General features: G+C 42.0%; 3 protein-coding genes across 3 annotated transcripts; 1 reads left to right on the plus strand and 2 right to left on the minus strand.

Moving 5' to 3' along the window:
* The first annotated feature begins 6,156 nt into the window (after positions 1-6,156).
* Positions 6,157-15,851, plus strand: zgc:171775 (STKc_p38 domain-containing protein). Its single transcript, XM_061257194.1, has 12 exons — positions 6,157-6,310; positions 6,935-7,064; positions 8,312-8,370; positions 9,983-10,094; positions 10,259-10,288; positions 10,613-10,660; positions 11,484-11,598; positions 12,337-12,408; positions 13,544-13,623; positions 13,843-13,921; positions 14,733-14,906; positions 15,066-15,851. The coding sequence occupies exons 1-12, from the start codon at positions 6,192-6,194 to the stop codon at positions 15,125-15,127; spliced, it is 1,080 nt and encodes a 359-aa protein (XP_061113178.1). The 5' UTR covers positions 6,157-6,191; the 3' UTR covers positions 15,128-15,851.
* Positions 15,852-20,201: 4,350 nt separating this feature from the next.
* Positions 20,202-25,984, minus strand: LOC133138342 (keratin, type II cytoskeletal cochleal-like). Its single transcript, XM_061256990.1, has 9 exons — positions 25,338-25,984; positions 23,215-23,423; positions 22,961-23,021; positions 22,779-22,874; positions 22,459-22,623; positions 22,227-22,352; positions 21,865-22,085; positions 21,645-21,724; positions 20,202-21,316 (listed from the first exon to the last, which is right to left on the minus strand). Exons 1-9 carry the CDS (start codon positions 25,821-25,823, stop codon positions 21,144-21,146), a joined length of 1,617 nt encoding a protein of 538 aa, XP_061112974.1. The 5' UTR covers positions 25,824-25,984; the 3' UTR covers positions 20,202-21,143.
* A 16,613-nt stretch (positions 25,985-42,597) lies between these two features.
* On the minus strand, positions 42,598-47,205 carry LOC133138925 (keratin, type II cytoskeletal 8-like). Its single transcript, XM_061258069.1, has 9 exons — positions 46,369-47,205; positions 45,230-45,438; positions 44,990-45,050; positions 44,759-44,854; positions 44,432-44,596; positions 44,168-44,293; positions 43,785-44,005; positions 43,545-43,597; positions 42,598-43,218 (listed from the first exon to the last, which is right to left on the minus strand). Exons 1-9 carry the CDS (start codon positions 47,056-47,058, stop codon positions 42,878-42,880), a joined length of 1,962 nt encoding a protein of 653 aa, XP_061114053.1. The 5' UTR covers positions 47,059-47,205; the 3' UTR covers positions 42,598-42,877.
* Positions 47,206-72,089: the final 24,884 nt, after the last annotated feature.

Consider the following 72,089-nt stretch of genomic DNA (forward strand, 5'->3'; position numbering starts at 1 on the left):
CAGTGAATCAGTGAGTGAGTGAATCAGTGAATCTGTGAATCTGTGAGTGAGAGAATCAGTGAGTGAGTGAATCAGTGAGTGAGAGAATCAGTGAGTGAGAGAATCAGTGAGGTAGAATCAGTCAGTGAGTGAATCAGTGAGTGAGAGAATCAGGGAGTGAGAGAATCAGTGAGTGAATCAGTGAATCAGTGAGTGAGAGAATCAGTGAGTGAAAGAATCAGTGAGTGAGAGAATCAGTGAGTGAGTGAATCACTGAATCAGGGAGTGCATGAGTGAGTGACACAGTGGGTAAATTAGTGAAAGGGTGAGTGACTGACTGAAAGAGTGGGTGAATTAGTGTGTAACTGAATGGCTGCATTCATATATTTTCCTTCCTTCCTTGGCTCCTTGAGACCAGGAGAGGCTAATGGGCTACCATAACTAGTAACATTCAATTGGTTTCAAGAAGGATCCTCTGCCAGACAAGAAAACATTCTTGTCTGGCAGAGGATATAATGATGCACCCTTTGCTGTAGCTATACATAACTACATGTCCCACAATGCCATCAAAACACAGGTCACAAAGTCACACATAATATGATAACATGAACAAAGAGCAAGTATAGATTTAAAAAAAAAAAAAAAAATTTATAAACGTTATTTCGTACAATTAAAATAAAAAACAAAACAAAAAATAAAGAACAAAATAACAATGATAATAAGTCCGAAATGGAATAGGAAGAAGCAAAGCTTATCCAGTCCTATCCCAATCTTAACACTTAATAATTACAATTGTAGAAAAAACAAAAAAACAAACCAAAGTTTTTAGGTTTGTAAATTCATCAATTTCAGTCCTGTGGTATAATCAAACAAAAACGTTTACCACTAGCAAGTGGCACATTCTCCTTCTTCGCGTCTGTACCTTGTAAAAATATATTTTTAAATTCCATTACATTTATACTCTGTTTAATTTTTTCCTCGAGACCATTCCACAACACCACACCACAAATCGAAATACACATACTTTTAATATTAGTCCGAGCATAATGCCGTTTCATATTTAATTCACCTCTTAAGTTGTATCCCCCCTCTCTCTCTGTGAACAGTCTTTGTATGTTACCAGGAAGCTGTTTATTTTTTGCTTTATACATTATTTGTGCGGTCTTGAATTCTACCAGATCTCTGAACTTTAAGGCATGCACTTTTAAGAACAGTATATTGGTGTGATCACGATATCCTACATTGTTAACTATCCGTATGGCTCTTTTTTGTAGTATGCATATTGATTGGGTATTGGTTTTGTAGGTGTTGCCCCATACTTCGATAGACTGGCGACCTGTCCAGGGTGTATTCCTGCCTTTCGCCCAATGTATGCTGGGATAGGCTCCAGCCCCCCTGCGACCCTGATCAGGATAAGCGGGTTCAGATAATGGATGGAAGGATGGATGCCCCATACTTCTACACAGTAATTCAGATATGGCAAAACAAGTGAACAATACAAAGTATACAATGCTCTCTCATTCAAAATGTGTCTTGCTTTTCCCAACACTCCAATGCTCCGTGCCACTTTTGCTTTCACATATTTGATATGGGGTTTCCAGCAGATTTTGTGGTCTAGAATCACACCCAGAAATTTATTTTCATAGACTCGTTCTATATTTATATTATTGATCATCACTTTTACTTGTGTGTTTATTTTACGGTGTCCAAACAACATAAGTTTGGTTTTGTTCAGATTTAATGATAATTTATTGAAGTCAAACCAAGTTTTTAGTTTACTCATTTCTACTGTGACCACCTCCAAAAGCTGCTGCAGATTTTCCCCAGAACAGAAAATATTGGCGTCATCCGCAAATAAAAAAGATTCTTGACACCTTACATATGTCATTTATGTATAATATAAATAATTTTGGACCCAATACTGACCCCTGTGGCACTCCACAAATAATTTCTAAACATGTTGATTTCTTGTCGCCGATCTGTACAAATTGATGTCTGTTACCTATGTAGCTTTTCATCCAGTTGAGTACAACCCCCCTGATACCATACTTTTCCAGTTTATTGATTAATAAGTGATGATCTATTGTATCAAATGCTTTTTTAAAATCTATAAATACTCCTACTGCATACTTCTTATCTATAGAACTGGTAATTTCTTTAGTTAACTCAATTAATGCCATTGATGTGGTTCTGTTCGATCTGAATCCATACTGACAATCAGCTAACAATTTATGCTTCTCAATGAAATTATCCAACCTGCTAGCAAAGAGTTTTTCCAATATTTTAGAGAACTGAGAGAGTAAAGACACCAGCCTGTAATTAGTGAATTGATTTCTGTCTCCATCTTTGTATAGTGGAATAACTTTAGCAGTTTTCATTTTACCTGGAAACACACCTGTTTTGAAAGACAAATTACAAATATAAGTGAAGGGTTTTGCAATGGCTTCAATTACTTTCTTGATTACAGCCATATCAATGTTATTCCAGTCTGTAGACCTTTTATTCTTACATTTGCTAACAGTGTCAATAATCTCCTTTTCAGTAACAGCTTTCAAAAACATTGAGCTTGGATTGCTATCTAAGAAATCCTCAACCTTTCCCCCTCCCTCTTCTGGCTGTGGATTTTTGATTTCTTCTGCCAGTTTCAGTCCCACACTTACAAAGAAGTTGTTGAACCCAGTAGCCACATCATTCCGATTGCTTACAGTCTTATCATTATCCATAAAATATTGAGGGTAACTTATATTTGTTGATTTATTCCTAATAATATTATTTAATACATTCCACATGCCCTTAATATTATTTTTATTACTATCTAATATTGTATTATAATGATCCTTCTTAGATATCCTCATAATATTAGTTAACTTATTTTTATATAATTTGTATTTATTTTCTGCTTCTATAGTTCTAGATTTTATGAATTCTCTATATAAGGTATTCTTTTTTTTGCATGCATTTTGTAGTCCCTTTGTCAGCCATGGCCTGTCTATATATCTTTGCTTCTTGTTATATTCTTGTTATATTCTTTTATCAGTATCATTTTCTTCATACACATTTTTCCAGTTTTGTGTTAGTAATTCATTTCTAAAATTATTTATAGATTCTTCTGTTCTTGCGCTCCTATATCTAGTCATGTTATCATCACTATATTTCACACCATCACAATCATACATTACAAAGACTGGCAAATGATCAATGATGTCATTCAATAGTAACCCGCTCATTATGCTATTGTCCATAATGTTTGTGAATATGTTGTCTATTAGAGTGGCGCAGTGAGATGTTATTCTGCTTGGTTTGGTGATTACTGGAACTAAACTCATACTGAACATTACATCGATAAATTCAGCAGTCAGTTTGTGTTTGTTGGGATTTAAGAGATCTATATTAAAATCTCCACAAATAAACATAATCTTCTGATTTTTCAGATCAAACATTCTTTCCATACTATTCTTAAATATTTCAATGTTAGAACCAGGTGATCTGTATACACAACTTACAATTACATTTTTCTTTTTTTCCAAGCAGATTTCTACAGTAATACACTCCATCACATCATCAATGGTAGTAGTCAAGTTTTCCACTACTTTATAATTTAATCTTCCATCAACATACAGGGCCACCCCTCCTCCTTTTTTGTTCTCCCTATTTATGTAGTTCAGTTCATATCCATTCAAGTCAAAATCCACACCTTTTTCAGCACTGAGGATGGAAAAATATATGTCAAATAAGTTAATAAAAAAGGCCTGTTATCAATTCAATTAAGAGAGCTTATTTTATACATGTATATGCTAGAAATGCCTACATTACCTTTGAATAGGGCCCAGAGAAATAATTGGATTTAAATAATCACATGAATCTCAGTTTTCCACCACTAAGGGGACGGCACAGCCTTTTTAAGGTTCAAGTCAAAGGATCTTTTAACCATTCATTTGCCACTCAATCAGGAACAAGAGGAAAAGAGAGAGCCATGTTTTTGTTGACACTCATCACATCTTAGACTGGTATGTCTTATAAACTACACTGAATGCCAGTGAATTCTAATGTCTAACCACGGACATGTACAAATGTTTTGTTCAGGAGGTGGGAAATTATTTAAAACAAGCCACTCTAACAGTGTTAAAATACTGTAAGTCAAAAAACAACAACAGCTGCGATGTCACATTTCATTGAGCCAAATGCTTTTTCATTGAGCTTATAGTCATCACTGCACTCTTGTGATTGGGGAAGAGCGCATATTATAGTACTGGAAACAGTATACGAAATGGGAGATGATAGAATGAATGACATGAGATAAATATTATTTTCTCTGGAAGAAAGTGGAAGAGGAGGGTAATAAGATCAATGATAGTGCCCCCTGCTGGTGAAATACAAGTAAATGTGTTCCAGGACTGATCCTGAAGTCACGTGCTTTTGAACTGTGTGAAATATTTGCAGTTCATCAGATTTTTTTGTCTTGCATTTTTACTGGTATTTATAGCATGTCTAAAGTAGTGTGCTTTATTAATTATTCAATGGAATGAACTAAAGTCTTACATTTTTCAAATTTCCCAAAGAAACAGGTTTCACAATTATTGGCACCCCTGGTTAATACTTTGTGCAAACAGCCCTGGCAAAGATGACAGCCATCAGTCTTTTCCTATAATTTGTGATATGGTTAAGTAGTTTTGAACATTCCTTCCCAGAACTTTTCAGAATCGTTGATATCCTTGGGTTTGTGCTAATGGACCCCCCTCTTCAGTTCACACCTATAGTGTTAGGTGGATTGTTTAACCATGTATGTATTTTTTGTACCAATTACCCGACTGGTGATGGTCAATTATCATCTGTGCCTTCTGAATGAACAGTTATTTGGCTTTTCCCAAGCTGATGGATGACAAAGGGATTGCTTGATACCTCATTTTTATACTCTAGTGAATCAGCAATTAATGGAATGACACAATATACTAGTTCCTTTAGACTGCGATAAACTAAATTAAACTCAGGGCTAGGAAAAGGTGAGCATGGCTGAATGGCCTTATGTTACGTAAAATTGTGAGGAATGCCACTAAGTTTGGCACATATGGTTTTCAGAAAGATCTCATAAAAAAAACATTGAAACATGAGAGTAAATATTATAGTAAAACTATATTGTTTCCCTGTATGTTTGAACAGAGCATACAGATCATTATCCATTGTTGTTGTTTAGTATATCCAGCCTTTTCCCCCTCAATTTTTATTATGGAATTTACTTTGCTAAATTATTTATCACGTTTTACCAAATACGGACCTGCTCATTTTGACAACTAATGCATTTTTCATATGGATCACTATTTGGCAGGAAGTGACTCACTCATATGCATCATCATTTGGCAAGCAAGTGAACAAACACTAAAATATCAGGCAATGTTGTTCATATGGACCAGTATTTGGAAGCAAGCGACTTTCTCATACGGATCTCTATTTAGCAAGTAGTGACAGGCTAATATGAGCTGCACTGTGGTACCTAGTTGGAATTATGAAACCTTGTTCATACAGATCACTATTTTTACTTTCTTACACAGATAACTATTTGGCAGGTAGTAACATGCTCGAACACAAAGCAACTGCAAAGATAGCTGGAACCTATAATGTTAATCTTTGGAATCTTAAGTAGAAGTTGCCAGCTTTTTTCCAACTGACATGATGCCAATTATGGCTTTCACTAATGTATTTCCACTTTTCACTGTATTTTCAATGAAATTCCCCTTGAAAAATTATGTAGTCATTCCCAGTTCTGGCTTCAGTGATTCATTAGATTCAGCCATGTTTTGGAAAACGGCATGTTTCCAGGATATTTTTTTCTATTGTTTTCCTTCACTCAAACTTATCCTTACCCTAACTACATTACCTTGTATTGTTTTATTAAACATGTACTTTATTCTGTTCTATGTCATCTGCACATTAATGGCGTATAGCACTCTGTCCACCATGCACGAAACCCACTCTGCAAACAACATTATTATTATTATTATTATTATTATTATTATTATTATTATTATTATTATTTACAAACAAGTGGTTGACAAACTCTTGCAAGGAACAACAAGGACGTCCTTTTCAGACTCACGTGACTGAACTTAGCGGAGGTGTGCTTTCAGGTGGGCGTTTCTCAGCAGTTCCTTCGCTTACCTGGGTCACTTTCAGAACTCCATACGAACAGTCAACAGGGCTGTAAACGGATTGACGCGATGGCGTTGCCAGTAAAGACAGGTTTCCATAGACTAGAGGTACAGAAGACAACATGGGACGTCCCGGAAAGATACACGACGCTGAAGTCTGTGGGTTCAGGAGCATACGGGACTGTATGGTGAGAACAGGAAATAATATAAGCTCTGTATGTATGATAACAGACTGATGGATAACCCTTCTAATAACGTTATTTGGATAAAGCAACCCTTTAGGTTTAGAAATATTTTTAACTAAAAGATGCTATTAATTATACAAAAAATAATTATACAAAGCGAATTATTTAAGAATGTATTGTATAATAATTATCTAATACGTGCAATTTTGTGGGCGTACTGTCGTCGATGTTTCTTACGTTTCTAAAACAGTCAAGCAAAAAACATAAAATAATAATGGGTCAAGAGGAGCCCCTTGCATGTCTGAATTCGGCATACCGGTTCAGGCAGATCCCAAGGAATGATAAACATCAAGAACCAGCTAGTCTCGGCGACCTGAGGTCAACTCTGTGCCACCTGATGGAAAGAGCTACGCGGCTTTTATGTTATCAGAAGGACACCAGAGTGCAGTACAAGAGTGTGCCCATGCTCTTTTTACGTAAACACTGTGCATGTGATAACAGTTTGTATTAATCGGAAATATTATTTATCCACACATATTTCTAGTGTGCTGCTAGATGTAGACAGTCAAAAATTCCACAGATGAATGTTTTTTGTTTTGAAGACTCTTAACTCTTTCTCCCCGGAAGCTCGGCTATTGACCAGAAAACGAAGGAAAAGGTGGCCATAAAGAAACTCTACCGTCCATTCCAATCTTTGATCCACGCCAAACGCGCGTTCCGCGAGCTGCGCCTACTGCGACACATCCAGCACGACAATGTACAGTACAGTATGCTCGGTATCTCCATACTTTGGTGCTAAGAATGGTTCAGTATGTTGTAATTACGCAGTGAAAATAATTGAAACTGCTTAACCATGCCATAGCTTGCTGTATCAGACTAGTATTGCAGATGTTTAGCGTTTTCTCTGTCACTCTCGTTTGATTTAGCATAATCTACACTGGTTAATTGTATATCCTACCTCTGTTCGGTATAGACTATGGCCACTGGGAAAATTCTCGATTCGTGTTGAGGTGTCACATCTCATCTCAGTAAGCTGTAAGAAAGATCCTTCACTGGCGACCTTTGAACTGTAAACAGTGGCTATACATTACCCTAGTTAGTAATAAATGTAGCCTACTGGTTTCACCTCGTAGCAAGTTTGACAGAGGGAAAGATATAGTGAACTAGTTTATAAGAATGGAGAGAGAGGAACTACAATTATTTAAATATGTCTAGTTGTGGACATATTCATAGATACGCTAAAAATATATCCACTTGTTCACAATGTGTGGTGAGGCATTGTAAGAAATTTAAGTTTAAATATATAGGTCACTTTCACTTCAGCAGCATGAACAGCAACCCAATTATTCTTCAAAAAATAATGTTTGATCTTATTTTCTGTTGGAAATATTCAATATGCCGCATGCAACCTGAGACCACTGCACTCAAGGAACACATCACAATATAAAACACAATATCACAATATAAAAATGAATATTTACGTTTCTCATTGTGAATCAGCTTTATACAATCAATATGTTAATATGTACAGCCTTTGCAAACATAACTTTGTTAGCATGGGATTGTATGAATGAGAAAAAAATTGAGACCACACTGATGGTTTGCTGTTATTATAGTATTTCCAGTAAGAAAGTTCTGTATTTAAAATAAAGTATCCCTTAAAAGACTGAGGACCTGAACACGGTTGGAGTAAACTTATAAATTGTTTGTAGTGTCCTTGCAAAGTCATCAGACCTGTTCATTGTCCAGTTTCCCCTATTGTTTTAAAATAGAGTCTGTGTTTGCTAAACACTTCTTTGACACCGTAGAGTAGATCATACCTCATCTGTGGACCAATGCATATCAACTCTCACACTCAAGTCCTGAATGGGCAACATTCGATTTTCGAACGCAAGAGCCGTGGTGTATATACTGTATATCTGAGATAGATGTGTACCTTATGTGGATGTCTACTAGAACTTTGAGTAATTGCTCCTTTGCACTATTTTCCTCTTTCTGCAAAAGGTGATCTGTCTCCTGAATGTCTTCACACCCGATTCCTCGCTGGAGAAATTCCAGACATTGTAAGTAGGGGCTGTGAGATTCGGGGCATTCCGCAGAACACATTCCCAGCTTGTTGGGACAGGCTGTTGGAAGTCAGGCCTCCGCCGTGTTGCTTGTGATTAATTCTAAAGATACCTAGATTCAAGCTTCAGACATCAGCCTGAATTCAGTCAACATTTGCGAACTCAGTTCATTAACTAGGTTTATGAAGACAAAAATAGCACACAAAAAAACATATATATGAAACATTCTTAAAATTAATTTATCCCTTAATTGTTAATCTAAGTTAAAGGTACAATAGGTCATTTCTGACTTCTAATGGTCAAGAGAGGAATAGCAGTAACAAACCCCTTCAAACCACAACAGTATTTCTCTGTAAACGTGCTGACGGTGAAACGCCACTGGCTGTGGCAATTAGAACTTTAATCCAATGAGCTTGAATTATTGTGCAGTTATACAGTGTGTACAGTGTCAGGCCATCAACTATATTTTGAAACCCAAATTTAAGGACTATAAACACTGGCAGAGGGTGAGTCAACATGTCAGTGAGCCTTTTTCAATGATAGGAAGGGATTTACAATGGTCTTGTAACAATGTTTCAACACAAAAATCTTACCTATTGTACCTTGAAGAGCAAATGTTGATTGAATCCCAGCCAAGTTAACGACAAGGCAAATAAATAAATATACTTGAAGCATGATCCAAATGGACCCTGGGTATGTGGCTGTGTGTATAGAAACTGGAGAGGGTAGGAGGGGCCAGACGGTGAATTGTAGGAAGTAACAGGATACAGCCTCTACTGTGCATGTTGAGGGGGAAAGAGCTTGCTGCCCATTGCACTCAATGTAGAAAACACCGTTTAACAACCGAAACAATTTTGTGATCAGAAATTTCATTATGTGCGCCAGTTTGTGAAACAATGTTTGCATTGGTCCAGATGTTTTGGGAAAATATTTCTTAAAATGTCCATATTTTATTGCATAGTAAAAAAAATTTTTGAATCTGTTGAAACGTAAAGATTGTTAAGCGAGATTCAAAATACCATCAGGGAAGTCTGATATTCCACATTCTCTTGACGGGGAACTCCAGTATTTTGCAGTCAACATGCACAGTCAACATGCACAGTACAGGCTTATGTCCCAGGCTTCACAAGCTTAGCTTAGCTGAAGGCGTGCTTGCCTGTTTAGTTAAATATGCATGTCAGTGATTGGACCGCAGTGTTTGTAATATGTAGCTGTTAGTTGTTGTTTTTTTAATTTTCTGACCAGCATGTAAGGACCCCAGGTTGTGAGATTTCTTACAGACAAATTATCACTCATTGCTGTCATCTGTGATCTGAAAGTAACAGCATCACATTTTTGACTGGGTCATGGCTGGGAATGCTGTCATTAAAAGCTTATGCAAAGTGCTTGCACTCTGTCTGCTCTCTCACTGCTTAGCTTAGCATTTTTATTTTGTGTGAATGCATAGATGTGCATTTGTGTGTGTGAACCATGGTGACACACATGTTGTGTGTTGTGAGTGCTGCATTACATGGAGATACTCTTTGTGTTATAACCATTACGCAGTGATAGCCATTACCGGTGTTATAAGTGTTGTGTGTCATGGTGATACCCTTGTTGTGCGTTGCAGTTACATGGTGATGCCTTTTGTGGCTCAGGACCTGGGTCACATTATGAAGAAGAGGAGACTGACTGATCGCATCATCACCTATCTGTTTTATCAGATACTGCGAGGGCTAAAGGCAAGAGTCTCATATGACCAATGCTATAGCAGAATACGTCAATATCCATTTCACAAAAGGAAAATGGAAAAAATGAAATATGAATACAAATATAAAAGATTCTTAAATAGAGAATTATGGGAAAATACTATAATTGATTATGAATCCATTTTTTTTCTGTGCAGTATATCCATTCCGCTGGGATCATCCACAGGGTCTGTACAGTGTTTTTCTTCTGCTTCCATTGTGTTCTGCCATATCTGTCCATTCGGAACAGCAGGCTTATGATGTGCTGATGTGTTCATCTTTAATATTCAGGCTTTAGTGTCTAATACAGCTTTGAACCAGATAATAGGCGTATGGGTAATTGCTGTGTTAAACTTACACCAGTGTTTGTATAGTAACACTGCATACAAAAGCATCTGCCAAAACATATTTTTTGGCACTTTCTGTTGACAAAAGAAAAAATATATGAAAGTAGATATTGGAAAGATATATTGGAAATCTGGAGACTCAGATCCCTGTGTTTTTCATTGCAGGATCTTAAACCCAATAATCTTGCAGTGAACGAGAACTGTGAACTAAAGGTAAATAATATTCTTTGGGAATGTTGGAAATAGCTTCTTTTAAATGCAATTCATCATATAACAGTTTAGAAAAGGAATAGTTACAGAATATTCAGTTTTTTTTATGTTATTTCAGTTTTTGTGTGTTTTTGATTGACCAAGACTGTTTTTTTTTTTGTGTGAAAGAGCGCACAATATAAAAAGCGATATTTATCTTAATAATTGTAAATAGTTATGCAAATAAGCTGTTCTTCTGTATAGCCTCTGATCATACCTACTTTGGAGTTAGATGAAGTGTATTTTCTTGCTTTCGATCAAATCCCCAAATGCCCCGATATATCATTGTAAAGCTAGCTAGTCAGAGACATCTCTAAGTATCTAAATTCTCCTTCATTGCACATAGAAACTGACTGGGCCATTTTTTTAAATGACAGAATATGATCCATCGCTAACCATGTGAAAGAAGTGGGTGTTTTGTAAGCACATTTGCGATGAACAATGATGTGAGTTTTGGGTGTCACTGACAGTGAATACCTTGGTGAAATAATGACAGCGGACAGTTTCCCTAAGGCAATGCTTTCCCTAATTTTTTATTGATGCATTTAATGGGGTGTAATAAAAGCATGACATTTGAGCACATTCTTCTTACTCCTTCCACACCTCTCCTATGCTTCTCAGCATTTCAGTTAACAATTATAACACGCTCTATGAAGAAAATAGATCTTTTGAATGTCCATTTTCAGACTAAAAACATCAGCGGCAACAGTCATACACAAATCAAAAATGAACATATTGATTATAAATAATGATAAATCTGGCGTGTTATTGGCTCTGTTCCTCTCAGATCCTAGACTTCGGTCTGGCCCGGCAAACAGAGAGCGAGATGACCGGGTACGTTGTCACTCGCTGGTATCGAGCCCCTGAGGTCATTCTCAACTGGATGCACTACAGTCAGACGGGTGAGTTACTGATCACACATACACTCAGTGAGCACTTTATTAGGTATTTATTACACGTATTGGTCTATCCTCCTAGAGGTGTTGTTGTGTTGTGTGTTCAGAGATGCTCTTCTGAATACCACTGCTGTAATGTGTGGTTATTTGCAGTAGTGTCAGCTTTGACCAGTCTGGTCCTTCTCTTCTGACCTCTCATTAACAATGCGTTTCTGCCTTCAGATACTCAAATAATAATCTGGCTCCAATAATCATTCCACGGTCAAAGTCACTTAGATCACATTTCTTCCCCATTCTGACATTTGGTCTGAAAAACAACCTCTTGACCATGTCTGCATTATTTTATGCATTTAGTTGCTGCCACATGATTAGCTGATTAAATATTTGCATTAACAGGCTGGTGTACAGGTCTACCTACAGTGGTCACTGAGTGTATGACAGGGGTATAGTCATTCATAGGTGTGCATGCATGCAGGGCTTTTTCAGAAAGCAATTGATGTAATTTTCCACATTTATCTTAAATATTTGACACAATACATAGGACATGTTAATGTTGTTTTGAGCCATTTCGTAACTCGTAAGAGAGGAACTTACTCTTAAATGTTATTCACAGAGTATTCTATACAAGTAGAGATGGATTATAAGTATGGAGGAAGTATCCGTATTTGCCGATACTTAGTGTGGGTTTTGCCAGAGTTGTTGCGCTTAACTCCTTGTTGTTTCTGTGTTTCTCTCCCCTTACAGTGGATGTGTGGTCTGCTGCCTGCATTCTGGCTGAGATGATCACAGGCCAAGTCCTGTTCCCTGGCAATGACAGTATCCTTCTGGGCTGCACCCTGCGCTTCTTCTAAAAAATGAGCACCAATGACGGTTGGACACATACTTTGCACATTCAGATTTCTATTTTCAAATGAGGTCGCAATTGAAATTTGGTAATTGTATCGAATTTGGTCATTTTACTGAATGTCATGACGAGCAGGATCTGATTTGCCGAATTGCTGATACATTCTTATTCAATTCTCAAATTTAAAATAGGAGTTGAAATAGGAGGCATGACACACATTTTGAGCTCAAGTTATATTAATTCAATAAAATGTAAATGTCTAATTTATTTCATTCACAGGCTGTTTTAGTGATTGTGTCTTTAAGGCTCATTGATATCAGGGAACCTCTGTTCTGATTGGCTGAACACCGTCTGTGCCGAGTGCTTGGATTTGTTCTGACAAGGTGTACCGTGCTAAATCAAAGGAAGCAATATCATTGTCATGTCATAACTTCACGAAACCGTTTGTTTAAGTGCTTATTTTCTTAATTTCTTCAATTCTTTGTGGCTTCATTTGGGGACTGAGTGTTTTGATGCTTTATTATAACAACTTCAACTCCTTTATAATCCACATAGCAAGGAAAGTGTCATTTTCCACAATTTGGGACATTTCAATTCAAATTCCAGTTATTGATTTGAATTGGAACCAATTCCTAAATGTACTTCAACTGTGATACAGAAACCACAAACATATTGCACATATAATATACACTCACCAATTATTTGCTAGTCTGTGGTATTTACATCTAAAAGGCTGTGTGCCTTCTGTAACTGCATTACGTGTAAATGTCAGCCCTGCTGTGAAATTCTCTGATAGTTACAAAACAAACATGGCCTCCAGAGGGCCAATACCAAATCATCTCAAAGTCAACAGAAATTTCAGGAAATTAAAATAATTCACAATTTAAACCAAATAGGGCCTGACATCACCATCTATTTTCCGTGTTCCGTTGCTTTGCATAAGTATAAAAATAATTGAACATTCGGTTTTCACAGGATCTTTACAATCCAAGAAGTTTTAAACATACAGTTTGCTCAGAAATATTTGCCTTCTAGGTAACCATTAATAGCCACAAAAATCTTTACAATGCTTGTTTTGTTTTACAACTTCCTTGACATTTGACTCAGGTATTGACCAGCTGAAGAAAATCCTCAGTCTAACAGGAACACCTCACTCCTCTCTGGTGCAGAAAATGCAGAGTAAAGACGTACGGTTTCTACAAACTCATTCTGACTCTGATACAGGGACTCTGGTGTCCTGACAGCCAGATTTGGACTGCCATATATGTTGTCATATATTAAAAGTTTTAATGCATGTAGTCATGGTGCAGTAAAACTTTTGTTTGTACATAAAATTTGTGGTCACAAATCTAATCAGCTACGCCCAAATGAACAAGCTCGGAACTGATCGTTTGTGTTCTTCTCAGGCCCGATCTTATATACAGTCCCTCCCCCCTCAGAAGAAGAAGAACTTCAAGGAAGTCTTCTCATCCATGGATAGAAATGGTGTGCCCAGGTTTCTATGTTTTATTTTTAGCTTGCTTGATGGTGAGATGCTGCCCTCTAGTGGAAAATAATACAAGTGCATGTTCAGATTGAGTCGACATTGCACAAGGTTTACAGTGCAAAGCATAGTCCACACATATCCAGCCTATCTATGAGGCTCTGTGAGTTTGATGGTCAGTCATTGATTAATTTAATCACCTGGTGGATGATATACAGTCCCCTCCAAAAGTTTTGGAAAAGCAATTCCTTTGTTTTTGCAATACACTGAATACATTTTGGGTTGAGCTCTCTGGTTTCATGTTGGTTTATCTTCTCTAACACAAATGCAGTCTTCACAGGCAAAACCCAAGGCTAAACAGAACTATGCATTGTTTAACAAAACAATCTAACAGGACACATCCAGGCAACAAGAAACACTTGCCAGTCACATGTTCCAATACTTTTGCTCACCTAAAAATTGGGTGGTCTGACACAAAAGGTATATCACCTTTCTAAATTGTTTGACAAATCTAGATAAAATGGCAGGAAATAAAAGCTGAAATTCAGATGTCATCTCATGTACATATTTTGACCTCAAACTCAGTTATCTTCCGTGTATAGAAAAAATCAAGGAATTTACCTTGCTGTTTTAATACTTTTGAAGGGGACTGTAATTATTTTGAGCTTTTCTTCGGTTTGATCCTCATTCTGTACTTCATTATTTTTCTTCCAATGCAGAATGTATTTTTGACGTTTTTAAATTATTGGAACTGTTAAATCCTCTTTGGCCCTGCATTACCTTTCCTACCCCACCGTCCTTGCCCCACTCCAGCGGTAGAGCTACTGGAGAGCATGCTGCTGCTTGACCCTGAGGAGCGGATGACAGCCGAGGAAGGCCTTGCTCACCCCTACCTGTCCGAGTTCCACGAACCTGAGTCGGAGCCCAACTCTCAGCCATACGATGATTCCTTTGAGAGCCTGGAGCTTGCAGTGGGAGAGTGGAAGAGTAAGTACAGCACATGCAGTGCCCTCCATAATGTTAGGGACAAAGACAAATGTTTTTCTTGATTTCCTGGTACACCTACTTTTTCATGTGTTTACAATAAAGGCAGCTGAGCAAAGCAGAGCAGTGATATTCCTTCCTCTTTCTGTCTGTTTTCTCTAGGTCTTATACACATGGAGATCATGACCTTTGACCCAGATAACCCCAGAGAAACTGCAACATAGCAGGCCCCAGGACAGGCTCTGATTAACAACGAACTGCGTAATGTCATAGACTGCACTCAAAATGTCCCAATATGCTCAAGAGAACGGACAGCCCCTCACTGATTGAGACTGAGATTAGGGAGACTCTGTGTGAGAATATGCTGTCTACTGTAATCGGCTTAATCTTTTTGGCTTTTATAACATGTTTTTTACAGTGAGGCTTGAATAGGTTCATATGTTGAAAAACGCTTCCACATGACATACATTTTTGTAGACATTGTGTCTTATTGGCCAACGAGACAAAGGGCCCTATGTAATGTATACTTGTATTATCATTTGGATCCATGTTACCAGGGCTTTACCATCTTTAATAATGATATGATGAATATGTTTAGTTTCTTCTTCCCTCCTCTGTTTGTTGTCTTTTTTTGATCAAATCTGTTTGCTGTGTTCACCAGCTAGTGAGCCTTCTCTCTTAATCCACTTCACTTACACTGAAAGGCCAGTCTAGTATTTTTTGTACTCATTACCTTGTGATGGTCAATTGTGTCTGAATTGACAGTTATTTGGCTTTCCCCATGCTGAGGGGGCTTCCTTGTTACTTCATTTTATACAAGAAGTGATGGAATGACACAATATAGTTTTAGACTGATTTAAAAGACTAAATTAAAACTAAATGAATGTCAAATTTTATTGTCAATTTCACTTTGTTTGATTTTATTTCCAAATAAAAGTGCACAAGGTTGATGCATTTGACTTATTTACAAAATTCCAAGAGGAAACACTTCACCGCAGTTTCCTAAAATCCTGTGGGAAACACATTCACAAAAGGCAAAATATATGTAGCTAAAATGTATTATTGCTGAATTCAACCTCCAACGAACATTCAGGCGTATCTTCACAGTAAACTTGGAAAGTATGCCGTGGAAGGAGAAAGGTTGGGAAACACTGGTGTAAAAGTAAATGTTTACCTGAATGTACAGTACACAATGTATATTTCTGATATTTGCTTTCCCAAAAGATATGTATTCGCTTAATATGTATATATTTTAACAAAGATTTCACTCTGATTAACTGCAGACAGTTGATTGACTCGATGGGTGCTGGTGGCATGCATGAGACAGACAATCCCAGCAAATTAAATCCTCCCTGCATGAGAGCCACTCAGATTGTCTAAAAATGCATCCTTCAGGGCTACTGGGTGGCTCATTCGGTAAAGGTAACCATGCTTCTGTGCACGGATGAGCTGCACATTCTCAAATCAAATCCGGGCATTGCCAGTGCTGAGGGTTTTGTGCTCTCCTTGCTCTCTAGCGACCTCTGCTGCTCGATTGGCACACAAAGCCGCCCTATACCTTTCTCTTAGTAGTACGGGCTGTAGTATGAACGATACAGTGGCTGATATAAAGAAAAGACAAGCTAAGCCTTTACTACAGGGACAGTGTAGTACAAACACTGCGCATGGTCTTGATTATCAAACCTAATAAAATGGCATGACTGAATACTCTATTCTGATTGGCTGGGAGAGGTGCATTGTCTGTCTATTTAACCCGGCTATGAAGTGGCACCGACAAAAGCTTAATCATGGTTCTAAATTAATGTGCATCAACTGTCTGTCTGACTGTTTGTCTATGAATGACTGTACACAGTAGCTAATGCAGAAGGATTTAGGGTTGCTAACCATCCTAAAATACATCATCTTTATGTAATTGGAAAGTAAAAGACTGTATAGAATTCTTATACAGGACATTTAGTTCCATATCTTTCAGAATGATTAGGTTTATAGTTTCTATAACATACAGTCAGGTCCATAAATATTGGGACATCGACACAATTCTCATCTTTTTGGCTCTATACACCACCACAATGGATTTGAAATGAAACGAACAAGATATTCTTTAACTGCAGACTTTCAGCTTTAATTTGAGGGTATTTACATCCAAATCAGGTGAACGGTGTAGGAATGACAACAGTTTCTATATGTGCCTCCCACTTTTTAAGGGACCAAAAGTAATGGGACAATTGGCTGCTCAGCTGTTCCATGGCCAGGTGTGTGTTATTCCCTCATTATCTCATTTACAAGGGGCAGATAAAAGGTCTAGAGTTCATTTCAAGTGAGCTATTTGCATTTGGAATCTGTTGCTGTCATCTCTCAATATGAGATCCAAAGAGCTGTCACTATCAGTGAAGCAAGCCATCATTAGGCTGAAAAATCAAAACAAACCCATAGCAAAAACATTAGGTGTGGCCAAATCAACTGTTTGGAACATTCTTAAAAAGAAAGAACGCACCGGTGAGCTCAGCAACACCACAAGACCCGGAAGACCACGGAAAACAACTGTGGTGGATGACAGAAGAATTCTTTCCCTGGTGAAGAAAAACCCCTTCACAACAGTTGGCCAGATCAAGTAAGAGCAGTCATGGCTCAGGCAGTAAGAGCAGTCGCCTGGCAGTCGGAGGGTTGCCGGTTCGATCCCCCGCCCGGGCTGTGTCGAAGTGTCCCTGAGCAAAACACCTAACCCCCAAATGCTCCTGATGAGCTGGTCAGCGCCTTGCATGGTAGCCAATCGCCGTCGGTGTGTGAGTGTGTGAGTGTGTGTATGAATGGGTGAATGAGAAGCATCAATTGTACAGCGCTTTGGATAAAGGCGCTATATAAATGCCAACCATTTACCATTTACCATTTACCATCAAGAACACTCTCCAGGAGGTAGGTGTATGTGTGTCAAAGTCAATAATCAAGAGAAGACTTCACCAGAGTGAATACAGAGGGTTCACCACAAGATGTAAACCATTGGTGAGCCTCAAAAACAGGAAGTTTGCCAAACAACATCTAAAAAAGGCCTTTACAGTTCTGGAACAAAATCCTATGGACAGATGTGACAAAGATCAACTTGTACCAGAATGATGGGAAGAGAAGAGTATGGAGAAGGAAAGGAACTGCTCATGATCCAAAACATACCACCTCATCAGTGAAGCATGTTGGTGGTAGTGTCATGGCGTGGGCATGTATGGCTGCCAATGGAACTGGTTCCCTTGTATTTATTGATGATGTGACTGCTGACAAAAGCAGCAGGATGAATTCTGAAGTGTTTCGGGCAATATTATCTGGTCATATTCAGCCAAATGCTTCAGAACTCATTGGACGGCGCTTCACAGAGCAGATGGACAATGACCCGAAGCATACTGCGAAAGCAACCAAAGAGTTTTTTAAGGCAAAGAAGTGGAAAGTTATGCAATGGCCGAGTCAGTCACCTGACCTGAATCCGATTGAACATGCATTTCACTTGCTGAAGACAAAACTGAAGGGAAAATGCCCCTAGAACAAGCAGGAACTGAAGACAGTTGCAGTAGAGGCCTGGCAGAGCATCACCAGGGATGAAACCCAGCGTCTGGTGATGTCTATGCGTTCCAGACATCAGGCTGTAATTGACTGCAAAGGATTTGCAACCAAGTATTAAAAAGTGAAAGTTTGATTTATGATTGTTAGTTTGTCCCATTACTTTTGGTCCCTTAAACAGTGGGAGGCACATATAGAAACTGTTGTAATTCCTACACCGTTCACCTGATTTGGATGTAAATACCCTCAAATTAAAGCTGAAAGTCTGCAGTTAAAGCACATCTTGTTCGTTTCATTTCAAATCCATTGTGGTGGTGTATAGAGCCAAAAAGATGAGAATTGTGTCGATGTCCCAATATTTATGGACCTGACTGTATGAGTGATTGGCTAATTGTATAGTGCATGGTCACCTAGTCAATATTTAGCTAGATTGTAGCTAAATGTATGGTGCCATGGTGGTACAGTGAATCTCATGACAAGAAGGTACCAAGTTTGAATCCTATTTTTTCTGTGTGGAGTTTCCATGTTCTTCCCATGCCCGCATGGGTTTCCTCCCACAGATCAAAGACATGCAGGTTAGGCTAACTGGAAACTGAATGTGTGAGTGAATGGTGTGTGGGCCCTGTAATGGATTGGTCACACGTACAGAGTGTATTCCAGTCTCTCACCCACTACACCCTGGACTCCAGCCCTCTGCATCCCTGGGAGGAAATAAGCAGTTTAGGAAATTGATGGATGAATGAATGGATAGTACCTAAATGCTGTTTTTTTATTTTATCAATTAGATCCGTTTTGGAATGGTACTCCTCCTTATAGGACCAGAGCTACATCCACTGAGCGCTTTATTAGGAACAACTGTACACCTACTTCTTCATGTGTGTGATTATCTAATCAACCAATTGTTTGACAGCAGTGTAATGCATATACTCATGTAGATACGGGTCAGGAGCTTCAACCATCAGAATGGGAAAAAAATTAGATCTTTGACCATGGAATGATTGTTGGTGCCAGATTGTTGGTTTGAGTATCTCAGAAACTGCTGATCTCCTGGGATTTTCACACATGATAGTGTTTGGTGCGAAAAAAAAAAACATCCAGTGAGCAGCAGTTCTGCAGGCTGAAACGCCTTGTTAATGAGAGAGGCTTGAGGAGAATAGCCAGACTGGTCAAAGCTGACAGAAAGGTGACAGTAACACAAAATCCATGCATTACAACAGTGGTATGCAGAACAGCATATCTGAGCATACAACACATCAAACCTGGAGTGGATAGGCTACAGCAGCAGAAGTCTAAAAAAAGTCTAATAAATAACAAATTTACTTAATAAAGTGCTCACTGAGTGTACATTAAGTGTAGATAATTAATAATATGTCTTTGGTTTTGGGTGTGGTATTACAGAAATGACATGACATACATATGAATACTGAGGGACTTTATGGAGAGAGATTATTTTCTATCAAAGGTTCATCAGCATTTGTTCACTCAGATCATCTTTCTAAATTGTGTGTGCTTAGAACTGTATTCTGTGCTATTATTAAATACAGTTTTTAATAAGGATTAATTTTCTGATTCTTGAAAATCATTTTGTTGTCAAAATTTGTTGTCAATTTAGTTTGATTCAGAGCATTCGTTATTGGTATTTTATGAAAGGATTTAGCATTTGTAATGAACCTAGGTGAAATTATCATACAGGATGAATGTATTAAAAGCATTTTTAATATAAGTCAAATTAGAGAAAGAGACAGGAGCCAATAATTACAGAACACAGATTTATTCAGGTTTCTGGTGTAGTACATGTTTCATCTGTTTTAAATCTGGTCACAGTGGTCAGCCTTTTACTTGTGAAGTGAAATCAAAAAAAGAAAACGAAACCTTAGCATTTAAAAAAAAACCTCTGTGGTGAACCCAACATCCCTGGGAGAGGAGGAAAACGGTAAAGAAAAAATGTCAGATTTTCAGACCTACTTCAGTACAGACTACCTCCTTCAATGGGAGGGGGCACCGCTTCGTTTTTTTAAACTAGAAAAAGACTGTTTTTTGTTGACTCATAACACAGCAAAGCTGGAAGGCCTTCTGCCTTTGTGAGAAGAATGGAAGCACAGGCTTGCTTTGAGGCCCTGTTGGCCTTCACACTTGCAACAGCAACAAGAGCACAGGCTGACTGCACTCACCAGTGGCACTGCAGGCCCTGCTCTTGGAGGATGTAAATAGTAAGTATCTTTCTCACTTTCTAACAGCCAGACTGACAGAAAGGAAGCTGACAATCTTCTTCATGGCTAGGTGTCTCATAAATTTGTCTCATAATCATTTTTTTGTTTGTTTGTTTTTTTGCATTTTTGAGATCAGGTTTGTGTCAGTTAAAGAAAACTGTTGAAAGAAGAGAAATTGCACATAAAAAAACAAACAGAAAGGTAAGACTTAAAAATATCCCCAGTGTGGTTTCGATTGGTTTCGGACATAAAAAGGGCTTCCTAGTTATGGCACATGGCCTGAACTGACTAGAATTTCTGTTGTTTGTTTCATCCAGGAATGAGTATCTTGGGTTCTGGAGACCATTAGAATATATTCAAACATGGATCAATAGATGCCCCGCTGAGGGTCAGGTCACATGACTGAATCTCCAGTGTTTATGGAGAAGCAAGAGAGACAGGAAGGAAAGGAGGGGGGAGGAGAGAGGGGGGAGAAGGGGGCTCATCTTTAATAGCGCCTGCTGCCGCCGCTGTTGCTAACCCTGGAGGTACTCCTGGACATGCTCATGCTGCCACCAGCACTTCCACCACCTCCATAACCTCCACCGCCGTATGCACCTCCAGCATACGCCATGCCGCCGCCGCCGCCGCCGCCGCCACCACCACTGCCGTAACCATAACCTGCACACACATCGAGAGATGGACATCAATGACTCTCCTGACATCAAAGAACATCAACACGCTGCTGAGATACAACCTCATTATGTGACTGTAGCTCTGCAGTAGTATGGAAAATTCTGATCTCCATCACTGGTTCAGAATAGAGGCATGGGCATCGAATCTAGTGTGGTCCCACACTTGTGCCAGTGCATGGGTTTTCTATGATATTTTCCCCCCAGGTAGAAAGGTAGAAATGTGAACTGTTCCCAAAGCCTAAATTCCTCCACTTCAAAATCCACAGCACAACCTGCTTAAAAGAATGCACATTTAATTAAAAATGGGTACTTACCACCGCCGCCGCCGGCAGATTTGGTGGTGCTTGTGCTGGACTGAACATGGATGGTCGCCGAAGGCCCGCCGCTAGATATTCTTTGGGGAATTATGAAAAAGCCTTTTAGAATGTGTACCGAGATTCGTGACACAGTGCAGGATTGTGTTTCATCAGCGTGGCATTAGCACACTGCAATATTGTGCCAATGCTTCTGTCTAGTTCCTGTCACCCTGCTCACCTGTCCTCCTCTCCTTCCAGCAGCTTCCTGTAGGTGGCGATCTCGATGTCCAGGGCCAGCTTAACGTTCATCAGCTCCTGGTACTCGCGCACTTGGCGGGCCATGTCCTGCTTGGCTTTCTGCAGGGCATCCTCCAGATCTCTGAGGCGGAGCCTGGCGTCTTTCATGGCAAGCTCTCCACGCTCTTCGGCCTCTGCGATCTGAGCCTCCAGGGAGGCACGCTGCAGAAAGAACACCCAAAGGACTGAGCCTCAGCCTTGGCTCCATTCAGGCCTTTCAGATTTCTGGAAAAAGGCTGCTCAGCTTGTAACCTACTACATATGACTAACTACATATTAGTCTGAAATGAGTCTGTTCCTCACCTGTGCCTTGACATTCTCGATCTCGTTCTGTAGGCGGCTGATCATGCGGTTGAGCTCGGCGATCTCCGACTTGGTGTTACGCACATCTTCGCCATGTCTTCCAGCAGTGGTCTGTATCTCCTCAAACTTCATGGGGCAAGCAAGAAGTGTCATTTGTAATGCTTGCTTCGCAGTGACTTTGAGAAATGCAGAAAGATTACGTGCTGGGGTGCTCTGGTAGGACGTGGCTCACCTTGGTCTTGTACCAGGTCTCGGCCTCTGCGCGGCTGCGGTTGTTGATGTCCTCGTACTGGGCGCGCACTTCCGCCACGATGGCATCCATGTCCAGGTTGCGGCTGTTGTCCATCGACACCACGACGGAGGTGTCCTTCACCTGGTTCTGCAGCTCACGCAGCTCCTGGAAGGCGGGATGAAAGAGAGAGAAAGAAAGAGATTTAGAATGTCCAGGGATGAAATCATTCGGAACATAAATGTCTCCAAAAAGCTGCGATATTAAGAAATCTTTTGTCACACTGTGCCATTGGCCATCCCAAGTCAGCGGGTTGACCTTACCGCTTCGTAGACGGCTCTGAGGAAGTTAATTTCATCCTGGAGTGCATCAACCTGTGCCTCCAGTTCTACTTTGGTCATGTATGCTCCATCAACATCCTGGGAGAGTGGAGAGAAAATTAATTTGTTGGTGGGTGGTGAAGGGGGGCAAAATTCATTCTTCTCAAAGTTTGAAATCTCCTTACCTTCTTGAGCAAGACAAATTCATTTTCTGCGGCAGCTCTCTTGTTGATTTCATCTTCATACCTGCAGGAAGTGCACACATGTATTGCTTTCTTTACTTTCGATCGAATGATAGAACACATTGCAATGGCAGTGATTGGATCAGCAAAATTTGTGTCGGCAAATATGCTTTTCTTACTGTGTCTGCAGCTGATGCTCAAGGAAACAGGCTGACGCAGTGAGTTTTTTCAACCACTGCTGGTCTGATCATACTCACTTGTTCTTGAAGTCCTCCACCAGGCATTGCATGTTCTTCAGCTCTCCCTCCAGCTTGACTTTCTCATTGCCAAGACCGTCGAGCTGCCTGCGCAGGTTGGCGATGTAGGCCTCGTACATGGCGTCGATGTTGGAGCGGGTGGCGGTCTGGTTCTCCAGGAAGGACCACTTGGTCTCCAGCATCTTGTTCTGTTGCTCTAGGAAACGTACCTATGGTAGGGAGGATCAAATGAAGAATTTGTCATGTAATTCACAGAAAAATGCAAAAGCTGATGACTGCAACTTGTGGAGAGCTGCATTTCTGGATCTTGTTTTATGGTGTGAGTAAGAATAGAGCTTTCAGTTCGTAAGGTGGTTTTCATGGTTGGATGTGTACTGTGCACTTTGTCATTGACATTAATTACAAAATGGTATTGCGATTTTTATTTTTTGCCCCACCACTTCATCTGCTGTGGTTCAGAATGTAAGTATATTTTGTAAAAGGATACAAAAGACATTCTTTAACAAACAAAAAATTGCAGGGCTGGTTTTATTTGAGTTTCTCCTGAATATAATCACATCATTGCCTTAAACACAGGGGCTCTCATCTTAGCCCTGATTGGCTGCTGGGCAAGGAATTTCCGCAGTGGGTGGGGCACATGTGGAACACTGGGATCCTGAGGAGGGAGGAGTCTTTGGCAGACCTCTTCTGAGAGCTGATACCGTGATTTCTCAAACATGTTCAAACTGTTCCTCTTCACGTTGTGCGTTCCAAAATGTCTTTAAGACAATGTAGGCGGAAGGGCTGAAGGCGGGGTACAGCCAACACCCAAGCAGGTGTGGTAGTGCAGCCCTTAGCAATCATGTCCCAGCTCACCACCCCTGGATCAAACCCTGCCAATAATTATACAGTTCCATTGCTCTCACAGTTTTAATAAGTTCCTGTGTCACGTTCATACCTCATTTTCCTACAAGCCCTTCATGGGGCGAACAAATATTTGCCTGCTTGTTACCATTGCTGACATCTGAAAGTATTTTTGGAATGAAGTTTATTTTCTTTCTTTAAACAAAAAAGAAAAAAGCTTATGCATGTATTTTCACCTCAATAAAACTTAGCACTCATTCCCTTCTGCAGGGATTTTCCAGTGTATGTGCGTGAAGCAGCGTGTTCAATTTAAAAAAATCAGTACATAAACTTTCCCCACAAGTACAGCTGTGTGACGGCTGGCTGCACATTTTCCACACAAGGTGTCACCATGTTTTTTGTTTTATTTTGTTATCATCTTTTGTGCAGTTTTGAGATGAAGCAATTATTTTACGGCAATTGTCTGTGCAGCTTGGTTTGTCCTACAAAGACCACAGAAAAGAGCATCAGGGTGAGGCTCTGCTGAGCCACTCCCCTGATAGAAAGTTCTGAGCGGGAAACCAGCCCACATTTTGGAGGGGCCAAACATGCCCCAGCTATGGTACATCACCCTCCAGACCCAGAATACACTGCTGCCTTGGTACAGGTGATACACCCAATGTCTACCCTTTTATGGACAGCAGCAGCATGGCCTGCCAGGGCTACAGTTTTCACTGTTTTCACTCCCACCCCCCACACAGAGGCTACAGAGAAAATTACTATGCATTTGTCTTGCAGGGGATAAGCTGAGGCTATAACCTCCAGATGAATCTTTTATCTCCACGACAGCAGTAGACCTCACTTTGTATTTAGTGCAGCAAAGCAAAAACAGACATTGTGTTATAATGTGAGCTCTGCATCTCTTCCTGCAGGAGCCACACCTATGCTTTCCACATTTTCTTTCAGTGGGTGTGAAATGTTTTATGAGCTGACCGAGCAGAGTGGACATACTACTATTTTAACGGAAAAACCACATCCCCAACAAAACCCAGAGCAGCCTTTGCCCTGTTTAATGTATTTGAATAACCCGGAATCAAAAAAGTTAATAGATGGCATTGGACTTCGGCATTGTTGGCATTGGTTTTTTTAAGTTGTAATTTGTTTCTGTACAAACAATCTGATTCCTGATCCTTGAAGAGATAAGCTATCATCATATGTGTCTATACGGGGTCGCTGCACAACTGCAGTCTCTGCCCTGCAGTACAAACCAAAGCACACTACAGGAAAAAATGGGGACTGACCTTATCGATGAAGGAGGCAAAGCGGTTGTTCAGGGTCTTGATCTGTTCCTTCTCCTGGCTGCGGACGAGATTGATGTCGGGGTCGATCTCCAGGTTGAGGGGGGCCAGCAGGTTGCTGTTGACAGTAACGGCGGTGATGCCACCGGAAAAGCCGCCACCCATGCCGCCAGCACCGCCGCCCATGCCCATATTGCCGTACTGAACGCCGTACGCCTGGAACGGGCCACTGCTGCTCCTTTGGTTGCTGGAGTATGAGTACGACCTGCTGGAGAAGCCACGGTTTGCTGATCCGCCGCCGCCGCCGCCGCCGCTGATACTGCCGTACTGGCTGAAGCCGCTTCCACCACCGCCTCCGCCGCCGCTGCTGTACTGGCTGAAGCTGCTGACACCACCGCCGCCGCCGCCCCCGCTGCCATAGCCGCTGCCCCCGCTGCCGTAGCCGCCGCTGGACATGCTGTAGCTGGACTTGAAGCTGGACTTTTTCATGGTTACGGTGGGTTGCGTGTCAAAGGGAGAAGGAAAAAAAGAAGAAAAAAAAAGAGGAAAGCACTGTTTGGGTTGAGTGGGAGATGAGAGCGAGGAGAGGACCAGGAGGAGTGAGTCAGCTCACAAAGAAGGACAGTCAGATCCCTCTTAGTGACAGAGCGCTCAGGGTGGCCGCTTTAAATCTCTCCGGCTCGTGGAGGCGGGCGGGGCCTCACCTGCCCTGTGTCTCCTGCTCTGCCCACCTGCCAGAGGGACCCACCCATCCTGTTGGACAGGTACGGGGCCGGTGTAAGACGATCCAGCTCTCTCAGGGGTACTCTGGGAGGCATCAGAGAATTTGGGAGTGGGGGGGGAGGCGTATAGTTCCTGGGGCAAGGGTGGAGGAGTTTTAAAAAATTCCCTTTCACATGCACCTATTCTGGTTAATCTTTAATATACTTATTGTCAAAATGTGCAAAAATGAGATTTATACGGTATATTTATTTGGGATTTTACACCAGTTCCACCCATAGGAGCCTTATTATAAGTCCTTGCAGGCTTCCTTTACTGTGTGTCTTGAAGCGAAAAAATATAATGACATCTTTGTGTTTATAATTTACTTTTTGCATGCAAGATTTGTGTGTAACTGCTTTGAGCTAAGACAAAGCTGCCTGCTGTGTAGAGTGCACTATAAGGTAATCAGCCCCCACGCCCCCTAGCAGAGCTGTCAATATTCATAGTGAAGACATCTGAAAATGATACGGACCACAAACACTACTGACACACGGACCCATGGGCTCCTGGCTAAATCGGGCATTACTATGTCACTACACTTACATGAGCTACTGCCAAATAGTTTGTGAGATTACGGACACCCTCAGCCTTGGCTCTGAACTCTGGGAATGAATGAGGACATTGAGAGCATTGTTCCTGCACCTCAATCAAAAGGAGTTCCATAGCGCCGGGAGAAATGCCACTTTGCATGATGGTTCCTGCAGCTGCTGCAAATTTGCAAAGCAGTGCACTGGAAAAGGTGTTTTTGATTTCCTGAGGGCATCATCACAGTTTACTACTGACCTACCCTGACACAAAGATGGAGCGCCGCAGCGGTCCAGCAAAAGTCCTGGCAACATGAAATGAAAAATAAAAGACAGGAGCCCTTTCTCTATGCGGTGCTGTACTCTCTGCGCCCTGTGGGTGGCGATGTCATGCTGTGGGGGTGTGAGTTCAGCTTTGATTCCTCTGACTGGTCATATGACCAGTGCTTGGAGAATGGGCCAGAGGGGAAACATGCATTCCCAGTCAGTGTGTTTGCCTTTTACGGCTTCAGCTGTCTTGCATATGCCTGAGACAACAAAAAAATTAATAAAATGTGAGGTCAAATTTCATATAGTTGGGTGAAGATAGCTAGGCATTTGTAGAGTGCAAGAGAGCTAACTCTAACTCTTCTGGCTCTGATTGCGTGGATCATCCTCGGTTAGTAAAGATTAAGCTGTTCACGTAATATTCAAGTTTCCATTCATGTTTTAGACAGATTTGTGTGAAATCTTTGTCCTTTGCATGGGAATGAATCAGTGCGATACTTCTTTAGAGAATGAGGCAGAATGGGTGTGGATTAGCCCTGACATGTTTCTGCCTGTGGCTGAATTGAGATCTTTCGTTCTGCAGTGTTCGGGTGTGGTGCTCGATGAGCCATGAAGGGTGTGTACAGCGGGGAGGTGGAGGGAGACCTGTGGGAGCGATGCATGCCGGCACACTACCTCTCTGTCATTCTCACTCATACTACTACTTCACTCATACTATTCTGTCCCTCCCAACTTTGTTTTCCTTACATACGTAGTCTCTTACCAGACTGGACCCTGTAGAGTGGTTCTGTCAGTAAAGGCTCTTACCACTGTGCAGACTGGACCTGTAGAGTGGTTCCGTCAGTAAAGGCTCTTACCACAGTGCAGACTGGACCCTGTAGAGTGACTCTGTCAGTAAAGGCTCTTACCACAGTGCAGACTGGACCCTGTAGAGTGACTCTATCCGTAAAGGCGATTTTTGCTATGATTTTGCAGTGAATTTAGTGAATAGCCTCCAGCAGAGATTGGTAGTGTCCAATAGAAACCGTGCGCAGTTCCTACAACCATAGACAATTTACATCTAATGAACAATCAATAGGAGCATAGCAATGCAGTAGGCCTACAGTACATGGCATACTGTAAACAACACATGCAGCACTCTTACCATAATAAGCATATTGTTTTAACATTAATTCATTCAGTCATTTCAAGTGTCACCTTCGTGGATAAAATAAGCTAATTAAGTGCACCATTAAAATGGTATTGTTTTGCTTCCACTCTCAAACCGCTTCGCATCCCGAATACATGTCCCAAAGTTCAGACAACCATCAGTAACAATCTAAAAGCTCATATTGCAGGCTGTGCCCTGGTGAGTGGCTCGTTCAGTAAAGGCTCTCACTTATCAGTGCAGGCTGGGGCTTAGGCTCCAGGACTCTGATTCAGCTGTACCCTTCTCCCACAGTTGACCTTGTCTTTCCAGGGGGGGTATTTCATGAAACGTGATTAAGCTATAAATTTAAAGGTACAATAGGTAAGATTGTTGTGTTAAAACATTGTTAGAAGACCATTCTAAATCCATTCCTATCGTTGAAAAAGACTCACTGACATGTTGACACTGACCCTCTGCCTGTGTTTATAGTCCTTAAATTCGGGTTTCAAAATATACAGTTGAAGGGTCATCACTCTGTACCAAAACATCGCACAGCTGTTCAATAATTCAAGCTCATTGGTTGAAAACCAGTTCACATTCGGTTGCAATGGATATTGTAAATTCGGCAAGCTAACTAATAGCTAATGTGCTTGTTGCTACCGATAACGAACTGCTATTGTTTTATAACTAGATATTTATTATTCGCTTGAATAATAAGCAATAGTATACAGAGTTTCAGTGATCGCTTGTCTGGAGTGAAATTTGGGCAGTTGCATGTTCCTTTTATCTCTTTACGTCTTCAATCATGTGTGTTTAGCTAAACTTTTATTTGTCTCAAACTGTAAGTTACAGGGGTGTCTCGGTGGCGCAGCCTGTATAGCACTAACCGTCATGCTCATTGCGAGCCGCAACTTCGGCGGTTCGAATCCGACCGTCCGACAATTTGTCACATGTCTTTCCCTCTCTCTCGCCCCCATTCTTCCTGTCTCTCTATACTATACTGTCCAATAAAGCTGAAAAAGGCCAAAAAAATATCTTAAAAAAAAAACTGTAAGTTACAGTTGCATCGTTTGTGGTAGACTATCAAGTTATATGGCCAGCTAGTTATATATAGCCATATAAGTTACTTGCTCATAATATAGTTGGTTAGCTAAAGTGAAAACTTCAAAAAGAAAAAATATATAAATGGTGTTGTGTAGCAAACTGAAGTTAACATTTCATAAAGTCACCTGTTCGAACATTTTCTTACTAAACACTACGAAAAGATGGCAGGCTCTGTCGCGTTTGTCACTGTCAGCTTTCCATAACAGGGCATGAGAACACTGAACTGTATAGGCTAACGCTTTAGATCCCGCGTTAAATTCATAGACTGTGGGAATGATAAACAGTTGGTTGCTGTAATTCTTCTCTTGGTCGTTAGGAGTCCGAAATTACCTATTGTGCCTTTTGACATGATTCAAGCTTGACTTATTTTCACCCAGCATTACAGGTACCCCAACTCAGATGAACGTCTGGCTAGAATCAATACATTGTACCACATTGTACCACTGTCCAAATACTTATGGACTGCACTGTATTCTGAACATAGATGGTCATGAATAGAAATACTGGAAACAATTGTGCAGTGTGTAAAACCAAATGTGTTTTGACTGGTGCTGTTTCAATCATGGCGTGTCTGTTCATTCACTACGCTGTATCGAAGGCACAAATATTAAGGAAAGCATTTTGAGGGTGTTCTGAGATCGAGAGGAGAGGGTGTTCTGAGATCAAGCGGAGAGGGTGTTATGAAAATGCAGTCGAGCATCTTCATGTGCTAAAGATTCTGCAGTGAACTTTTATTGTGTGAATTCAGAAGGCATATAACATTTTTACTGTTTAGTTTAGTTTTAGCTATCTGGTTAGCCTATATGATCTTCCATTTCTATAGATGATCTGCAACTCTGATTACCTCTTGACCAACATAGTGGGCAATAGGACTGACAGTCTCTCAATTTATTCACAACTGTGATGTGACCTTTGTTTTGTCATTACAGGGTTGTAATCTTCCTAAAAGTCCATAATGAGTTCCACCTCCCCTGCTGTAAAAGGCACTGCATATTATTCTGCCATTTTACAAAGATCCAATGTTTTAATCAACATTAACTGAATCAGGCTGTTTAAACAGTCCTTAGAAGTGCATGTAACTTGATTGCCCAAACCTGGCTTGAATCATTAATTGAACTAGCTTCTACTCTAGAGCGGCAATCTAGCTTTGTGAAACTGAATTTCTCACTGAATGGGGTGGCCTGTGGCATAGTGGTTAGGGTAAATGACTGGGACACGCAAGGTTGGTGGTTCTAATCCCGGTGTAGCCACAATATGATCCGCACAGCCGTTGGGCCCTTGAGCAAGGCCCTTAACCCTGCATTGCTCCTGGGGAGGATTGTCTCCTGCTTAATCTAATCAACTGTATGTCGCTCCGGATAAGAGCGTCTGCCAAATGCCAATAATGTAATGTAATGAATTCATCCAGGTTAGGTTGCTCAGTGAATTCAAGTCAAATTCATTTTAGTAAGCTTAGTGAGCTTTGTGAAATGCACCCCAGAGGTATTGTGGGTTCATTTTCAAGATGACCTTGAAATGCAAAAACAACCAAGCCATTGTATTTGTTGATAATTGAGTGGGAAATGACAACCCATTCATATTTCTAGTTCACATGGTTCAATTGGGCGGCACGGATGGTGCAGTGGGTAGCACTGCCGCCTCACAGCAAGGAGGTCCTGGGTTCGAATCCCCGTCGGCCGGGGCCTCTCTGTGCGGAGTTTGCATGTTCTCCCCGTGTCTGCGTGGGTTTCCTCCGGGTACTCCGGTTTCCTCCCACAGTCCAAAGACATGCAGGTTAGGCTGATTGGAGAGTCTAAATTGCCCGTAGGTGTGAGTGTGAGTGAATGGTGCGTGTGCCCTGCGATGGACTGGCGACCTGTCCAGGGTGTATTCCTGCCTTTCGCCCAATGTATGCTGGGATAGGCTCCAGCCCCCCTGCGACCCTGATCAGGATAAGCGGGTTCAGAAAATGGATGGATGGATGGATGGTTCAATTGCAGATTTCATTTTCCCTATCAGTGACGGCCACCATCTTGGATTTCAAGGTTTAGATGGCCTGAAATGCTAAACCAACCTCACCATTGTATTTCCTGACCTAACATTAGTGGGAAAAAACACCTAATTCATATCTCTGGTTATAATATTGTTACAGATTTGTGTTCGCGGTACATTCTGCTGTGTAGGGCGAGATGCGCATGGGGGCGCTAGCGAACACACTGTCACAAGTTCAATGTCATCATCCTGAAAATATACATTTTTGCAGAATTAAACGTGTTTTACATTGCAATAACATTATGCTAAGTGTTCAGAATAGCATATGCTGTTAAGGGTTTTCAGGCACTTTGTAATTAACCAGTTGGTTGTTTATGGGTCTGCATTGTATTGTTATCCCTGATTTTGTGTGTAAAAATTAGGGTGAGAAAACACAACTAGTTTAGGCACTCCGGAGCGGACCTGAGTGAGAACTGCATTACGTGATACATTTGGGTTTAAAACCCTGGCCAGCGAAAAGCGAAGCCCGGTTGTTTGTGTACTCGGTTGTTGAAGTCCATGTTGGAGCCATTGGGTAAACTCTGGGGAAACTCTGAGACAGATTTTGCGGCTGTGTGTGTTTCACCTAGTTACTGGTGCTAGCAATGTGCTCTTGCGGGTTATTTATCTTTCTCAAGTTTTATCTTTAGTATTTCTATCGAAACAATGGTTGAACAGTTGACGATGCAGAATCCATTCTACTATAAGCGGAACTTCATCACTCTCCATGGACTCCTGTCTTTGCCTGCCATTGCCAACTGACAAAGAACGTGTGCACGCTACTGGAAATCCCACATACCAAGGGTTCAGACTACAATATAAATAATAACCATGTTGCCTGTAGGGTCTAAATAGTGACTTGTACTCCTATAGTGCCTTGTGGTCTGTAGGGTCTACATAGTGACTCACACTCCTATCGTGCCTTGTGGTCTGTTGGGTCTAAATCCAGCATTCTCAACTCCACGTCCTGTGGGCCGCAGCGCTTGCTCCCACCGTGTGCTACATCACCTGATTTCACAATTATTTTACCTGCTTGTTGAGATAATAAGCTAATTGGTGAAATCAGGTAGGGCACGATTGCCTGAAGAAAACATGGAGTTAAGTAGCCCTGGCCTAAATTATCACTACCTCTCCTGCAGTTCTATTATTTATTTTATTTTATTTTATTTTTCTCCCAATTTGGTAGCCAATTATACCCTATCTAGTCCAATTAGTGTTAGCTGGGGGCCCACACGCCGTCCCTTGGCAGCCTGAAGCGATCTGGCGAGCGGAGAATAACACGCCTTCTTCGAGCCATCTTGTTTCATGCTCATGACCATGATTCCGAGACGCCCGGGGTGCTGCTGTACTCGGTGATCCACTAACCCTGCCAAGTCCCTCCCTCTGGGGCGAGCCGCTCCATGAGAACCGGCCCAACTTGGCTTTTGGTTGGACTGGGACTCGAACCCATTCCCGGTCCTGCAATTCCAAGTCCACTGCATCTTAGCCTGTTGTGCCACCATGGCTCATCACTAGCTTTCTTGTAGTATCATGTTGCCTGTAGAGTGCAAAATTGCCACTAGCTGTGATGTAGTACCTTGTGGTCTGTAGGGTGTAAATAGTCACTTGTTAATCTGCAGTACAGTGCAGACTCTGGGGTGTAAAATGATTGGTTGCGGTTGCCCTTGCACAGCAGTGAGTGGTACGGACCAAAATAAGGGGCACAATGTTCTGAGAAAGTAAAAAAGTTCTGAGAAAATTAGGGGCACAATGTTCAAAAACAAAACGTCTTTTAACATTCTTGTCCCATATATGAAAAAATCTGAGCCAGCAGCATACACACATTCTCAATTTGGCATGAAGAACTGTTGTTTCTTTATGTTTCTACAGATTTTGAGAATAGTCATGTTGCACGTGCCTGATGAGGACTTGGCTGCCGGCTCCAATTAGCTAGCTCCACAGATCAGAGATAGGATTGGGAATTATATAAGAGAGTGAAACTGTCTGTGCTGCAGCTAGCTCCACAGACCAGAGATAGGATATGGAATTATATAAGTGAGTGAAACTATCCATAGTGCAGCTAGCTGGTGGTATTCTAAGGACGTGCTACTGCAACACAGGTTTGGGCACTTCCAAAAAAACGTGGCAAGAGAGTGCACAGGGACACAACTCATTTGTCTTCCTTCATGGGCCTACTGAAAAGGTCGGACTTCTGCCTGCCCCACCCCATCTCACTGAAAGAAAGGTGCGCTTCACAAAGGAGAAAGGAGGCCATGAATAAAAGAGGAGGAGCTGTGGCAGGGAGCCAGAGGACATGTCCTGAGGGAACTGGCGACGAGCGGGGCTCTTCGTGTCCTCGCCTGTCGACTCCATGGCCCTGGGAAAGCCACAGCCCCATTCCTCAGAGGCGAACAGGTTCTCTGGGTGATTTACAACTCGCCTCATCAAAAAGTGATTGAATTAAAAACGCACAGAATGCATTCACCCCATCTCCTCCCCCATGAGATAGCTCTACAGTGACATTGTGCTGTCATCGTTGACACATTTGCGTTTGTACAAATATTTGGCAAATTCTCTTAACCAATGCAGCAACGTTCTGAATAAAATCAGTGCAATCATCAGGCCACAAGATCTGCAAAACAATGGCAGAGAAGGGTTTAGAAAAGATTAAGTGTCAAATTTCACGGTTTAGTAGTTGTTCAGTAGTCGGGCAATGGTTGATGTTGCAGGGCACTTTATCAATATGTTGCGTTTGTGTGCAGCAAAAAACAAAAACGGTAACAGCCATGTTTGGCTTCAGCTACCAGCAAACATGGCCTCCTGATGTTTTGAATTCCAGGGGCTAGGTCACCCACAAAAACCACAAAGAAACAACTGGACATCCTGCAGAAAATCCTGCCAAATTCAAAAGATGAGAAAAGAAATTGGACAGAGGCCATTTTAATAATGGGCTAAAGCGGAGGGAGGGAGAAAGGGAGAGTGAGAAGGAAAGGGAGGAGGCAGTGCCGCAGGGAAGGTTAGGGATGATGCCTGTTGAAACAGATTAATTCTGGCAAGATGGTACAGGAGCTTTGCTCCCTCTCGCTCTTTTTCAGGCCAAACCCAGTAGGTCTCCGCCCATGACAGCTGGGGGCACGTTGTAGAATCCATGTCCTAATAAGGTAACACATTGTAAAACTGCATATAGTTCTCCATAACTCTTATACATTTTTTTCTCACTATAGATTTGCACTATATATTTTGTGTGTGTGTCTATGTGAGTTTGTGTGTGTGTGTGTGCACCTCTGTGTGTACATTTGTTTGGATACAGACACTATAAACGGTTAAAAAAAAATTATGCTCAGTGAGTTGTGATGTTGAATAAAATGTTGTTTTTTAACAAAATTTGGTGAATGGTGGCCAACAGACGTCTGTACGAGTCTGCATCAGCACATTCGTGCTCTTTCCTCTTTCACTGGGAGCCGGCCAGGCGCAGTCTGTCTGTGTGGGCCTGTCCTTCAGTGCAGTACATCCACAGCACCGCTCTGCTGCAGAAGTGTGTGGATTTACGCAGCCTCTTGCCTCTGTATTGCGGTTGGTGTTCACTGAATGTGTGGGATGGAGCGTGTGCATTTGGATCAGCCTGGTCATACCTGCAGTACAGTTGAGGCACTACCTGTTACTTTGTTAATCCATGTTATGAATTTACAAACCTGAAACGTCTCAAGTCTTAAGTTTTAAATTATCTTAAGTCTTTCCTCGTAACTTTCACATTTCATACTAGAAACCAATTCAGTTTGGTCTTTAGTCTTTTCTTTGTACTGCATGCAATACTCATAGTGTGTACTGTCAAAGGTATTGTATAACATAAATATCACCTTTGATTTACACTCCATACATTTTGTCATATATCCCAGCAACCTGTTGGCCTAGACACTGACAGGTCAACTGCAAAATGTCTACAAAATCTGTCTTCAAGTTGAACATAATTTTGTTCCTATTATGAAATATGCCTGCCTTTAGTTTTCTTTTCCCACATGTAGGACTTAGCATTTAGCTGTATTAAATGGATTAGTATGATCCTGCTTCTTATCTATTGTTCTTTTTATTATTGCACTACCTTGCTCCCAGTCATATGCTGTTTCTCCAGTTTTTAGAGTGCAAAAGCTGTCAGTGTTGTACAGATTATCTGCACTCGCTCTATGAGTGCTCTAGGATATCAACAGCTGCTGTCTTGTTTGAATGATTCCTTTAATACTTCTCCATTATTTTACATTCGCTAGAACATTCCGAGTACTCGATGTGCTTTCCGGCATAATTTGTAACCTCTCATCTCAGGTAAAACTTGAAAATGTCTCCCCACACAGAACACAGAACATCCTACTGACAAGTCCTACTTAGAATTCTGAGAGACAGCACCATCTCAAAGGTTGCAATGGTAGTAACTGAACATGTATATGCAAATGTAACTTCTGTAGCCTCGTCTATACTGAGAGACTGACCAGTCTAAACCAGTCTCATCTGTACTGAGAGACCAGTCTGAACCAGTTTCATCTGCACTGAGAGACCAGACTGAACCAGCCTTGTATGTCATGCATGTTCCTCTGAGGAATATTAATTTACAGTGCCCTCCATAACATTTGGGACAAAGGTCAATCATTTATTTATTTAACTCTGTACTCTGTACTGAAAGAGTCATGTTTAGTATTTTTAGCATGCAATAAATGCTCTGCCAGACCTGTATTGCAGGCATCTTTGGCTATTGTTTTCTCTTCAGCATATGAAAGGCATGCTCAATTGAGTACAGATCATTGATTGATCATTGTCTTGTGGTAGAATTAACTTCCTGCCAAAGAATTTTGAGGCATTCGCTTGAACTTGAACAGATAGGATGTGTCTATGCACTTCACTTTTGCTACTACCATCAACAGTTAGATCATCAATGAAGATAAGTGAGCCAGTACCTTTGGCAGCCATACACACCCAAGCTCTAACACCCCCATCACCGTGTTTCACAGATGAGATGGTATCTTGGGCAGTTCCTTTTCTCCTCCATACTTCGCTCTTTCCATCACTCTGATATAACTTAACCTTAGTCTCATCTGTCCACAAGACCTTTTTCCAGAACTGTGGTACTCTTTTAAGTACTTCTTGGCAAACTAACCCGGCCGGCCACCCTGTTTTTGAGGCCAACCAATGGTTTGGATCTTGCAGTGTAGCCTCTGTATTTCTGTTCATGAAGTCTTCTGCTGACTGTGATCATTGACAAATCCACACCTGTCTCGTGAAGAGTGTTTCTGATCTGTCGGATAGGTATTTGGGGATTTTTCTTTATTACAGTTCTGTCATCGGCTGAGGAGGTCTCCCTTGGCCTGCCAGTCCCTTTGCAATTAGTAAGCTCACCAGTGCTCCCTTTTTTCTTAATTATGTTCCAAATAGTTGATTTGATTAAGTCTGTCCCAAACATTATGGTGACCTGAAATGGGGGAACTATGTATAAACACTGCTGTCATTGCTACATGGTGAAACCAAAATGTATAAAAATACCCTTTACTAAAATGTGAGAATGCGCACTTTAACCACATTTTAATTGAGGGATTCCAAATCTAAAATTATGGCAAATCAGTAGCAAATCAAGATATAATGGGTCTTTGTCCCAAACTTTATGGAGGGCACTGTATTTTTAATGCTCTTTCAACTTACTTTTGTGATTTTCTTGGGATATGTAAACACAGCAAGAGTTTTCAAATAACCTTCCAGAAAATATGTTGTGGCTTAAACAAAACCATGAAAAATGAATTTGTCGTTTGAATTCTGTTTGAAATTTCATTGTACACTAGAGGGCAGTGTGCACAACTAAATGGAAGTGAATGCCACTCACCATTTCATGCTTTATAGCTATTTTATCTCATACAATATTTTGGCTTCTTATGCTTAAAGAAACCGTTGTATTTCCCTAAAGAGTCATCATAGATACACATTCTTCTTTTTACAAATTTCCCACAAACTGGACCTGATTTAATACTAAGACTTTAGCATGCGCAAAACCATCTAGTACACACAAAACAATTAACATGACCAATGACTGACCATGTTATTTGTTTGTTTTTTACCAATCATTGTGTTATGTTATTAGTTTTTAGGTTTTGCATTATGCTAATGGCCTAGGTAAATCAGGCCATTTGCCATTCACATTTCAGTTTACCATGCCATAACTAAAACTATTGAAGCCATAAAGCTTCCAAGTGGCTCTGCTGGTAGAGGGGTGCACCTTGAGCACAGACTAGGCCCTGTAGTCACGTGCTAGAGGCCTGGCCCTGTTATTGGTTGACTGTGAGTGGCCGTGAATGATCATGATGGCCAAAAATCCCAGGAGAAAATCCCAGTTTCTGAGATACTCAAACCACCCTGTCTGCCACCAACAATCATTCCACAGTCAAAGTCACTTAGATCCTGACCCGTATCTACATGATGAATGGAATGTACACTTTAGCGAAATTATATATGGAGAAAAACGTTTTTTGAAAATTGAGATGAAATTTAAGCATGGAAGAGAGATAGACTTCAATTACAAGCCGACCATGAAATCTGCCCGTGTATTGATCAAATAGTTCGCTAGGCAGATGTTAAAACTAATACTTTTCAGTCGTTGAGGTTGCACTGATCATTTCATTTCTATGCAGTGACTGGTGGAGAGACATCACATTAGCCTACATCCATGCACATTGCTGGCCATAGGCACAACGTTGGCAGCCATGTTTTGGTTACAAACTTAAAATGTGTTTTTTAAATGGAGTTGCCATTGCAGTTTCAGTAATTACTTTCATGTAATAACCACATTATTCCGATGGTTTACCAATGAATGAAAATAGGCCTAAAGTATATTTGTTTCTTGGTTGTTTTCAACTGCCCGGGACATGTCTCTATTAAAGCAATGATAAATGGAGTTCAGTTTACGAAATTTCGGTTTACGAAGAGTTTCTCAGGAACGTAACCCCTAAATCGAGATATACCTGTAGTGTAACATAAGTCTTCATTCAGTGTAACTTCTAGAAGTTTGGCTCGTTTCATTGCCATTATTGTTAATCTAATGTCTGACCAATATCATTCGACCGTCATGCAGTGTGTAGCGTATGTACACGGAAGTGATGGTCAGCTCTAGTGATGGGAGCATTTGGGATTTGTAAACTGGATCTTTTGGCTCCGTTCGTTCAAAAGATTTGTTCGTTTGGCTCACTCGTTCGTTCACTTGTACTTCCGGAATGTAAGCGCATGAGTCTCATATGTTACCCAGACAGCAAGTGATCGTATCTGGCTCGAAGTCACTCGGTACCGGCACAGATCCGGTCCGGCGTCACTTGCTATGCGGGCAAAATAATATCAGCTATGAATAGCATTAATAAACGTTTTTATCTTCATTTTTTAAGCTTAATTTCAGGTTTCTTAGAAATTGTACGCTATGAGACATTGATGTTAAAGTTAAATTACATAGGCAATTACATTGTATATAATGTAACATTATCTGAAATTGAACTTTAATGCAATTAAGATAACGCTATTATTGCTGCCCACACACAGCTAGCTACGTTTCAATATGCTACCGACAAAAATAAAATGACACGATGTAGGTCGTGGTCTTTGCAAAACTATTCATCACTTTTATTGCATAGCCTAGCTGACAATATTACAGAAAATTAAAAAACAACATGATTTAGCTAAATATTATCTGTGATATCCTAACTATTCAGATGTTGGCTTAACAGCTCAAGGCTTGTTCATTCATTCGTTCAATGACTCTTTTGGCTCACTCGTTCGTTGAGTTGTTCAATACCTCTTTTGGCTCACCCGTTCAATGGCTAATTTGGCTCTTCGTTCACAAACTAGTTCACCGGCTCAGTGGCTCCTTTCGGTCATTCGTTCACCAGCTCAGTATGGCTCCACGGCTTGCTGACGTAGGTCCGTAAACTCGTTAATTTGTGGTTGTTTGATTGGCATTTCAGTAAGCCTATCAGCTTAATCACACAATGCTGTCCTGTTATGTAGCCATTGGACAGAGTGAAAGTCACTAAAATCAGTCTTTGGCTAGGGCGGGCAGATGTCAGCGCTTGGGGAGAGAGCCGAATGAACTAATCTTTCATGGAGATGCCTCGGCTCATTTCGTTCATTTGAAAAGATTTGTTCGCGAACTGCCCATCACTAGTCAGATTGATTGCTGTTATGTACCCGATGTGTGGCCCATAACGAGGTAATTACTTAGCCTCGCTGGAGCTAAGCGGACGCAGCATTGTTACAAGTTTCACCAGTAAACAACTGAACTAAATCACTAGACTCTTGCCGTGTCATTGCAAGTGCCTTTTTCATAGTAAAGGAAAGAAGAAATATAACTAAATAAATAATTCAAGAATTAAAATGTCTCAAGGAGAACAAAATGGAGCTGCAGCGGTAGCCCAAGAGACAAGAGAGCTTCCTCCATGGCTGCGAGTGGTATTGGAGCAACAAGGTCAGCAGATGCAAAACGTTTTTATCTACATTGGTTCCACATCTTAATGTGAGCAATGGCATATCTACACAGCCTGCTATAGCCTCAGCGCATGGATTACAAGAGCGCCACACAGCTCACCACTCAATTACTCTGCATGAATGCCTCTGTGGAGCTGCAATGCGCTATGTCTGCTCACTTCCAAGAACATTTGACTCAGCGTTTTGGTCAGCATGACCCTCCAACGACTGTGTGGAGGAAGCTTGGAGAGTTGCGGCAATCAAAAGAGTCATCTGCTGAGACAGAGTTGACACTTCAAGACCAATTAGCCCGTTGTAGCCACAATAAGATCCGCATAGCCCTTGGGCTCTTGAGCAAGGCCCTTAACCCTGCATTGCTCCAGGGGAGGATTGTCTCCTGCTTAGTCTAGAATCAACTGTACGTTGCTCTGGATAAGAGCGTCTGCCAAATGCCATTTCAGAAGGGAGTGTTTTAGGTCACTGTGCTGACCCAACTTCAGTGGGGGGAGGAGAGAGTGGTCTCCTATGCCAGCAACAGTGTAACAGCAGCCCAGCACAGATATTGTGTTACAAGACTTCTTTTAAAAGTCTTTTTAAGGAGTTTGGACAAGGAGAGGGAAGGCTGCTTGTGTCATCTGCATACATGTATATCAGGGGTGTCAAACTCCAGTCCTGGAGGGCCGCAGTGTCTGTTGGTTTTTGGTGTGTTTCAGCACGAGAGATACATTACAAGTCTTTAATATGATGAAGGGTCCACACACCTTGTTCTCTAGGCCTTAACTGTCTGCTAATTGAAAGGAAACCACAAATACCAGCAGAGACTGCGGCCCTCCGGGACAGGAGTTTGGCACCCGTGATGTATATCTTGGTGCACAGGCCACAGATATCTAGACAATTAATATGAGTGTTGTCTCTGATCATAATTGCTAAAATTATGATGGCAATTATTCATAAATATTGTGAGAGGGGACACCCTTGTTTTATACCCCTTGCTAATTCAAAGTCCCCAGTGTTTCGCCCTTTATTTCCCTCTGTGACCACCATAGTTCTGTTTTCTGTTCATTCATTTTGTTCATTCATTTCACCTGTGTCTCACTTCCTGATTGTTATGCACACCTGATTCTCATTCCCCCCTTTATCTGTTCTATTTAACCTGTCTGTTCTGTCTATTCGTTGCCAGATTGTAATGTGCTCCTGCCATTCTCTCCAGCATTTATTCTGTCTGATTCACCAGTGTTTTGACCTGTTCTCCTTCTGTTTCTGTATGGCCTGCTGTTCTTGGACTTTGTTTGGATTCCCGGTTTGTGTTTTTGGATTTCTTTTCTGCCTTCTTGCTATCAAAACTTTGCATGTGACCATGACTACGTTTTGGATTTTTTGCTGTTTCTGTTTGCCCCGTTAGTAAACTCTTGCCTGGATTATCGATTAGGAGCTGCTTTGCTTACTACATTCCTGTTTGCCAGCAATTGCCTGTTTAACCATTTAACCTGTTTAATTTAAGTCTATCCAATAAACGTCTATTGGAAATTCTATGAGTTTATGACTGGGTCCATTGTTCTGAACCCTGAGAGCTACCTCCCCCATCAAAACCATCACATTACACCTGAAAATACGCTTCCTGACTGCCCCTTCATGTCTCCAGCCTGATGGGTATCGTGAGGTAATGACAGCATGGAGAGACAAAGGAGAAGCTGTTCTGCAGATATGCATACATATAGTTATTGTATTTTAGTATTTAGTATTGACTGTGTCAAAGCAAGGCCACAGATCGAATACTAGTTTATAAACACAACTACTCAAAAAGAAAAAAATGAACAAGAAAAATAAAATAATAATAATAAAATAAAATAAATAATAATAATAATATAATGTAACCATATGGTTTTGCAATCACCCGATTTTACCCATAAGGACAGAGAGGAAGCGGCTCCACACTGCCTCTCAGGAATTCATTTCAACAGCTCATTGTCTCCACCAGTTGCCATTCCTGTGCGACTCTGCACTGCACTCCGAGTGCCAGGGTGGAGCAGTCCCCTCCCTCCCTGCCAGATGCTGTAGTCCTGTGCTTCAGGTCATATCTGTCCTTCGAGAGACAGTGGACAAATATAACCTCGCTCACATCTACCCTACTGCTGGCGGACGAGTGGATTGAGACATTACGGAATGGCCTGATACGACTCTGCATTTAAATGCGGCCCATGGATTGTCCCCTGGCTGGAGCTAGAGCTGTTACACCCCTGCCAGACCCGTCTGTGCCCACCCATCAACAGCTGATAGAGGTATGACAATGATCATGATGGTATAAGGTGTGATAACCGTGACGGTTTTTGATTTTTGATTTTGCTGACAGCTCTTTTGCAATTTGTGAGCATTACATAATCTATGGTTTCTTTCTGGGAATCAGCAATTGAAATGCTCCTAGAAGTGTTCCTACCTCTTTTACAATGGGCTGAAGACTTTCATCATAATACCTGTGTGATTACATTGTAACTAGAGATGTCCACAGTGTGTGACCACACTGTGTACAGCAGGGACGTCACACTCCAGTCCTGGAGTGGCACCATATCTGCTGGTTTTTGGTGTGCTTCCGTTGATGGTTTCAGCACAAGTGATTCATTTAAGTCATTCATTGACTATAGACTCTGTGTTCCTCCAGGACTGGGGTTTGACAACTCATGGTGTACAAATTGTTCTTACAACCTGTAAAACCTGTTTATAGCTCTATTTAAAGTCATGTTTTTACTGTAGTTGCATTAAGTGTGCATAGCTACACTAAGAAGCAAATTCAACATTCAAATGTTGAAATATGCCCATGGCACTGCTGGTCCTCCTCTTGGAGGATGTAAATAGGGCTGTATCTTTCTCACTCAGCTTCTCAGAAGAAGCGATTTAACAGCTGCACTGAGTCATCAGGTTTTTCTTTTTAGCATCTTTTTATGCATTTTAAATTAGTCATGTTGATGGAGGGCTGTTTATGAAGGAAAAAAGACACAAAAGACCAACAGAAAGATAATATTTCTCACAACAGAGTGTATTTATTTTTATTCTGCTGCTTTTAACAAATCTGAAATTCAATTTTTTATTGTTTCTTTCTTCCTTGAATATATATTGCAATACTCATGTTGGAAGGCCATTAAGTTGTTTGGAACACGACATGTTTGAATCAATAGATGCCCTGTTTCTCTTTGTGTAGGTTGGGCCAGATTAAGTTAGGGCAGTTATTGATGTGCATGGAGAGGTTAAGACAGGTAGGTGCAAGGAGGGGAGGAGATGGCTGGTGGGTCCTGTCTTTACAAGAATCTGGTCATACCGGCTGCACCCATACTGGCTGCACCCATACCGACTGCACTCATACCGACTGCACTACCGGCTGCACTCATACCGACTGCACCCATACCGGCTGCACTCATGCCCATGCTTGCTCCGCCCAAGGTCATTTTGGTCCTGCCATAGCCGTGTGACATGGCGGAAAGACCTTTGCCTGCAAAAGCACTTGTGCTTGCCGCAGTGCCCATGCTGTAGCGGCCGGCTCCAACCAGTCCGCCTACGCCTACGCCTCCAGCCATCATGGTCATGCTGCCGCTACCGACGCCTCCAAGTCCACCTCCAATGGTGGACATGTTGTATGGCTCTATGTACACAGATGTGGGTGAAACCTGTTAAATGCCACCATTCTAAACCCCTGGGCCAACCTGAAATTAGCACTACACTCCACGTGTTTTTACTTTTTAATCAGGAAACATATTTTCCTTTGGTTAAAGAAAGAACATACATAATGCATCCTAAATCACGTGCTTAGTAAAAATGGTCTGTTGCATTGAAGAATGCTCTCCAAATTATAGCAGTCCACAGGTGTAATATTTGTAATCTGAAGAATGAGCCGTTTCAATCAGCAGTGTACAGACTTAGTTAATACAAATCCATTGATTCAGGTCATTAAGAATGAAGAGGACTCACCTCCACCATTAGTCTGAACAAGAACGGTAGCAAGCGATCCCCCGCTGGACAGTCTTTGGAAAGATTTGAAAATACTTTTTAGAACTTGTACTCTTTGAGTTTAATGTCAAATGTGCTTCATGTCACTCAACACCAAATGCTTTAAACAATATAATGATCCTTGTTTCAGCAGGGAAGCCCCACTGAGATTAACATCTCTTTTGCCATGGTATCCTAGCTTCTGTCTGGTTCCCTGCTCACCTGCACTCTTCTCCTTCCAGCAGCTTCCTGTAGGTGGCGATCTCGATGTCCAGGGCCAGCTTGACGTTCATCAGCTCCTGGTACTCACACACCTGTTGGGCCATGCTCAGCTTCGCTTTCTGCAGGGCATCTTCCAGGTCCTTGAAGCGGACCTTAGCCTCGGCAATCTCCTCTTCCCCACGGACTGTCACATCTGAGATTTGGACCTGCAGGCTTGTGTTCTTTTGTAAAGTGAATAAAGGAAATCTGAGTCCCGTTCACAGTTTGATTCCTATCCTCATTTCAGACTTGTCAACTCATTGAAGATGGATGTACTTTTAGCAATGGTTATCTATAGCTTCAGCAATTTAAATTTGTCATATAAATGTTTTTTTCTTTCTTACGTGCACTTTAGTGGACTCGATCTCAGTCTGTAGACGGGTGACTGTGCGAGTCATCTCTGCCATCTCTGCTTTAGTGGTCTTGAGGTCCTCAGTAAATCTTCCTGCAGTGGTCTGCATCTGATCAAACTTTACGGATGGGAGAAAGAAGTGGAATGTGTCACAATCTTCAGGAACCTAGTGCACTTCACAAAGCTTTAGACTGCCAAGAGAGAAAGGCAGATCAGTTCAGAGATTCCACAACAGGATCTACTAACTACCTCTCACCTTCGCCTGGTACCATGCCTCAGTAGTTTCACGACTGCGCTGGGCAATTTCGTTATACTGCGCACGCACTTCGCACACAATTGCCTCCATATCAAGAGTGCGGGTGGTGTCCATCTTCACACACGCACACGTGTCCTTGATCTGGGACTGCAGCTCATTTAGCTCCTGGAGGGAGAGAGAGGTGGCTCAGGGATTAGATAAATGAAGTGTAAACTAATTACAATGCATAGGGATAAAGGGATAATGCTTAATGAGATAAAGTTCTAAAAAACTATTGAATAGAGTACCATTTTGATTTGTAATTTGTAAGTCCACAAGTGAACTGACCTCGTCATAGACAGCCCTGAGGAAGCTAATCTGGTCCTGAAGAGCGTCAACCTTTGACTCCAAGTCTACTTTGGTCATGTAGGAAATGTCAACATCCTGAGAGAGCAGAAAAGTTGATTGATGTTCACAGAGGTTTGGGGGACAGCAGGGACGGAGAAAGGTTTACATGACATTGATTATTTTGTACCAGCAGTGTCCCTTGCAAAACTATTTAATCGGATTACTACTTACTTTCTTGATCAGGATAAATTCATTTTCCACTGTCGCTCTTCTGTTTATTTCCTCTTCGTATCTGCAGAAGCATGACATTTGTTTTGAGTTTTGCTTGATTAATGGCATGCATTCTGTTGGCAATCATTTGAAAAGATTGGCCTTTCACCAGAGGAGGTTAATGCTCAAAGACCAGATATAGCAGAAGTTGGCAAACATTGGACAGGAAGTTGTGTTGTTGAAGAGAACTTTTCCACTCACCTGGTCTTGTACTCTTCCACCACATTGTGCATGTTCTTCAGCTCTGCGTCTAGCTTCACTCTCTCACTGGTTATACTGTCGATCTGCCTGCGTATGTTTGTGATATAGGCCTCGTACATAGTGTCAATGTTGGAGCGAGTGATGGTCTGTTCCTGGAGCAAGATCCACTTGGTCTCTAGCAACTTGTTCTGCTGCTCCAGGGTACGTACCTACAAGGGCCAAATGGACAAATACATTTTGAAAAAACAGATCTACAGCTTTTACTCAACATCAGGATATTTTCTGCCTCTGTTTTTGGCCATAGGAATAGGCCATTATTTTTCAATTCATCTTAAAAATAAAATTTCTCATTAGAATTGGACTTGAGTCACTCCCTCAAAAAGGAGTAATCTGGAAAATTCAAGTATTTGCAAACTCCCATAGCTTCACTCCAACCTCCCCCCAGATACAGAGTCCAGAGATAACCATTAAGCATTTGGTTAGCAAAGCATAACTTCAGGGTCTTTTGCATAAAAAAGGCTCTAGGGCAATGGTAGTTTATACACTCAGCGAGTACTTTTCTGTATTTATTAGACTTTTTTAGACTTCTGCTGCTGTAGCCAATTAGAGGTTTGATTTGTTGCATGTTCAGATATGCTTTTCTACATACCACTGTTGTAATGCATGGATTTTGTGTTACTGTGACCTTCCTGTCAGCTTCGACCAGTCTGGCCCTTCTCAACTGACCTCTCTCATTAACAAGGCGTTTCTGCCCACAGAACTGCTACTCATTGGATGTTCTTTTTGTTTTTTCTCTACAAACTCTAGAGATTGTTGTGTGTGAAAATCCCAGGCGATCAGCAGTCTCTGAGATACTCTAACCACCCTGCCTGGCACCAACAATCATTTCACAGTCAAAGTCACTTAGATCACATTTATTCTCCATTCTGACATTTGGTCTGAACCTCTTGACCACATCTGCATGCTTAGTTGCAAGCTGGTGTACAGGTTTACCTAAAGTGGTCACCGAGTGTACTTGTTAGTTAATATTACTTTCTTTCCCATTTATTTATGATGCTTTATCTTTTATATTCTACCCTCTCAGTATTTCCAGTCAATAGCTGTAAAATTAGTATTTATGTCACTATAGCTGGACTAACCTTTCCGATGAAGCTAGCGAAGCGGTTGTTCAGGATCTTGATGTCTTCCTTCTCCTGGCTGCGGATGACATTGACGGTGGGGTCCACAGACAAATCAAGGGGCACGAGCAGACCGGGGTCAAGTTGAACGGCAGAAATTGGAGGCACGAACATGCCCGGGACACCACCCATGGGGCTGAAGCCGGGGCCACCGAACCCGGGGCCTTTAAACCCGGGGCCACCTAACCCAGGGACACCAAACCCGGGGCCACCGGACCTGACACCTTTCAACCCGGGGGCACCGAATAAGGGGGCTCTCAACCCGGGGACACCGAATCCGGGGCCACTGAATCCGGTGCCACCGAATCCGGAGCCAGTGAATCCGGTGCCAGTAAACCCAGAGCTACCCAACCCAGAGGCAAGAAGCCCAGGGCCTCTTACCCCTACCACCCCACCTAAACCAGCGTTCCCATACGATGCACCACCGTATCCGCTGACAGCGCTGCGGCCGAAGCCTCCGACTGCCCCTGCGACTCCCACCCCACTGCCCATTCTCATCGCGTACCCGCCGTTACTCCCAGCCATGGCCATCTGCCTGCCAGAGTAGGATGAGCTCTTTCCAGCGTAGGACGCGCTGGTGTAGTTCCTCGAGGCAGCACTAGTGTGTCCTAAAACACCACTGCTCATGGTACTGTAGCCAGCAGTATTCATTGTGTGAGTCTGGTGCCGGTATCAAAAGGAGAAGATGAGAAAGCTGCTGTTCACTTTGAGCGGCAAGAGAAGAGAGCAAGACAGCTCACAGAGGACAATCAAACCCCTCTTAGTGATAGGTCCATGAGGGTGCCCACTTTAAATCTCTCTGGTTCTAGGAGGGGGGTCAGAGCCTTACCTTTCATCTTTCGCTGGCCCCACCCACCTCATTTACATGCTGCTGCTATGAGGATCTGCCCATCCTGTGAGACTAACGAAGAGCCAGCATAGACAGACAGGTTCCAGCTCTCCTGGGGGTAGGAGGTGGGGGACAGGGTTGAAGAACAGTGGGACCCTAAGGGAAGGGTGGAGTAGTAAAATCATGCAGTCATACAGATCCAGGTCCATTCAGTTCTCACCATGCTGCCAGACCACAGCATCTGAGGGCTGTCTGTAGTTCTCCATGTCTCCACTAAGTGGCTCTTGATGTGACCCAGGCTTTAAGTTTGTCTTTTCCAAATGCTGGCCTTCAAAAAGCTAAAAACAATGTAATGGTAGATGCCCTACCCAAGATCCTTTGAAGCTGTGAATATTCAATGTGTTTGAAGGACACCACATGTATGCTAATGCTGATGTATTGAACTCATTCACTAAACTGTCTGCTTTTTTGTCGTGTTTACGAAATTTCTACACCATGAGCATGAATAGCAGGAATTTCTATTGATTAACTAAGAGTAACTAGCTAAATTGTAACAAAAATAGTTACTCAGTCTACCCAGCCACATTCAAATCAACATCACATGAATTCATTGGAACACTATACACTTACCTAGCACTTTATTATTACACCTTATACCTACTTACACCTCTTATCTAAGCAGCCAATTGTGTGGTAGCATGATTGATTGTGTGCACACAATCATGCAGATACAGGTCAGAAGCTTCAGTTAATGTTCACATCAACCATCAGAATGGGGAAATAATGTGATCTAAGTAACTTTGACTGTGGAATGATTGTTGGTGGTAGACAGGGTGGTTTGAGTATCTCAGAAACTGCTGATTTCCTTGGATTTTCACAAACACTAGTCTCTAGAGTTTGCAAAGACAAAAAAACAAAAAAAAAATCCAGTGAGCTGCAGTTCTGCAGGCAGAAACACGCTGTTAATGAGAGACGTCACAGGAGAATGGCCAGACTGGTCAAAGCTGCCGGGAAGGTGACAGCAATGCAAATAACCACACATTACAACAGTGGTATGCAGAACAGCATCTCTGAACACACAACGCATCATAACTTTAAGTGGATAGGTTACAGCAGTAGAAGTCTAACAAATAGTCTAATAAATACCTAATAAACGGCTCGGTAAGTGTATGTCTTAAATATACAGTACTATGGATTATGAGACGCAATAGAGTTAATGACTGCTCTCCTATTACAGAACTGTCTTCTCAGCACAAATCAATGGGTTGGCTACATGTGTTTCAGAATCTAGTTCTCTGGCCAGTGGTGATGGCATAGTGTAGTTCTGCCAGATCATTTAAGCCGCAGGAAATATGTCCTGGGAAAATGACCATTCTGCTTGTGATGGCCTTTCCTCTGGACTCAGCAGAGAACCAATGCATCTGTGCAGTGATGGGGACACGGTCAGAGAATGTTTCACTGTCTGTAGCCTCTAGTCTTGTGACTTGATGGCAACCTACAATCAACAGTCTTGTAAACTACTTGAGGCTACAGGGTTTCTGTAACTAAAATGAATATTCTTCCATGCAATCATATATACATAATACATTCGGACAATCATAGACTTAGGTATGAAGGGTTGCTACAGAGTGTGATATTTTGTGAGGGCATGACAATCTCCTTATATAGGGCATGTAGGTGAGTCAGTTCTTATTTCGCGCATCCAAATTCTCCATCCATCCATTATCTAAACCCGCTAATCCTGAACAGGGTCGCAGGGGGCTGGAGCCTATCCCAGCGTACATTGGGCGAAAAGCAGGAATACACCCTGGAAAGGTCGCCAGTCCATCGCAGGGCACACACACCATTCACTCACACACTCATACCCACGGGCAATTTAGACTCTCCAATCAGCCTAACCTGCATGTCTTTGGACTGTGGGAGGAAACCGGAGTACCCAGAGGAAACCCACATGAACACAGGGAGTACATGCAAACTCCACATAGAGAGGCCCCGGCCACAAAGTACCTGTGGTAGCTAAGTAAATATATCCATTTGGCATGTTTTGTTTAAGATGACACTTCTGCATTTCAAAACATACATGAGTTGGAAAGACGCCTTAATGCTAGTGAGAGCCCCACCCTGTAGTCCTGCATCCTGCACTGCTTTTTTATTGAATGATATCCTTTTAGGTTAGTTTATTGTTATTACACTAGAAAAAGTGTTACAATGTTACAATGCACACTGCTAGAATGGGAATATTTGCTACAATTGGCTTCAAAGCAGCACATTTAATTTAGTCTTGCAACAGTGCCCTCTACCTTCCAAAACCTTTTTTAGTGTTAGACTTTAGTGTAAAACATGTTTTGTTAATATAAAATGCAATTATTAAGGCTTTGTTAAACATTCCCTTACTACTGAGTATAAAGTAACTTTTTTAATTGGCTAATGAACTATTTCATCTTTTTCAAAATCACAGTTATGCGGCGTTCTGTTTGTTACACCTATGGCCTCCGTTTAAGATAATGTGACTGAACAGTACTGTGATCAGAAAAATGTCACTTCTACTGTTTACTGACCCGCATTAATGCAAACATTGGGTGTGGTGTGTACTTGTGTCCGATATACTCAAGTTTTGTTCTTCTGATCATATCAACTCAGGTTTTGAGCCCTCTAGCTCTGTGGAGACATGTATGGTTTTTACTTGAGAATAAAGACAAATAAAGGATCGATCCCTTCCCCATTTAAAGATTTTTTAAGTGTTAAAATGTTTTTGTTTGATGCATTAAGCTTTTAATTTGTATTGTACAGTGTTTCACTATACTGTACACAACAAATTAAAAGCTTAATGCATCAAACTATTTTTTTTTAACAATTAATTTTTGAATGCTTAAATCTTTACTATAATGCTTTCCATTGGCATTTTCTTCACAGCAGAAAAAATAAATAGTGCTTGCATCTATAATGGCATGCTTGCCGTTACAGTATGATATGGTAAGAAAACATTTGAATTACATATTTGAGTGTATGTCAATCAAAATTTGAATGAGGGGTGGGTCACAGAAAATGTATTCTAATAAGCAGCTTGTGAGCTCGAAGTTTGTGAAACAGCTTAGACATTTCATTTAACAGCCTATTAACATGAAAACATTATTAACATTGGGAAATTCCGATACTGCGACACTCAAACATTAAGCATTGGCATTTCAAAGGCATTTAAAAACTTGGGGATCTGAGAGGGCAGATTTACCCCAGAGCACAAAGAAACTCATGTTTCATAAGTGCAGTTATATCAACATTGCCTCGCCTTTTGGCTTTCCTTCACATGGCCAACCGATCCAAACGAATAATTGTAGCAATTGCGGACCACAACAATTATTAATGTTAAAATAACCTTATGCCGCCCATGGCAAGGTATGATAATTTATCGGCCATTTTTGGCACAGCTACAAGTTGTGTAATTGCTTTCTTAAGGCAATTTCTTAAGGTGTGTAATTACACAAAAGGTCATACGGTTTTACAGTATTGTTGGATTTCGGGGTGCAGCAAGTATGGGCTTGAGGTATAGTTGATGTTTGTCAGAATCACTTCGGTAAGCCATGTAACCTACATGAATTCTGAATATTTTTATTCTGAACATAATTGCTTTGCATTTGTGCTAAAATGATGCTGTTGGTGTTGGAATGTTGTTAGCCAGATCTTGCACTTTTGTTCATGTAAATCAGGTGAATGCATGTACATTCTCCTCCATTGTAACTGCTCTGGATAAGAGCATCAGTTCAGGGAGTGAAATGTAATGTAATAATAATGTCAGTCAGTACTGTAAGTCCGGATGAATTGTAATGTGCCAAATCACACCCCAGACATAACTTTAATAATAATGTTGTTTTGAGTATTAAATAAAGATATCCAGTATAACAACACATTGCCACTAGCTAATAATTCCACATTTGTCTGAGAATGTAAAAAATAAGTAAAGGGGTTAGTTAGGAGTTATTAAAGCTCTTAATTTGGAGATTATTATGAGACACACTAACAGCTGAGCAATCTGTCAGATTTGGATAGCCAGACTATGGGTCCAGGGATCAGCAAAATGACAAAACAGAACAACACAAACTTGGAACACAGAGGGGAGGTAAGAATTGGTGCTATTAATTAATAAACCTGTAATACTTGGCAGCATTTTGTGTGTGGAATGTCACAACTCATTGGATTTAATGTTCCATTTTACAGCTCCTTTGATCCCTTCCCAGCATGCATTATCACAAAAAAACAGAAGACGGGAGTGGGGTGGCTGTTTCGTCTGTTCTCACGGTGCACATGTGTATGCATGTAGTTAAGGTGTGCTGATTGACAGCATCAATTTAACTATTTTGAATACAACTCACGCTCCTTTGCTATTTCATCTGTTGTAACAGCATAGTCAGCCCTATTTTCAGAAGAGTATTTACATACAGCTACAGTACGTTCAAGAGCTTGCAGGTTGTATGCTTACCAACTTCAGTGCATCATAGGACATTCTGTGTTATGCATCCATCACACAGCAGACAGTGATGTAAGGGCATCAGTAAGCATTGTATAAGAGAGCTACAATCCTCCACTGCATGTCTCAATTCTACAGTGTATGTCACATGATATGACCACCATGCAGTACCTCCACCCTCTCCTAAGAGCCGTAGTACCCACCTCGTAGCCAACCATACCCACCTCATAGCCATCCATACCCACCTCATAGCCAACCATACCCACCTCATAGCCATCCATACCCACCTCCTAGCCAACCATACCCACCTCGTAGCCAACCATACCCACCTCAAAGCCAAACATACCCACCTCGTAGCCAACCATACCCACCTCAAAGCCAACCATACCCACCTCAAAGCCTACCATACCCACCTCAAAGCCAACCATACCCACCTCATGCACAACCACAACGTCCTAATTCACACCTCATAGCCCACTGTAGGCCACTTCCTATACATTAATTTATTCAGTGAGTTGTGGCATACACTTATTTAGATGCATAATTCTACTGCTTTACTGTACCTCTGAACCTGTGTTAGACTTTATGATATATGAATAGTGCTTTGGGACCAAGGGCCTCTGTGCATAAACCAAGTGGGTGCTACACATGGGTGGTGATCAAAGTGCCCCCCCCCCCCCTCACCTGAAAAACAGAATGAAAAACAGAGTCCCTTATACGCTATGGACGTTTCAGGGACTCGTTTCCCAATATGAACAAAAGAGGAACAATAGTGAGCATGAAGATGTTGTGAAAACACATGTCAGCAACAGTTTGATTGACTAAGTGGTTGACAGACTTAATTGAAGATGCTTGCTCTTGAGGCTTGGCAGTGTTTATGCTTTCTCTGGCTAAGTCAGCTGCAGGTCAGCTCTTTTTCTGGAAAGCCTTGCACTTTTCACACCTTTCAAATATGCAGCACAGTGGGTGTGGTTTCCTTATATTATACTTTCTCAACTTTTTTTTCACAGAGAACGCCTTTGCAGAACCCTTGGAGAAATGCTGAATGTAAAGTCACAGAGATTAGAAAACCTTTCCAACACCATTCCCACCTAATACCCAACCTCCCTACCTGGAGCACACCCCATGGACTGATCAGACTCTGGTGCAAACCTGGCTGTGCAAGCTGGTGTCAGCATAGTGGAACAACCATCAGCTTCCCCCACCACCGGAAACCCACCCAGTGACACCTGCCAATTTATTTTCAAAACTACCATGGAAACCATCAGATGTTGTTATTGCCACTGCTCATCCATACCTCATAATTTCTGAGTGATGAGCATTTTGTATTCTGTGATCTAGCTACTGGTCAAGCTTATTCTACCAACAGTTTTGGTAGCCATGAACAACACAAAGTGTCCTTTGTGCCAGCAGCCATCAAACTGTACAACCCCAGCGACACCAGACACCAGTCTCAGCCAGTTGTGATATTACAGTTAAGAATTGTGGGGGGAAAAAACTGCAGAACATGTTTTTATGGAAGGTTGTGCAAATGTTCATATGCAAGAAATCTCTGAAAAATATCTTGCCATGAATGGGTTAAAAAAGCGAATTAAATAAAGTGTTTGATCCCAGAGATGCAGACCCTAAAGGGCAGAGTAGCAGATCCTAACGTGGCAGAGTTGCAGCTTGCAGCTCCAAAGCTCAGCACCTCCAACTCTGCAGGCACAGCCAAAATGGCCACCAGTAACTATACAGCTGTAGCTAAAATCTCGAGATTTGCAGCTACAACTGCATCAAGATTTTTTGTGTCCTTGTGAGTGAGCGAAATGTGCTTCATTGCAGTATCATTTGGGAATAATAAAATGTGCAATTTATTTTCTTTGCCGCGCCCTTCTTTCAGATTGCTTTACATAGCAACGCTATTACAAAAAGTAAATGCATTTCTTTGGTACACTGTTTATTTAGGAAAGGAATGTGTCAAAGAAAACGCCCCGTTTCCCCATTCCACAGCCATACACTGACACTGAGCTTCAGCTTCATGTCTTATCAGAAAGAGATATCATTTCAGGTCTTTGGTGGGGTGCTGTAAGATTTAATGTTCAATATACCACTCAGGTATTTCTATTTCTGCAAAACTAAGTGTAAGGGCACCCTCATGTCTCTGGGGGTGGATGGTCAAACCACACTGTTGATGGGCAGGGTTACTGTGAAATAGTTACTGTGAAAGGTCATATGATAACAGTCTCATACAAAACAGCTGTGCCCAATTCTCTCAAAAATGAAAAAGCACACACACATACACACACACAGTTTGTGCATATCTACGAGAGTGGCACCAAAGGTTTGTCAGCATGCACAATTGATTATTATAGCCTCCATTCAAAAGAAATTTGATCTAGTGAATAGAGAGCTTGACTCAAAGGGCGCAGAAAGGGTTGGGGGAACCATCTGGAAACAGAGCATAAAAGGTACATGAAATGGGGCTGTTGCAGTGTTAAGGAGGGATTCCAGTTAGCCAGATGTCTGTGTCTCCTCATGCTCCAGGAAACCCCTCTGCTTGATCAGGTGAACTTAGGCTCCGCTTGCATGCAGCTTCTGAGGCTGCCATGAGCACAAGTCACAAGACTTTTCAGCTTGGGAAAAAATGGGCATGAAATTGAGGGGCGAAAAAAAGTTTCTGCCAAAAACTGAAATTGGCGCAGTGCACGGGCTCATAGCAGCATGGGAAGCTCGCAACACCAGAAATGGAAAGCAAATGTGCTTGAACCGCCTTTGCTTCAGGGCCTTTTCTGCATTACAAAATTTGATTATTTTCTTTTGCTGGATTGTGAGACTGTATCTAGTTTCCACTCCTCCCTTGCCTCCACTCCTTACTGAGAGATACTATGCAAACTATGCCTTTAGCTCTCTTTCACACAGGTCTGCAAAGCTCTGGTCTTTCCCAGAACAAGAGGTTCATCTTAGGCCTTAGCTTAGTATATACACCATTGCTCTGCTCTTTCTGTGCCCTTTCGTAGTCTTGCATTGTCTCAATGCAGAAATGCACACACATACACAACTGCACATTCATGCACACTCACAGATGCACATACAGTATATCCACAAGCAGGCATATTCATGCAAGTAAGCAGTAACACATGCATGCATACACACACAAATGTTCATATATACATCCGTACATGCATACAGACACATGCTCATATATTAAACTGTGCACAATGCAAATTAATGTGAGTGCATGCACACATACATGCATAAGGTCACGAACGCATGCACATGCATACGTCTACAAATAGTACTTTGCCACTCAGTGACAATACTAAACATTCCATACACACAGCACAGCAACTCACGCTTATATAACATGGCACTGCTATGGCTAAGCCCAGTCACAATGCAATAATGTGTATCTGCACTGTTAAAGAAAGGAATAATGTGTATCTGCACTGTTAAAGAAGGGAATAATGTGTATCTGCACTGTTAAAGAAAGGAATAATGTGTATCTGCACTGTTAAAGAAAGGAATAATGTGTATCTACACTATTAAAGAATCTACACTCAGCAAGCACTTTATTAGGTATTTATTAGACTTCTACTGCTGTAGCCTATCCACTTACTGTCACCGTCCTGTCAGCTTCGACCAGTCTGGCCCTTCTCCTCTGACCTCTCTCATTAACAACGCATTTTTGCCCGCAGAACTGCTTCTCACTGTATTTTTTGGTTTTTCGCACCATTCTCTGCAATTTCTAGAGACTGAGATCAGCAGTTGCTAAGATATTCAAACCACATTGCCTGCCACCAACAATCATTCCACAGTCAAAGTAACTTAAATCACATTTCTTCCCCATTCTGACATTTGGTCGGAACAGCTGAACCTCTTGACCAAGTCTGCATGCTTTTATGTATTTATTTCCTGCCACACGATTGGCTGATTATATATTTGCATTATATACCGAGTTGGTGTGTAGGTATACCTAATAAAGTGATCACTGATTGTATATTCCTGTTCACACATGTTAATGAATGAAGTATACATCATATACTATCATGTTGCTTAATGAACACTTCAATTGCAATATAAAAGTAACAGACATGTTAATACCCACCACTGCTCCCACCTCTGAAAACAACTCTGAGCTTGTTTACATTCCTCATTAGGCTAAAATTGAATTACCATTTCAATAATGGAATATTACAATTGCAAGAAATGTTCAAAGTAATGGAATGTTAGCACTGTGTATTCTGTGATTTTCCTTTACATTCTGATTTGGAGTGAACTGTTTCTATTGCGTGCTGCTGGGTTAATCTCAAACTGTCTAAATGCTTTTGCAATTGTAATAATTGATGTGGAAGGTTTCTGAAGAAAGTTTAGACCACTGGATGTGAAAAGGAAACACAATCCGGAAATGAGTTCCACGCTGTGTGAAATCTTAATCTTCATTAAGAATGACTGGCAGACCCAGAGGATGTTAACAGGGTTTCAGGTCATCCCCACTCTGTGGTGGGCTCCCAAAAGATCAACTGAGGATTCATGTTGCCTGACAACAAGTTTATACAGGAAAATGTATAAGTGCAAATATGTGTTTCATTTCTCTTCCCAGTTGACAACTCCTTGGGAGTTACCGTGGTATTCACAACATATTGTGATTCGCTTGAAATGATTGGCTGAAATGTGGGGCGGGGTGAATTGGGAGGAGCTGTCCGGATGATTTAAAAACTGTTAAATCCTCCCAGCATTAGCAAGGGCAGAGTGAGACTATCAATCATAGCAGTGGAATTCTGCCAAGTTTGACATCATCGGTCTCAGTTTTGCCCCTGCTGAGCTCACAAACCAAAAAAGAAAAGGCTTTGATGGCAGATCAAGATAAAAAGGTGAAACCACACGTACCACATATAAAAACAGATGAATAAGCCTGCGTTCTCTCTGCCAGTGTGTCACACCCAGTCACTTCAGGTCATCCACTGATAATCCACTCAGAAAAGTATGCAGGAGCACATTTAACACTGTATGTTTCCTGTGATTTGTTCATTCCCATTTTATTCGCTACGAGAGGCCATGTGTGCAGCAACACCCAGTTCTGTGCCGAGCGTTTGTAGCTTTGTATTCACAGCAATTCACAAACACTGAGCTTTAATGAAAGTAATCGCTGCTGTACAAAACCGATGCTGACGGTGGCAATGACAAACGGTGCTCAAGAAACTTAGTCGACTTTCAGGGTCAGGGTCTGTAATGATCTGTATAATTCTGTCCAGTAGTGCAATGCATCAGATCATGCAGATACGGGTCAGGAGCTTCAGTTAATGTTCACATCAACCATCAGAATGGGGAAAAACGGATCTCGGTGATTTTGAACGTGGCATGATTTTTGGTTTGAGGTGGGCTGTCACTGATGATCTCCTGGGATTTTCACACACATCAGTCTCTAGATCTTGCTCAGAATGGTGCAAAAAACTAAATAGATCCATTTTGCGGCTGTTCAGTAGACGGAAACGCCTTGGTAATGAGAGAGATCAATCGAACATTGTGGCAGATGGGCTTCAACAGCAGAAGACCACATTGGGTTCAGCCAAGAGTGGAAAGCTGAGGCTGCAGTGGGCACAGCCTCACCAAAACTGAACTGCAGAAGACTCCACTGAGGCATACAGATGTTAAGGTCAGAATTTGGCCTCAACTGCATGAAACCATGGACCCAACCGGCCTTGTGCCAACAGTCCAGGCTGGTGGCAGTGGTGTAATGGTGTGGGGAATGCTTTCTTGGCACATTTTAGGCCTGTTAATACCAATCAATCATTGCTTGACTGCTATTTGAGTATTGTTGCTGACCATGTGCATGTCACTCAGCAAAAGTAATCACGAACTGGTTTTATGAACATGACAAGGAGTTAAATGTTCTTCAGTGGGCTTTCCAGTCATCGGATCTGAGTCTAATAGAACAACTTTGTGGTAGAATGGGAGATTCGCAACATGAATGTGCAGCTGACAAATCTACAGAAATTGTGTGATGCAATCACGTCAACATGGAACAGAATCTCAAAGGAATGTTTTCAACATCTTGTGGAATCTTGTGGAAGACTTACCCAGTATTAGTATAATGTTCCTAATAAAGTGCTCGGTGAGTGTATATTCATATGCAAAATAATATCTTAATTTTGCATTTTGTTTGGGGAATTGGAACAGGTGATAAAAGGTCCACTACCATTATATTATATGCATGATAGTGAATGGAGGCCTGTCTCTGGCATAACAATGGCTCTTTGTTGATTATGTTTGGGGACCAGGGCTCCCTGCCTGAAGACAGAAACCCCCTGAAACAAAAATCAGTTGAAAGAGGCTGCAGTAAAGGCCTGCAAAGGCATTTCCAAAAAGATACCAAATGTTTGGATATGTCAGTGGGTTGTCAACTTGATGCAGTTTAGTGCTATGCCATCAAATATTAGACTTTAGTATTGATGTGATGAAAATGTGTTTCTTGCAACTTGTGTGAAGTAGTTTATTCATTGATTTATTGTGGCAAGACTTCTGAGCTTAATGACTGTCTCCTGGGTGGGAAAAATTTGAACGTGGAAAGTTGTCTGACAGCTCTTTGATCAAACTGGAAAGCCGTCGAAACTTGGCAGAGGCTGTCAGGGCACCTTAGTGAGGAAATTCTGGCAAGGAGCACCCACAGCTCCCCCTTTAGCTAAAATGTAATTTGAAAAATGTGATGGGGCCTTGTCAGATCCAGTTCTGCTAGAGAAAACTGAGATAAAGACACACTGTCATTAAGCCACACCTACTCGCTCCCTTCCAGGCATTTGGCACAGAAGCAAACAGATGCAGGGCTCCAAAATGGCTCCAGGCTAAAGGCCCTCCCAATATCTCTGAGTGAAGGTGGATTTAGGGGACGCTTTGTGTTCTCTGTACACTACTGGTCTGCTGAGCAGGTAGCCACAACTTTGTCCATTCACTGAGCAGGCAGAATGCCATCAGACTGTCCCGCCGGCGTTCCGTGAGAGAGTCACTCAAGAAAGAGGCAAACAAATCCTTCCGATATGCCGTTCAGGGACTGTGCAGACTCAACATGCCTTCCCTCAGCCAACTGCTCTCTCATTGCTCCCCCCTACATCCAAAGTGCCAAGATGGTGTCAGCACGTAAGCTTTTCTGTCACACCTCACATTCTGCCTTTATTTTCACAAATGGAGGTAGCTGCGTGCATGCCTGCTGCAGTCTTCTTATTACTCCTGTATCTATCTCATCTTGATGTTCATTCTTTGACCTCAAACTCAATTGTCTTCTGTGTACAGTAAAAACAAGGGAATTGACCTTACTGCCCACATCAGCCAATACTTTTGGAGGAGACTGAAATTCTGCCATGCTGATCAGTATTCATAATAATATTGTCACATCTATCTTTGGTCATCGCAAGAACCACGCCACTCTGTTTTTCAATGCAGTCTAAGCCTTAAACTGCCTTCTACACTAAATTTTCCATGCAATTAAAGCTCAATTACCATATACATATGTATTTACAGCAGTTATTGCTCCAGACTTTAATAATAATTGATACTTTTCTGCACTGTAGAATTATTATTTGCAGTGTGGCAGGCTGTATTCATGTGATCGGTAGTTGAGTTGTTCACTACAGTAACTTTCTTGGCGAGCACTTACTCACTTCTCTGCTTGCCATAGTTCTCAATGAGAAGAATGTGTGCTTCCGCTAAAAAAGGTAGTCAACTGAGTCACCAAATGGCTGGTAATGGACTGATGGAAAATTATGTAAATAAATGTCGCCTTGAGGCTAAGCAGTTATTATTTTTAAGGAGGATATTTTATAGCCTGGTCCCATTATGCAGCATTGCAAAGCCATTTGCAAAGCACAGTGGAGCAATTTTCCAGGTGACCGGAAGCTCCACAAAGAAAGATGAGTCAAAATGATAATCTGTCAGCTTTTTGAAATTGTTCGAAAAATGGGTTGAAGAAATACCTGAAGAGGCCACTGCAATATTGAGGGCAGGAATGTCAATACCCAGTTACAGATATAGCCCATTATCTTTTATGCATGATTTTGTATAGGGTGAAACCTGTGTATAAATCGTAAATGGTTGGCATTTATATAGCGCCTTTATCCAAAGCGCTGTACATTTGATGCTTCTCATTCACCCATTCATACACACACTCACACACCAACGGCGATTGGCTGCCATGCAAGGCACCGACCAGCTCATCAGGAGCATTGCAGCTCATGCAGGGCGGCCTGTAGCGTAGTGGTTAAGGTAAAGGACTGGGACACGCAAGGTTGGTGGTTCTAATCCCGGAGTAGCCACAATATGATCCGCACAGCCATTGGGCCCTTGAGCAAGGCCCTTAACCCTGCATTGCTCCGGGGGAGGATTGTCTCCTGCTTAGTCTAATCAACTGTACGTCGCTCTGGATAAGAGCGTCTGCCAAAGCCAATAATGTAATGTAATGTAAAGTAATGTAATTTGGGGGTTAGGTGTCTTGCTCAGGGACACTTCGACACTTCGACACAGGGCGGGGGATCGAACTGGCAACCCTCCGACTGCCAGGCGACTGCTCTTACTGCCTGAGCCATGTCGCCCCTATAAATTGAGTATAAGTGTATAAATTGAGTCAGGATCAACCAAACAATAGCAGCCAGGACAGTGACCCAACTGACAAATCTGCATGGTTTACACACCCCTGCTCCAATCTGCTGTGGAATGCCTATCTTTGACAGGTTGGCGTGGGGATATCGTCTGCAGTACAGCCATGCTGTCCTCCCAGGTACAAACACATTCCAGCAGAGCTGTTTGGATTGGCAGAGTTGTGCTGGATTGTGAGTCATGGTTGTGTTTTTTCCAACAGTGAAGCAGACCGTGGGCATTCCACATACAGGTTCCACCCACGCTCCATTGCGCAATGGGACCAGTATGGAAGCGTGATGGTATTGAACGCAAGATGCAATTATTTTATTTAATTATTTATATTTTTACTTTAGACACTTAAGAAATAATGCCAGTTATATTATTCCCTACCTCTGCATAAGCCATATGAAATGTGTTAATAGTAGTAATAAAAAACTGACATTAACTAATTGTAGTTAGTAAAGATTTAAGGCGGGAAATTAATGTTTAAAATCCTCCTAGATGACTAGAAACAGGAGTCATTTTACAGACATTTGTATAATTCTCAAGCGACCAAAATATCTTGCACACACAAATATTTGCACACTGTCAGATATGACCCCAATTTCAAATGAATGAAAAAGAAGTCCCAATCAATAAAAAATTTTTTTTTTTTAATTTTAGCATGGCGTAAATGGGCATAAATTATGTGGGCGTGGCTGATATGGGTGGGGCTGATATGGGTGGAGCTGATGGTTGTGGGCGTAACTGATGTGGGCGTAACTGATGTCGGTGTAGCTGATGTGGGCGTGGCTGATGTGGGTGGGGCTGATGTGGGTGTGGCTGGTGGATGTGGGTGTAGCTGATGTGGGTGTAGCTGATGTGGGTGTGGCTGGTGTGGGTGTGGCTGATGTGGGTGTAGCTGATGTGGGTGTGGCTGATGTGGGTGTGGCTGGTGGATGTGGGTGTAGCTGATGTGGGTGTGGCTGATGTGGGTGTGGCTGGTGGATGTGGGTGTAGCTGGTGTGGGTGTAGCTGATGTGGGCGTGACTGATGTGGGCGTGGCTGATGTGGGTGGGGCTGGTGGATGTGGGTGTAGCTGATGTGGATGTGGCTGATGGATGTGAGTGCGGCTGATGTGGGCCTAACTGGTATGGGCACGGAGTAACATGGTAGTTGTCTATAGGTAACAACAAAACAAATGTGCATAATTTGTTTTATTATTCAGCTATTCAAATGTATTTTAAAACTTATTTTTCTAAGCCTAAAATTCCCACTGTACAAGTTCACCCAAACTGTCTGGGTGTGGTCAATTAATCATGATTAACTGACCGTGCTCCCATTTTACACTGGTGTTTGTTACATTGTTGTTAGTTACCATAGCTACCTCCATTATACTCGGGAGACTGAATTTTCACAAGCTAGCTCAGTATATCAACTATCGATAGCTAAGGTAAGTACGCTGACTTGTGCTTACTTCTCCAAAACTAAAAAGCGGTCATATTTAATACTTCCATCGTGTTTCTTCAATGCCAATTTGTGCAAATTGCATTAACAAAAAACTTGAAAGTGTGACCAACCACCATGTTACCCCTTTAAGCAAAAACCAAACAAAATCTTTTCAGCTGGCATTTCTGTATCGTGGTCTCTCTTGCCCTCATTTTGGAAGAGTTCTGGTTTCACAAGCTTACTATGGAAAGCATCACTTTTAGACATGATTAGGCAATTATGAATTTACCGCAATTTCCTCTCCCTGACCAAGCTCTGTAAATACGGGTCAGTTAATGTTCATTACATTACATTAATGGCATTTGGCAGACGCTCTTATCCAGAGCGATGTACAACAAAGTGCATACCCATAACCAGGGATAAGTGCGCTGAAAGACCCTAGAGGGAAGTACAATTTCAACTCCTACCTGCACAACAAAGATAAGGACCAGGGCCTATTTGACAAAACACAAAAGTGTGAACAAACCCCTTAACTAGCCAAACACTGCTTACCTAGCCAAACTAAAAATACTGATACACAGAAAGTAAATCACAGAAAGACAACAATTAAGGTTCACAGGGAGGTAGGGAGGGACGGGGAGAGATGCTGCTTGAAGAGGTGCGTCTTCAGTTTGCGCTTGAAGATGGGGAGATTCTACAGTTCTGACCTCAACGGGGAGTTTGTTCCACCACCACGGAGCCAGAACAGACAGTAGTCGTGAGCGTGAGGTGGAAGTTCGGAGAGGGGGGGTGCCAAGCGGCCTGTGGATGCTGAACGAAGAGGTCTGGCAGGGGTGTAGGGTCTGTTGATTTTTTGTAGGTAAGCTGGGGAAGACCCCTTAACTGCTTGGAAGGCTAGCACCAATGTTTTGAATTTGATGCCAGCCATGACAGGCAGCCAGTGGAGGGAAGTAAGCAGGGGGGTGACATGTGAGTATTTGGGAAGGTTGAAGACCAGACGAGCTGCTGCATTCTGGATAAGTTGGAGGGGTCTGATGGCGGATGCTGGGAGGCCAGCCAAGAGGGAATTGCAGTAGTCCAGGTGGCACAGAACCATCGCTTGGACCAGGAGCTGGGTCGAGTAGGGGATGAGAAAGGGGCGGATTCTCCATATGTTATATAGGAAGAACCTGCATGACCGGGTCACCGCCGCAATGTTCTCGGAGAGGGACAGCCTGCTGTCCATCACCACGCCGAGATTCCTTGCACTGGGTGATGGAGTAAGTGTGGTATCCCTGAGGGAAATGGAGAGATCCAGATGGGGAGAAGTAATGGCAGGGATGAATATCATTTCAGTCTTACCTGGGTTGAGCTTTAGATGGTGGTTGTCCATCCAGCTCTGGATGTCACTCAGGCAAGCAGAGATACGGGCTGAATGCTGTGTATCAGATGGTGGGAATGAGATGAAGAGTTGGGTATCGTCCGCATAGCAGTGGTAAGATAGACCATGTGCAGTGATAACAGGGCCAAGGGAACGAGTGTAGAGAGAAAAAAGAAGCGTGCCTAGGACTGAGCCCTGGGGAACTCCTGTGGCAAGGGGCCGAGGTGTCGATACCGTACCAGCCCAGGCAACCTGGAAGGAGCGACCAGAGAGGTAGGACTCAATCCAGTCCAGGGCTGTGCCACAGATCACCGTTGCTGACAGGGAAGACAGGAGGATGGAGTGATCCACAGTGTCGAAAGAAGCAGAGAGATCTAGAAGAATGAGAACAGAGGAGAGGGAGGCTGCTCGTGCGGCATGGAGTGATTCACTGACGGAGAGGAGCGCAGTCTCTGTCGAGTGGCCAGATCTGAAGCCAGACTGATGGGGGTCTAGCAGGTTGTTGTTAGAAAAGAAAGAAGAAAGTTGACTAGAAGTGGCTCGTTCTATGGTTTTAGATAGAAAAGGAAGAAGAGATACCGGGCGGTAGTTCTGGATGATGGAGGGATCCAGAGTAGGCTTTTTTAGCAGTGGGATGACGTGGGCCCTCTTGGAGGACACTGGAAAACAGCCAGAAGACAGGGAGGAGTTAACAAGGGAGGTGACAAATGGGAGAATGTCAGGCGTGATAGTCTGGAGAAGAGAAGAGGGGATAGGGTCAAGGGCACAGGTTGTAGGGCGGTGGGAGAGCAGGAGTTGAGAAGCATCAGAGTCTGTAAGGAAAAAGTGGAAAAGGAAGGGATGGGCCTAGAGGGGGGGAAGGGCACAGAGAGGGGGGCGGTGGTTGTAAAGGATCTGTGGATGTCTGTGACCTTCTCATCGAAAAAATCAGCAAAGTCATCAGCAGCGAAGGAGGACTGAGGTGGAGGAGGCGGTGCACTGAGGAGAGAGGAGAAAATAGAGAACAGTTTCCGGGGGTTAGAAGCGGAGTTCTGAATTTGTGTTTGATAGTAATTTACTTTGGCAGCAGTGACAGCGGAAGAGAATGCCGCCAGGAGAGACTGGTAAGTTGTGAGGTCTGAAGGGTCTGGATTTTCCCCACTTCCTCTCCGCTGCGCGGAGGCTGGCCCTGGAGGTACAGGGGGTATCAGATATCCAAGGACTGGGAAGGGATGTGCGAGGTGTCTTTGAGACAGGGGGACAGAGAGAGTCAAAGGCAGAGGAGAGAGATGAAAGGAGGGTGGCAGATGTAGAGTCAGTAGGGAGTTTGGAGAAGGCTTCGAGAGGGGGGAGTGAGGCGGTGACAGTGGTGGTAAAGGAAGAGGGTGACAGGGAGTGGAGGTTACGGCGGGCTGAGGTGGGAGGAGGGGGAGGAGGATGGGGAGGAAGAAGGAGGGAGAATGAGATGAAGTGGTGAGATGAAGTGGTGATCAGATGTATGTTCACATCAACCATCAGAATGGGGGAAAATGTGATCTAAGTGACTTTGACCTTTGACCTTGGAATGATTGTTGGTTGCAGACAGGGTAGTTTGAGTATCTCCGAAACTGCTGATCTCCTGGGATTTTCACGTTCATTAGTCTCTAGAGTTTGTAAAGACTGGTGCAAAAAACAAACCAGTGAGCAGCAGTTCTGCAAACTGAAATGCCTTGTTAATGAGAAACATCAGAGGAGAATGACCAGACTGGTCAAAGCTGACAGGAAGGTGACAATAACACAAATAACCACACATTACAACAGTGGTATGCAGAAGAGCATCTCTGAACACACAACGCATCATAACTCTAAGTGGATAGGCTACAGCAGTAGAAGTCTCAACAAATAAGTCTAATAAATATGTAATAAAGTATGTTTAAAGCTGGGTTTGGCAATTTTTTTTGGTAATATGTGGTGAAATTCTCTTCACACTCCAAAAGCTAGCAATAAACCAACTGCTCTGGGAAAAAAATCTCATATCTGTAACAGTTTTTCAGGGACTTCTGTTTTTCATCGCTCCCTGTAGCTCACATCCAATGAGGGCAGCTGTCAGCCAGGAGGCGGGCTTACCTGCCAATCAAAATTGTGGCATATCCCCAAGAGGCTGACTGGCCACAGCGACGTGGAACCAGTGTGGGTGACGTGGAGGGGGAGGGTTTCTCACCACTGTATATGTTGAAAATCTTTCTTCTGCCCAGATTCTGCTCACTGCTAACTATTTCATCATTATTTTCAGTTGAAGCCAATCAAAATATGATGGTAATGGCCTATTTTGTAATAGCTATTTGAGTTAAAAAAATATATTAGTATGGAATATGCTCTTGATAAATTATTTAATATCATATTGTTCATTTGTGTAGCCTAAATAATGTACTTTAGATAAATTGTAGACATTTCTTTGTCAGACTGTAAGCACCTGGCTTAGGCCTATCTCTATCATCTCCACTGCAATGTAATTAGTGATCAAGTCATACTCCACAAAGTAAAACCCAGAACATCTTTTTTTACTTCAGACCATGTTCCAGATTTGAGAGGGTTCCGGGTGTTATTCAGTGCAGCTATCCGGCTAATCAAGTAATCCTGTTTGTGGAGCTGGCCCCAGGTCCGCTTGGTTTGGAAAAGTGATATGGACTGAAGAAAGATGTGCCAATATCATGCTGATTTCGAATAAGCGATCGGACATTTAGGACATTTAGATCTCAATTCTAAAAAAACAATTTTTTGCTAAGATTGACAGACCTTGTGTACAGCAGTACTGCTTTTTAGCCTGGAGCCAATTTAATCATGCAATAGGAATGCACGATATAGTATAATGAAAAGGTTAATTTGATGAGGATTAGCCGGCTCAACTTACTCACACTTATTATGGAATTAAAAGACACATATTGTAAGGTGGACTCCCTACAACCCAATACTTGGCGATCTCCTGCAGCATAGTATCAAAGGCACATAATGTCAAAGGCACGGCAATTTGCGTTCTCTATTCATTTAATGTTTAGTCAAAATCACATTGCCTGTGAGGCAGGAAAATTGCTGGCGCTGCTGTTTTGCAAAATCCATCCATTTTAATTTGTACTTTCCTTCAATGTATTTGAAGAGAATTTCTCACCAACAGTTAAATCCAAATGCCCTGCAGGTTCTTACAGAATTTCCATAGGTCATCTATTCATTGGTTAAATGGTTTTTGAAGTGCATTGAACTTTTTTGAGCAAGCTGTCAGGCATTCAACCTTTGGTTCAGCACCTTTGGATTGAATACATTTCTGGGTCTGCATTGATTACAGTGAATGCAAGCTTTCAATGGGCTCCATGCTCTTCACACAACTGATTATCATACACCTTAGATGATCAGTTTTTCATTTTTTGATTAATGTCTGCACAAAGCCAGTTCTGTTCAAGATGTCATATACCTCTCTCACTCATTCCCTCTCCATTGCTGAAGGGTCTAGTTTTGCATTTTGCCACTTTCGAAAATCATGTATGTGTAGGGATGCATGCACTAGTGATTTGCGGGTACAGTACTCAATATCAGTGCTCCAGTGTTCCTCAAAGCCCTTTAAGTGCATTATGTGTTATCTTTACCCTGAAAAGGAGAAGTAGAGCTGGTGTGTGCATTGTTTTGCTTGACCTGGGTACCTTTTATTCAGAGGCTCTAACCAGAAAACCAGTCTGCCTCTGGATTATCTGATGTAATGGGGACCAGATAGTGTGTGAAATACAGTAAATTAATTCCATTGAAACAGCAGACCCTGCACAAGCATACAGTAAAAAGGACAAAAACACAAAGGTATTTTGCAATGTCTTGGTCAATGTGAAAACCGGAAACTGTATATAAACGTTTCAGAATGTGAAGCCGTTTTTTATTTTAACCTTAACACCAGCAACTAATTTATACACAAAAAACCAGGCAAACTGAGAAAACATGGGCTGCTTCAAGTGAACGGCAGATCTCCAATGAACGGCAGATCTCCAGGACCAAGGTTGGCCACACCTGCTGTACAGTAACGGGTTTTTACAGTTTTTCACAAACAGTTGAATGTTCCGAACATTGCAGCCTGCGCTGCAGGACAAACTATATTCACAGATTCTCACGATCCTGTAGCTGAATTAAGAAGGTGCAAACCAAGGGCTTGGGAAAATCTAACACATTGCGCTAGGGCTGCATACTGATTTGATTGATGCAAAGAGAGGTATAAAAAAATTCAAAGCTAAGAAAATGTGTATGAACATTTGCAAGCATGGGGTGATCTTGCAGATTTTTTTCTGTTGCATAATTTAGTCCTCCAGCAAAAAAAAAGAAAAAGTTTTACCTTTTTACCTTACAAGCATTTAGAATGAATGCTCCAGTCTGGGCATTTCTTTCACCTGTTAGCATTCTGCAATGATTATTCACCTGAGGGGGCTCTGCATAGCCCTCACTGTACACTCAGTGAGCACTTTATTAGGTATTTATTACACTTATTTATTAAGTATTTATTAGATATGTTGTATGCTTGTTGTATAGACATGCTGTAGCCTGTCCACGTAGAGGTTTGATGCATTGTGTGTTCAGAGATACTCTTCTGCTTACTACTGTTAAAATTACTGTCACCTTCCTGTCAGCTTTGACCAGTCTGGTCATTCTCCTCTGACTTCTCTCATTAACAACACGTTTCTGCCTGCACAACTGCTGCTCTCTGGACGTTTTTTTGTTTTTAGCACCATTCTCTGCAAACTAGAATTTGTTGATGAGCAGTTTCTGAGATACTCAAACCACCCTGTCTGTCACCAACAATCATCCCACAGTCAAAGTCACTTAAATCACATTTCTTCCCCATTCTGACATTTCGTCTGAAAAACAGCTGAACCTCTTGACCACGTCTGCATGCTTTTATGCATTTACTTGCTGCCACATGATTGGCAGATTAAATATTTGCATTAACAAGCTGGTGTAGAGGTCTACCTAATAAAGTGATCACTGATATACAGGGCCGGCCTGTAGCGTAGTGGTTAATGACTGGGACACTCAAGGTCGGTGGTTCTAATCCTGGTGTAGCCACAATAAGATCCGTACAGCCATTGGGCCCTTGAGCAAGGCCCTTAACCCTGCATTGTCTCCTGCTTAGTCAACTGTACGTGTCTGCCAAATGTCAATAATGTAAATGTAATGTATATGAGTTCAGTCAACGATTAGGCCATTTTCACACAGCGTACTCACCAGGCTGCTCTTGTGACTGTAAACACACACCCATTTTCAGGGAAAAAAGTAATGACTGGAGAGCTTGACAGATAACTAGGACACACTCTCAGAAACTAAAATGCCTAAAAATGTACAGACACTTGTCACTGGGATGGTAACCTATAGGCATGTAAAAATATACCCCTAAAACAGAATTCATGTGTACCTTTTTCGCTTGTAAAGGGTACTTATTAGCACTCTGAATAGATCATTACTGTACATTCTGTACATTTGGGGAATTTTTTCATTAAAGAACAAGACTGTACCTCCACTGTACCTCTCTGAGACTGCAGGGATCTGTCAGTGTGCCAGTGTGCCAAACCGACAGACAGGCAGCCAGCAAGGCCGCTTTCCTGCCTGGTCCCAATCTGCCCTGGTAACAACCCACACCCCTCATCAACCAACAGACGCAGTGTTGTGTAAAGTTATGCAACATAATGTACTGTATGCTTATCTCTGCACTCTCTAGCAGCATCAAGGATCGACATATTCTGCCACGGGTGGAATTCCTGCCTGACACTATGATTTCTCATTCCCCTTAAACAGAGTGCATCGGTCAGGCCATGAAAACACTCGCACACAGGGCCAAACCCACTGCAGGTGTCAGTTCCAGGTAATGTAGACAACATATGGCTCAAGGAACTTTTCATTTTACTGTATCGACATGTTTCGGAGTCTGGTGTTTGAAGACCGAGCTCACCTGAGAGATTCCAGCGGAGATTTAGTGAAGCAGAGCACACGTTTAATCACACAATTCCTGGGTTTAATGGCATCAGATATATGAAAGCAATTTGTTTGAATGTTTGTTTGCTCAGAGAGGCATGATTAATAGGCGCCTCTGACAAAGAATCAGTGTGTGAAGAGGGTGTGGCTGAGCCTGCTTAGATGTGATATGTCTGTACACTAAAAGCAAACATCAGGGTATGAGAGATGAGAAGAACTACTGAATAGCAAAACCGGTTTCTGTAACCGCAGAGGCATGCCACCATTTAAGGCAACACCTCCACCACCGCCAACATCTGTTTTGTTGGAAAGGCACTAAATGCCAGCCCTTCCCAGGACACACACAAAAGCAAACCCTATCCCCTTTAAAATGAGAGCGTGCGTCACTGTTCTCCAATTTGTACAATGAAGCAGAAAAAAGGAGAACTACACTCACCAAGCACTTTATTAGGACTTATTTTTTAGACTTCTACTGCTGCAGCCTATCCACTTTAAGTCATGATGCCTGGTGTGTTCAGAGATGCTCTTCTGCATACCACTGCTGCAATGTGTGGTTATTTGCATTACTGTCACTTTCCTGTCAGCTTTGACCAGTCTGGCCCTTCTCCGCTGACCTCTCTCATTAACAAGGCGTTCCTGTCTGCAGAACTGCTGCTCACTGGATTTATTTTTCTTTTTTTCACCGCACCATTCTTTGCAAACTGTAGAGACTCTAGAGATGGGTGTGAGTGAAAATCCCAGTTCCACCTACAGCTATACATACCACAAAGAAAAAATATTCTCTTTTAATCAGTCAAGCCAGTCTCAAAGACATCCAGGGGACCCCCATTATAGATTTAAAGCGATATATGAAAAAAGTATTTATATTATGAAATATTATATATATTTATAGTCATTGCATACCCTCTAGACCCCGTGTAGAAATCCCATGAATTACTACTGCATGGCAACTGGTTACTGAAACGAAATCAAACACACACTGCGTTATGGAAAAAAAGAAAAAAGAAAGCTTTCAGAAATTTGAGGTTGCCCACAAGGCTCTAACAAGAAAGTACACACACACCAAGATGAAGTTTTAAAACCCTTGCTTTACACGCCCTCCCGGCAAAACAAAGTGGGGCCTGCAGATGGTGGAAGTACCACCGCAGTAGATTTTTATCATGATGCATTACAGAGAAATTAGTCCCTTGGGCATATGGTATGTGGTGTGTTTGCGGTTTGTGTGGAATTGTGGAGCGTTGAAAGCTGTCAATCATTTTCTGATCTGCTTGGTTCTGCGGTGCGGTCATTGTATTATCATTGCAGTACTGCCATTTGGCAGATGCTCTTATCCAGCGAGATTTACAATGAGAACACAAGTGTATACACACTGATTTTCCTCTGGATCAGTCTCAGGATTAATTAAGGTTGTTGAACAAGTGTGTTCCAGATACGCTTAACCTATTCTTGTTTCGCTCATAACCATTTGCTTTGTCTACATATGGTTCAGTTTCAAATGACAAAGCATCCACAATCAGTATTTAGGATTTGATCGATTTCATTTATAGGACTATTAATGAATTAACCAATAGAAAAAGTGACCTATTCTAAAAGGAATAATTTGCCAAGTACATGAGAGAAAAAGAAGCATGAGTTTTAGGAGAACCGACTACATATATTTAACATACTTAAATAAATGGGGAATATTATTTCTTTGTAGCATGGATGTCTGGCTATCCCAGATTCCTTAAATTGGTTCATGAGCACTCATTAGGCATTATGTGTCTAATGAGCAACAATTAACAGCTGTGTTTACCAGGAATGAAAATGTAGGTTTGATGAAAATCTCATGCATGGGAATGGTTGGGGACCTGAGTCGCCGAATTACACGGCTGAGTCACCTCCCCTGACAGGCGCGGTGGGCAGTGCCATTCCGGTCCGAGGGGGGGGGGGGGGGGGGGCTGAGAGAAGAGTCACGGCGAGGCAGGCTGGGACAGGTGTCAGCAGTGGGTATCCGAGAGAAGACATCATCCTCCCACCCCCACACCCCTCCACCTGCCAAGTCGCCTCGGGACTGAACTGAGCTGCCTGTCCTGGCCTGTAGGGCGCCATTGTTTTACGCTGAGGATTGCCCATGCCATGCAACGTGTCTCATTCAAGCTGACAGCTAGAAGAATTCACCCACTGCCTGAACCAGTAACAGCCCGTAAGCCACAGCAGGCTTAATTTCCCCCATCAAGCTCCTTATGTAAGAGTTCACAATGTTCCTACATGCTCGCGTAGAGCATGTACAAGTGGGGAAACACGTTTTTGATATTTCGTTGCCTCTCGTATGAACAAATACAAAATAAGGAGCAAAAATAAGTGTGCGGAAAAAAAAGTACATCACCTTTCAGCATTCTATGGATTCACTGTATGTGTTAGGACATGACACTAGTATCTGGTCCCCCGCCAAATCCCTGAAGTGTGTCTGTGTGTGTGTGTGTGTGTGTGTGTGTGGGAGAGAGTGTGTTTGTGTGTGTGTGTGTGTGTGTGTGTGTGTGGGAGAGGGTGTGTTTGTATGTGTGTGTGTGTGGGAGAGGGTGTGTTTCTGAGTGTGTGTGTGTGGGTGGGTGTGTGTGGGGAGGGTGTGTTTCTGAGTGTGTGTGTGTGGGTGGGTGTGTGTGGGGAGGGGGGATGTGGAGAATGAGTTTTTCTGGCAGGTTCCATACGTTTCACTCCACATTGTGAAATGTATGGACACGCTTTATTTGTTTATCATGAACCCGTTCCATTCGCTTTCACACTCCTCTCATTCTCTACACACATTTGGATCAGATGAGCCATAACAGATACAAACACACAAGCATTATTGAACAGTCCCACACATGGCAGAGGGAGCAGTGAACATACTGTAAGCATGATGGGTCTCGCAACCTGGAAAATGCTGTTGGCTATAATTCTTTGATCATGGTCTTTCACCCTGCAAGCCAAAAAAGACTAGCCCACCCCTCCACCACATTCTAATAAGAGTACAGACATACTGGGAAGGACAGCGATCCACACTATCAGTTATTACATAC

This window comes from Conger conger, chromosome 10 (assembly GCF_963514075.1).
Source record: "Conger conger chromosome 10, fConCon1.1, whole genome shotgun sequence".
NCBI classification, from domain to species: domain Eukaryota; kingdom Metazoa; phylum Chordata; class Actinopteri; order Anguilliformes; family Congridae; genus Conger; species Conger conger.

Excerpts from the sequence above, each read along its gene's own strand:
- LOC133138342 (XM_061256990.1), bottom strand. The coding sequence starts at position 25,823 with ATGAAAAAGTCCAGCTTCAAGTCCAGCTACAGCATGTCCAGCGGCGGC. Across the intron at positions 23,424-25,337 it reads TTGCCTCCTTCATCGATAAG|GTACGTTTCCTAGAGCAACA; the intron begins GTCAGTCCCCAT and ends TCCCTACCATAG. Across the intron at positions 23,022-23,214 it reads GTGGAGGACTTCAAGAACAA|GTATGAAGATGAAATCAACA; the intron begins GTGAGTATGATC and ends CACTTCCTGCAG.
- zgc:171775 (XM_061257194.1), top strand. The coding sequence starts at position 6,192 with ATGGCGTTGCCAGTAAAGACAGGTTTCCATAGACTAGAGGTACAGAAG. Across the intron at positions 6,311-6,934 it reads GGAGCATACGGGACTGTATG|CTCGGCTATTGACCAGAAAA; the intron begins GTGAGAACAGGA and ends TCTCCCCGGAAG. Across the intron at positions 14,907-15,065 it reads TGCAGTGGGAGAGTGGAAGA|GTCTTATACACATGGAGATC; the intron begins GTAAGTACAGCA and ends TGTTTTCTCTAG.
- LOC133138925 (XM_061258069.1), bottom strand. The coding sequence starts at position 47,058 with ATGAATACTGCTGGCTACAGTACCATGAGCAGTGGTGTTTTAGGACAC. Across the intron at positions 45,439-46,368 it reads TCGCTAGCTTCATCGGAAAG|GTACGTACCCTGGAGCAGCA; the intron begins GTTAGTCCAGCT and ends TGGCCCTTGTAG. Across the intron at positions 44,294-44,431 it reads AGGCATGGTACCAGGCGAAG|TTTGATCAGATGCAGACCAC; the intron begins GTGAGAGGTAGT and ends CCATCCGTAAAG.